The sequence below is a fragment of the Hydra vulgaris genome, chromosome 10 (assembly GCF_038396675.1).
Source record: "Hydra vulgaris chromosome 10, alternate assembly HydraT2T_AEP".
Classification (NCBI taxonomy): Eukaryota; Metazoa; Cnidaria; class Hydrozoa; order Anthoathecata; family Hydridae; genus Hydra; species Hydra vulgaris.
The window spans coordinates 18,127,906-18,187,309 of NC_088929.1; the positions used below are offsets into that span (position 1 = coordinate 18,127,906).

The 59,404-nt window shown below is 28.5% G+C and overlaps 2 protein-coding genes and 1 long non-coding RNA gene across 4 annotated transcripts in view; all 3 read left to right on the forward strand.

The window, feature by feature from the left end:
• LOC136085820 (uncharacterized) overlaps positions 1-2,550 on the forward strand; it is a 2,934-nt gene extending 384 nt beyond the window's left edge. Inside the window, exons 1-2 of the long non-coding RNA XR_010641206.1 lie at positions 1-30; positions 2,329-2,550. The exon at positions 1-30 is cut by the window's left edge and continues 384 nt beyond it. This is a non-coding gene — a long non-coding RNA (uncharacterized LOC136085820). The remainder of the gene's footprint in view (positions 31-2,328) is intronic.
• A 12,440-nt stretch (positions 2,551-14,990) lies between these two features.
• Positions 14,991-37,954, forward strand: LOC136086467 (SCO-spondin-like). Of its 2 annotated transcripts, XM_065808766.1 has the most exons (37): positions 14,991-15,506; positions 15,665-15,721; positions 18,715-18,882; positions 20,790-20,972; positions 21,113-21,712; positions 22,119-22,301; positions 22,705-22,869; positions 23,117-23,290; positions 23,410-23,595; positions 23,680-23,853; positions 24,635-24,808; positions 25,211-25,396; positions 25,483-25,656; positions 25,919-26,092; positions 26,872-27,057; positions 27,144-27,317; positions 27,532-27,705; positions 27,883-28,068; positions 28,155-28,328; positions 28,638-28,811; positions 29,513-29,698; positions 29,785-29,958; positions 30,173-30,346; positions 30,524-30,709; positions 30,796-30,969; positions 31,280-31,453; positions 33,338-33,523; positions 33,632-33,805; positions 34,136-34,309; positions 34,449-34,622; positions 35,563-35,739; positions 35,835-36,020; positions 36,161-36,331; positions 36,462-36,629; positions 36,724-36,812; positions 37,417-37,594; positions 37,750-37,954. In XM_065808766.1, exons 2-37 carry the CDS (start codon positions 15,670-15,672, stop codon positions 37,797-37,799), a joined length of 6,456 nt encoding a protein of 2,151 aa, XP_065664838.1. In that variant the 5' UTR covers positions 14,991-15,506; positions 15,665-15,669; the 3' UTR covers positions 37,800-37,954. The 2 variants fall into 2 exon arrangements, with proteins under 2 accessions (XP_065664838.1, XP_065664839.1); XM_065808767.1 differs by lacking the exons at positions 14,991-15,506; positions 15,665-15,721; positions 18,715-18,882 and adding exons at positions 19,373-19,587; positions 20,115-20,258 and having other exon boundaries at positions 20,769-20,972.
• Positions 37,955-48,910: 10,956 nt separating this feature from the next.
• Positions 48,911-49,972, forward strand: LOC136086181 (uncharacterized). Its single transcript, XM_065808461.1, has one exon. It carries the CDS (start codon positions 48,911-48,913, stop codon positions 49,970-49,972), a length of 1,062 nt encoding a protein of 353 aa, XP_065664533.1.
• Positions 49,973-59,404: the final 9,432 nt, after the last annotated feature.

Here is a 59,404-nt window from a genome sequence, read left to right on the forward strand (position 1 = left end):
CAGTGTAGTTGAGAAGAGCATGCTTTCAAAGTAAGTATAATTTTTCTATAAAATGAGCATTTTTTATACCATAATTTTATATGTGTGTGTGTATGCGTGTGATATGTGTTTGTGTGTGTATTAAATATATATATATATATATATATATATATATATATATATATATATATATATATATATATATATATATATATATATATATATATATATATATATACACAGTATTGGACAAAACATTTGCAACCAATATCCAACAATGCTAAAAAGTGTTCCTAATTTTACATGTCTTAAAAACGAAACGAACTATACTACCACAGCAAACAGTTCAGGAGTCTGGAGTCATAGCATGCCATGACATGAGCAATCAACTGACAGGTGACAGCACACAGGCAGAATTTCGTTGACAAGTGCCATTTTGCAGCGGACAAAACAAGTGGAACTTTATAGGTTTGTTTCATTTTCTTAAGTCTCGTCCGTGTCAACGTCACGGAAACTTTTTAATAATTAAAGGAAATATCCAGAAGTTTCCAGAAGCATGCAGAAGCTTCCAGAAGTTTCCAGAAGAAGCATCTGGAAGCATCCAGTAGTATCCAGAAATATCCAGAAACATTCAAAAGCATCCGGACGCATCCAGAAGCATCGAAAAGAAGCATCTAGAATCTTCCAGAACAGGTTCACACAGGTTCATTTTACTATATAAGAGACATGTAAATCGACATGTAATTCAGTCAGTATATGGAAGTCAATCAGTATTATCAAGACAGTTTATCTAAGTGAGTTTTATCAAAGTGTTTTATCAAAGAACATCAATACGAGAAGTGAAATACTACAAGTGTTTCATTACATCAATACAGTCCACACCCAACCAAGACGTTGTGTTCCACAGAGCATTATTGTATCATCACAAGGTAAATGTAACACGGTAAGCCTTAAGAAGTGTGATTATTTATTTTTATTATTTTTATGACTTCAAGTGCAAAAATGGCCCCCGACAGTCTTGGATTGGAACTAAGAAAGAAAATTATTGGGGATTACGTAAGTGGAATGTCACGAAAAAGTATTTGTAATAAATATCACGTGAAAAAAAGGACCATATCAAGACGATGTTCACAATATCGTTCTACGGGGAAGTTGGCAGCAGATAACAAAAGTGGAAGACCGCGTTCCACCACTTCTAGAGAGGATTCTATGATCGTCAGATCTGTCAAGAAGGATCCCTGGATATCATTAGTTGAGATACAAAAGCAATTAGAGCTGCCTGTATCGGACCGAATAATCAGACAATGTGCTGTTGAAGCCAGATTGTTTTCTCGATGCCCTGCAAAGAAACCGCTGATTTCACTAAAAAACCAGAAGAAAAGACTCCTGTTTGCTACATCTCATATTGACTGAAATGTGCAGAAATGGCGAACTGTCCTGTTCAGTGATGAATCGAAGTTCAACATCATTGGGATCAATGGCATTTGCCGTGCACGTCGACAGGCCGGAAAACGCCTCGATTTACGTTACTTCCATAAGACCGTGAAGCATGGTGGAGGCAATGTAATGGTCTGGGGGTGTTTTTCTGCTAACGGTCTAGGTCCAATACATCGAAACAATGGAATAATGGACCGTTTCATGTATAAAAATATCCTGAAAGATGTTATGTTACCTCATGCTGAATGGAATATGCCAATAAAATGGGTTTTCAGCAAGACAACGATCTGAAACACACTGCAAAAATAGTCAAGCAGTGGTTTCAAGACAACCACTTATCGGTGATGGATTGGCCGCCTCAATCTCCGGATCTCAACCCTATCGAGAACCTGTGGGAGATCGTCAACCGCAGAATTAATCGTTAAGGTGTTCGTAATAAGGATCAACTGTTTGAACAAATCCAAAAGGCCTGGGCAGTGATTCCACAAAATTTCATTGATCACCTGATCGAATCTACGCCTCGAAGATGCAAGGCTGTGATCGACAACAAAGAATTTGCCACAAAATATTGATCGCGAAATACAGCTTGGTCAACATTTTGTCAAGTTGCACTTGTTATGTCCAGAAGGAAATCAACTTTTTTTAATACTTTTGATTAATTTATTAATTTTCGTGTACAAATAATGAACTTTGTGATGAATAAAACTTGAAGAACTTTATCTCTAAACAGTTACATAGTTATTTCTCTAAATTGAAAAAATGCAGTACTTTATATAAAGAAACTAAATTAGCATTATTTGGTTGCACTCGTTTTGTCCGATACTGTATATAACGTCATAAAGTGTGTTATAAAGGTTCTCTTTATTCCTTTCTCCTTCATTTTTGCATACTTATCTTTACAATTTTTTTTAGGTTTAAGACTGTTTACCTCATTCCTACAGCAAAAAAGAACTTTAAAATGCTGTTGGGAATATTCTAAAGCGCGCACCTGATTCTAAAAAATGGTGACTGACGTCAAGTGTTCGAACAGTCGGTTCTTGGAAATTAACAAGTGGATGAAGAAATTAAAAAAAAAAAATTTATTTATGAAACTTAGCACAATAATATTATTAAAAAGTTTTTATTCTGTTTTTATTTTTATTAAGCAAATTTTTATTTTTTACTTATTCTCAAAAGATTCTGTGAAAGCATAAATTTTAACCTTACCTATGACTAAAGTCATGTAAAAACACGTATTTTAGACGTCGAAATGAGGACGGCTAAACTAGGTTATTTAAAAACGTCATTTAGCGTTTCCATTTAGCACTAACGTCCTAAATTCACGACTTTTAGACGTCTCAAAAACGCGTCTCTATTCTGTCCTAAAAAGACGTCCTAACTACGTCCTAAGAAGACGTCATTTGGCGTTGCCATTTAGAACCAGCTCTGAACGTCTTAATAAAGTCGCAAAGAGACGTCTTATTTACGTCATAAAAAGACGTCCTTATTAAGTCCTATAAAGACGACACCTGGCATTGCCATTTCGAACCTGTCCTAAACGTCCTAAAAAGACGTCTTTTCGACGTCATAATAGACGTCGGCGTGTCTTCTAGGAAATATACTTCTATAAAATATGATAAACTTTTAGTAATAAAACTTAAAAAAAAGCAAGCGAGTGACTAACTACTTTATTATTTATATTTTTAGCATTTATTTAGAAAACTAATAATTTAACAGTTAAAAAAAAAACCCTACTTATGATTATTGATGCTGTTAAACCTAATTCAGCATTTAATTCATTACAAAATATAGTGAGGGTACTTCTAAATATTCATTCTGATCTGGATGTTAATTTTTATAATAATAATAATGAAATATTTCAAAATGTTAACATTTTATAACCCTAAATCAACAAACATAATTCAATAAATGGATGGAAAGATTGAATATAATTTTATTTTCATTTTTACATCCTAATTTTTGAATTATTTAAACAATTTTTATGCAAGATTGAATTTAATTTTAAAATCATTAGTCTCAGCTAGCCATGGTGAGGAACTTATCGAGACAAATAAAAGTTTTAAGTTGCTAAATTATAAAGTATGACGAACTACTTAGTGGTTTTTAGAAGCACGGAATGGGTTTGTGTGTATTTATAAGTAATATTTTAGTATATAAACTTTACAAAGATTTTTACTCAAACACTAATGACTGTAAATTGCTGTGTGTGGAAATAATAAATAAAATTAAAAAAAAAATAATAATCAACATTTTATACAGGTCACCTTTAATCTCAATAATACAACTCGAAAATCATATTAAAAACTTAAAGCGTTTATTTTGCACATGATTTTAACACATGAATATGAGTCATTCAAATACAAAAAAAAAATAATTTCTTAACCACATTTATCAGAAAGGCTCAATTCCATTAATTAATAAAGCTACAAAAATAACTAGAGAAAGCGCTACAGTCAAATAGATCAAATAATCTCTAACGAGTTCACGTCATAAATAAAAATGAAAATAATTGAATGCGACATTTCTGATCGCTTTCCCGTGTTTTTTATCTCACAAAAATGTGATAACATCTATACACAAAATTTAAAATATTACACGACAAATTAATAAAAAAAAATCCATTAAAAATTTTAATACTCATTTATCAGGCTTAAACTAGCATGACCTTCTAGATCTTGTACACAGATAAAGCATACAATAAGTTTCGTAATAATATTTAACAAATTTACAATACTGCATTTGATGAGGTTACAAAATGCGCGACAAAAAAAAAAGACGTTATTAAATCCATAAATAAAGTAGGTAATAATCAAGTCGTCATAAAAAAGCAACGACTGCATAACAAATTTCTTTAAAAAAACGACTTTTAATAATGAAACTAATTATTAAAATTAATAACGTATTTTTAAATGATTAATAAAAAATCGAAGAAATATGATTATACCGAGCAAATAAAGAAAATATAAGCATGATTGGAAAACTGCTAGGAACGTTATTAAGGAAGTAATTAATACAAAACAAACAGATGGAAATAGTTTTCCAATAATTCTAAACATTAATAATAGAATTATAACAAACAAATATTAATTTCCGAAACACTTATTAAAATTTTGTAAGTGTAGGTATTACAACGCGTCAAAAATAGAAACCACTCAGCCGGCGCATAGTGAGTCAAAATCCAAAAAAAACGGCAAAAAACCCCCCATAAAAAAAGTATTGCTGGAGATTAATTAATTTAATTATAATGTTACTAAATACCACTAAAAGTCAATAATTAACTTTTTTGTGAACATTTTTCAAGATTTCACCAACTTATACGCCTTTTTCCGAGACTTATTTATTTTATTTTATTTATCGGAAAACTCGTTCAAAAAAATCTAGCTTTTGTGTCACTCTTTTAAAATTGACATGGGTAAAAACAGTTCAAAATTTAATTTGAAGTCATATGTTTAAGATGTTTGGCAACTACTAACAACATTTTTGACAATAAATTTTGTTTTTAGTTTTTCATTACTGAGATCTCAAAAATGTGTCATAAATTGATTTTTTTAAATTAGTTTAATTATGAGTTTAGTTTAAAAACTAAACGATTCCACTAGATTCCATGGTAGTTTTAATATTTTCTCATTAATAGGTATATGTGAAAGCAGAAAAAATAAAAATCATTTGCCCAAACTTGCCCCAAATAAAATAAGACCGTTCAAATACTTCGGTTTTTTTGTGTTTTTTTTTCGTTTTTAATTAAAACTTGCCGTATAAAGTAGCGAATATTAGTTCATTGCTTTTCATTCATTACACAAATTATACATTTAGTTCTTATTAGTAAAAAAACTCATGCTCATGCAGATGGTGCTAATTATCAAACCTCAAAAACCAATATATGCAACGTTTGATGGCATAGTGCATGTTTTAAAATTAAAACTTGTGTATAAAATAACTTAAAATAGTTCATTGCTTACATTCAACATGAAAAGAATACATTTAGTTCCTATAATTCAAGAGTTAGGAATTAATCATGATAACTTACTCGAGGCTCTTCTACGTGAGTTTTGTAGACTGGAGGGTCTATACTATGAAAGTATTGAAAAACCTGAAATGATAAATCTAAAGAAAACTCTAATAATATTTAAATGTAAATTCCGATCAAAGTTGCGGAAGTGTGCAAGAACCTTGTCTAGACTTTTAGAACACGAGCGAACTTGGTTGAACAAAGATATTACTGTTAACAAAAAAAATGTTGCATCAGGTTCAGGTAGAAAGTGCAAGAACTGGGAAGATTTAGGTAATAGAAGCAGAAGATCTAAAGATATTAATAAATAAATTAAATTCGACGCAGTTAAAAAAATAGTTTACAAGCTTAAATATTAAATATTATCTTGTTTAAGGTTGCCGAATTGGCTGAACATCCTGCTGAAGCATTGGCATTAGCTTCAATAAAAAAAAAGCCACTAGAGATCCTAGCAAAATCTAGTGAAAAAAAGTGATCTTGTGAAAAGTGCTACAAACTCTGAAAAAGATAAAATCAAAAAGATAAATTTTCCGATAAAAATGAAAACCAAAGATGCCTTGAGCTTAAAAATTCAGAGTGACCTTTCTGATGAACAGTATCAAATTATTAGAAGTTCATCGATAATACATAATGCAGATATTTATCCTTCACTTCATGAAATTAAGAATGAGAGACACAAATGTTATCCTGAGGGTTTAATTGTGACAGAAACATCTGCTTCAACTTCTCTACAGGGTATATTTAATCATACTCTGACAAGGATATTAACTTTTACGGAATGCCAAGACTCTATGAGAATGTTTGCTGAAATTGGGGGGAGGTTTAAAGGTCTACTTCATTTTAAAGGTGGTTTTGATGGTGCCTCCAGTCAAAAGGTCTATAAACAAGAATACATTGATACAAATATTGGTGAAGCCCAAGTTAATGAACAAAGTCTTTTCCAGACAGCAGTTGTTCCACTTAAATTAAACATCATGAACAAAAATGTATGGTTAAATAAAAAGCCCTCTAGTACACATTACTGTAGACTCCTCCATCTCCAATATCAAAAAGAAACGGAAGAATTGATAAGAAATGAATATGAACTTTTAAAAGCAGAAATAAATAGACTAGTCAAGTTTGAAGTAAAGCTAGAAGTAGAGGAAGGCAAACCGGGTACGACTATCACATTTAAGTTCAAACTAGATTTAACCATGTTTGATGGTAAAGTGGTTAATGCCCTCACTAACACTCTGTCCTCGCAATCATGTAATGTTTGCGGAGCTAAGCCCAGTGAACTTAATAACCCAGCATTGATCAGATCTAAACCAATCAATGAAAGCTTTATATTTGGGTCTTTCTACTCTGCATTGCTGGCTCAGATGTTTTGAATATATTTTACATTTAGGATATAAATTAGACATTAAAAAAAAACTTTGTACAGATATCTGAATCAGATATCTGTACAAAGTATTTTGTCTACAGATATCTGAGACATTAAAACTGCCAATTGGTTAAAAATTAGATAAGATAAATATTTATTTTGTTTTTTATATATTTTAATATTATATAATATTAAAATATTTTTCGAACCAGATTTTCTTTTTAATTAATAAATGTTTTGGTTTGAGGAATTTAATTTTTTTAAATTAAGTCAGTCATTGTGCGCGTAAAAGTCTCTAACGCGTTTACGCGTAAATAGTACGAGCCTTAGGCACAAGAAATATTTAGATTAAAAAATATGTGGTATTCTTTTATATGGTATTTTGGATCAAAGAATTCGATTTTTTTATTTAGGTTATATTTTTTTATTTTTTTTATTTTTTTATTTTTTTTTATTTTAGGTGCCCCAAGAAATCCTAACGGTCTTGTCACAGAGCACCGCGGAAATGCATTTAACCAGGAAGTTCACGCCTCCTTCCTTACCGTGACGCGAAAATATGTCCATAGCTCGTTTCGAACCTGGATCTCCTGCTTATAAAGCAAGCGTTCTAACCACTGCGCCACGGCCGCACCATATTTTACGCGCGTAAAAGACAATTACACGCGTATGCGCGCGCCTCACGCGTCATAGGTACGCGTAAAAATTATTTTTAATGAAAAATTTAAATTTTTTGACCCAAAATACGATAATATTGATGTATCACATAATTATATATGATAGTTATATAATTTTTGCTGTTTTTTCACTTTTCTGACTCACTGTGCGGCGCATCTAGTTTTAATTTCAACGATCCAGAAGTAAACTAAAAACACGATTCTTTCCCCGACAGTTTAACACGTGAAACGTGTTGATTGAGACTTTAGACGGAATGAGTTAAAAGAGGTATTAAACTTTAAAACTGTTGATTTAAATATGAATTATTTTCTTTATAACCTTAAAGTTAAAAACTTTTATGATGCAATTTTTGAAACGGGTTCAATATCTTTAATTAACAAACCTACAAGAGTAACAATAAACTCAGTAACTCTAATAGATAATATTATATCTACAGATATTTTCAACAATGATTTAAAAGTAAGTATTTTGGGAACCGATATATTAGATCATTTCCGTATATTGCTTTTTTTAGATATTAAAAACTCTGAAAAATTATAACCACACAAAAAGCAACTCAAAAACGCATTTATAATGAGGCCAATTTTAAATTATTCAAAAATCAGCTATCATTACTGTACTGTAATACCATAATGCACTGCACTGTAATACCATAATGCACTGCACTGTAATACCATAATGCACTGCACTGTAATACCATAATGCACTGCACTGTAATACCATAAATTTTAATGATAATAATATCTATAAGACTTTTTTCAAAACATTTTTACTGTGTACGATGTTAATTTCGTTAAAATTGTTGTTAAATCTATGTTAAAATCGATGTTAAAATGTTGTTAAATCGATGTAAAAACCGATTTAATGTTAATTTCCAAATCGTTGCAATACACCCTGGATTACTATAGGCTTAAAAAATCATCCAAGATCAAACAGAAACTATATATAAATTTTTTGAAAACAAAAACACCTGCGAGCGAAAAAATTTACAAGGAAAACAAAAATCTATTAAAAAAAATTCGCAAAAACTTGAAAAATATTTAAAAATGACACAAAAGCGCACATCTCAAATAATGAAAGAAATTATTGGGAACAAAAATCATTCTTGGGTTTTCTGCCACAAATGGTTTTAATCGATAACAAAAGTTTATATGAACCAAGAACTATAGCTCAAGAATTTATCAAATTTTTTATTGATATAGGTCCAGCACTGTCCAAAAAAGTCCTTTTATTTATTTTTTGAAATATTTTAAATTTGGTAGTTATTTAAAAAAAAATTGCTCAACATTTTTAGATATATTTTATTTCTTAATGAATGACCAAAGTGCATTTAAGTAAAAAAAATTGAGATTGCAAAACCTTATTGTACTGCAAATAATTTAGATTTAAAATATAATTTAATGGCTGAGAAATTCAGTGATAACTGTGAGATATTTAAAAAAAAAAAAAAAAAGGATAGCTCAACTGAACATGCATTTATCGAATTTGTACGTGAAATCTCAAAATCATTTGAAAAATCACAATATACGTTAGGACTTTTTATTGACTTTTGCTTAAAAAAAGCGTTTGATACGGTTGATCACCAAATTTTAATCTATAAACTTAAGCACTATGGAATAAAAAATAAAGTTTTAAATGGTTTGAAAGTTATTTGTCAAATTGTAAACAATTTGTTCCGAGTAATGAAGGTTATCATACCACTTGTCTTTCTATAACATATGGAGTCCCACAAGGCTCAATTTTTGGGCCACTCTTTTTCCTAAAATATATTAATGATTTAAATAAAGCTTCAAAACTTACAAGTATTATGTTTGCAGATGATACTAACTTATTACTATCTAACAGTGATATCTTTGAATTCTTTAAAACAATGAACACAGAACTTAGACATGTATCGAGTTGATTTAAGTGTAATAAGTTAACTTTAAATACTAATAAAACAAAGTGGTATTTATTCCATTCGCTTTTTGCCTCCTATTTTTATCGATCAAATTAAAATAAAAAGGGATTCCGTAAAAATTTTTTGGCGTTTATCTTGATGAACATCACTTGGATTCATCATATTGATTATATAAACACTAAAATTTCAAAAAGCGTAGGAGTTTTATCTAAAGGGGACCACAAGCACTGGAAGAATTATTGGGCACCACACCTTTGGATTGGGTGACCACACCTTTGGAATAAAATTGTTTTGCCAAATTTTGATTTTAAACTACTCATTACTTTACGCGTACTCATTACTTTACGCGTACTCATTACTTTACGCGTACTCATTACTTTACGCGTACTCATTACTTTACGCGTACTCATTACTTTACGCGTACTCATTACTTTACGCGTACTCATTACTTTACGCGTACTCATTACTTTACGCGTACTCATTACTTTACGCGTACTCATTACTTTACGCGTACTCATTACTTTACGCGTACTCATTACTTTAAAAGTAAATTAAAAATCCTATTTTTTTTCATTAGATGACGTATTCTAATATTATTAATAATATGAATTTATAACTTAGCCTTTACTTATTTACATTTAAAGAAAGTTTATTTAAAAGTAAATTAAAAGTTTATTGTTACTTATTTTGTCGATTTTTGTACTAATTACTTAACATTTTATTTTGGTACGAAAACGTTTAAATACGTATATTTGGTACGTGTACGTTTATATAAAATATCGGTGATTAGATCCGCGCGTAATCTCTCTTTTAATTATATACTATATACTTTGGAAATTTGTAGAAGATTAGTATTTTTGTTGTTACCTTTGTTAAATGCTTGTTTGAACTTATTTAAGGTTCTGACGACAAGATCCTTTAATCTTCTTTCACATACCTTGTCTTATATTTGCTATATCCTTTATCAAAAAGTTGTGAAAGCTTATTATTTTTGTTTTCGGCAATATATTACTGTAATACAACCAACGAATTTAAAAAAAAAAAAAAAAAAAATTAAAAAAAGTATTAAACAAAACGCAAATTTGAATGTTGCGTGTTTTTATCACTAGTTTCACACTCTTTTCGGAATTTTAGTATAATGCTATTATTGGTAAATAGTGCTTCGTGAGTTCCGAAATACAGATTTTTGTTTCGGAATAGATCTATTCCGAAACAAAATCCACTCTACTCCTTCGAGGGAGTAGAGTAGATTTAATCTACTCCCTCGAAGGAGTATTAATGAACGTAAAGAAATTATGTTCTTAATTCGTAGAAATTATGTTCTTAATGTTCGTAAATAAATTAAGTTCTTAATTTTTTTTTGTATTTTATATAATTTTTTTTTTTTGAATATTTATACTAATAGAGTATTAAATATTCAAATTCCATTCACGTGTTATTTTTGTTTTGTTTTACAAGGTTTTAAACATGCAACAACAACCAAGAGTAACATTTTTCTGAGTTGTGCTAGCTGGCCACGGAAGAAAACTTTGAGTCACAGCACTGGAAATTATTATTTATAGCTTTCCGGTAAACACTGATTGGCTGAAATGAAAAATAATGAAAAGAAGACGATCTGGGTTTTTTTCTGGACGATTCAATTAAATATAACGAAAAGTTAAATTTTGCTAAAAGTTAACGAAAAGTTAACTTTCGCCTAAATTTTGTAACTGTAACACTTTGTGTATAACACTTTTTGAATCTGCGCAATATTTTATAGGGTCATATTGTTATAAAGCCTTATTATAAACAAAAAATGCTGATAAAAAAAATGCTTAGCTTTCATAAAGCAAAGGTTTGGCGACCACGGACTCTTAGACTATAATATCGCTACAAAGCTGCGATACTATAGCCTAATATATTTATTATAACAAATATATTAGTATTGGATCAAGAGGCGGTTCTTGGAATAAAATGAGAAGTGGGAAAAATTCTTAAAAAGTGTTGACTGCTTTCAAAAAAAGAAGGTCCTCAAAACTAAAAATAACCCTACTAATATGTGTCAAATGCCCGACTGAACAACCATATTCCTCAAAAAATCACTATAACTTAAAAATTGCCTACTATGGGAAGTGTCACACTAACCCCCTTCCCCTCGTAGAAGCGCCCTAATTGCATCTGATATATTTGTTTTAATAAATATTATTATCTGATATATTTATTTTAATAAATCTGATATATTTATTTTAATAAATCTGATATATTTATTTTAATAAATATATATTGTTATTCGATCTAATACATTTATTACAATTAAATAAATATTTTAGATCCAAAAAATGAACTTTATAGGGTATAAAAGACAAAATGAAAGAAGAATGTAAAGTTGCTCGCGCATCTCTCACCGGGCATTTTTTAGTTTGCAAAAAAGAATTATTGGTTTCCGATATTTGCTAAACCTTATGGACCGTCATCTTAATTCAAACTGATAAGATCATAAAGTGTCATAACAAACGGCATTAAATATTCAAAGCTTTCCTTTCGTTTTTTTCAAACTGTTTTGAGTCGAAGCCGTAACTTTTGCATCATTCTAATTTATCATTCCTTTGAAAGACTTTCTATTTAATTCAAGCTATCTAAGTGTTTATAAAGATTCAGTTGCCTAAAATCCTTTATATGTGAAAAGATTTAAATTTTTAAAATAAGTTTATTAGAGCTTAAAAAATCCATTCAAAATTGCAAATAGGATTTTTCTGGAATACCCAATCATTAAAAAAAACAAAAAAAAAACTAAAATACTTCCTACGTGCATTAAAACATGGTTGATAAAAAATAAAAATAAAAATATCTGAAATTTTATTAATTACAACTTTTGATAAAATTAAATTTTTTTGTGACCTCTGAAAGTATTTCGTCTCCACTTACAAATAATATCAAAAAAGTGTTGTTTTTATTTTATCAAGCATTTTAAATTACGCTTTATTTTTCATTTGTACATTCGAGCATAAATGTTATTAAATGTTTCGACTCCGATTTATTAATAAGTAACAAAAAAATTTTTGTTTAACTAAGAGGCTGTTAAATGAGGCTGGCCAGCCCAGTTAGCCGGGCTGGCTCACTTAAGCGAGATCTCGCCATGTTTAATATGTACCTATAAAAATGACATTTTTCACGTGATAAATGGGCTAGCCCGTATAACTAAGATCTCGCCTAATTTCACTGGGATTCCATTCAGATGAGACGATTTTTTTCCATATTAACGCAAACAAGTAAGCCAGCCCTGCTCATGAATGCTGATTGGATACAAAAAATCACGCATTTCTTTTATCCAATCAAGAACATTTCCGATTGTTTTACAAACAACCAATAAAATAAGATTAAAAAGGCGTGATTCAAATTTAAATTAAATTTATAATGCAAGTAATTATTTGTTTATAATATTATTTTTTTAGCAAGCCTAGTTAACTGGGCCAGTCCGGTTTAGATACACAGCCCCGAACGCTTTGTTTCAAACAGTTGTAAAAATGTTGTACAACAAGAAATTGATTTACTTCTATTTCCTCAACAATTGTTTTAAAACAAAAATTTGTGTTGCAAAACCGACGCTGAGTTGTGCAACTTACGCTAGAAAATGTTTCCTGTTCAAAACAAAGTTGTTGAGTAACTGTTTGGCATTCCTGCAACTGTTGGAAACCAGGCTTTAGACAGAACTTTTTGCTGAATATTCTATTAAACAAATTTGTTTAACTTTTTTTTCAACAGTTTTGAAATTTAATTCCTTTTTTCTGTGTTCGCTAGAGATACATGACCATATTTTTATGATTTTGCTGATCGTCAGGGTTGTTTATACCTATAACCAGTTGATCTAGAGCAACCTTCTACCAATTCGTCGTTTGTTACAAACTATTTAATTTTGTTGAAGAAATTTCATAAAACTTGTTTAAAAGCAAGTTTAAATTTGATCAGCTTACTTGTTTTTTTTTATTTTATCTCATTTTTTTTTTCTTTAAAAAGATCAAACTTAATTAACTGATATGTGTATAATCAGTGGGCGGTCATTAGGTCTCACAATGGTGCAATTTTTTATTTGAGCATTTTTCAAATTTTAGTTGTTAAGTTTTTTATTATTTTAAATTTTTATATTACTATTTAAATTTATAAATTTTTAACATTATTCGTTTTTGAAATAAACAAGAATTGTTAAATTAAGTTGTTACTTTTTCATTTTATTCATAAATAATAAACAATTATTTAAACCTCAATTAAATAAGCATATAACAAGTTATACAGCTATTAATTCAAACATTGAAACAAATAGTTTTTTTCCTGAAACACTTCTGCTTCACTGACGGGCCAACGGACTAATTTATTATAGAATGACGGTTTAACAGCAGGAATTAGTGACCCAAACTTATTATATTATTCCCTAGTGTATGTTGGGGCTAGTTGAGCATAGGGACAAGTTGGGCAATTAAAATATCTTGAAAACTACGCATTACTTGTCAATATATCTAATGGATGAAAGTTAGGGATATAGAATGGAAACACAAAGCGCAACAAATAGATGTCGAGTAAAATATATATATATATATCTTTTTATTTTTTTTATTATTTATTTATTTTGCCGTTGATAAATATTACAAAAAAGAAATTACAATAAAAGAATATATATATATATATATATATATATATATATATATATATATATATATATATATATATATATATATATATATATATATATATATATATATAAAGACGATATGCGTATAATACAATAGAATAGAAATAGAAGACAGTGTAAACTATACATTCTCAAAACCCACAAAAATGAGGCAATTGTAACGATATCGTAACCAACTCTAGTCAATTTTTCCTTATTACAATGCCCCACAAAAAATAACTTATCAACATTAAAAGAAACTTTAATGTCTTTTTTACTGTTAAATCTATGCAAAAATCTAAGGAAGAATATAATAAATTAGTTAAACTTAAAAAAGGTGTATTTCCATATAAAATATTACCATAAAATATACAAAAGATTTAAATTAAAAATAAAATTAACAAAAAAAACTTCATAATTAATAATACTTCTTGACGTTAAAATAAATTAAAAAGATAGATACAAGAAAACAAAACAACAAAAAAAGCAAAGAATACATAAATTTTCTGTGTATTGCTTGAATAATAGAAAAGATACCATTTATATAATCAAATTTTTAGTTTAAAATAATACTTAGAATGGAGTTACGTCATTATTATTTAGTTAAAATCAATCCCTGCAGTACGGTGGCAGTTCACGCATGCTCATATAAGTATTTTAGCCTTAAAAAGTAACATTTAGAACGTAGCTGCTGTTTTACTTAGAAAATAGACTCAATAAATTTTTATTTTTTTTAAATCAGGTCAAAACACAAAAGAGTATACACAAACCAGCCATATGGTTTTAAAATAACTACCGAATCTTAGAACCGATTGGCCTGTATATCCTGAAAAACAATAACTTTATAAAAATGTGTTGAAAAATACAGTTTTTAAGAAGCTAGTTGGTTCCATATTATTTATTTATATTATATTTATTTACTACATATTATATTTATATTATATTTATTTACTACATATAGTATTCATATTACAACTGTTTTTTTTAAGTTACGTAAAAAATTTTTTCAAAAAGAACAGAGCACAAAACCAAAACTGGTTTCTTCTAAACTGCTCAACCATCAACATTACTAATTTTGATTATCACTTTTATTGCTAAACAGTTGAGATCCGCTTTAATTGGTTTTTATTAACTACTGGTTTGATCAACCAAGTAGTAAATACAAAGAAAAAAAAGTTTGCACTTTTGATTTGAACGAAAGTAGAATTATGAGTCATTAATTACATTCAGATATAATTGATGAAACTGTTTTTGTATCTTTACAAATATTACAGTTTTACAAATATTAAGAAATAATTCTCTACTATAAAGAAGATTAAAATTTAAAAATTCCTTGCCTTAAATATCAACCAATAGGATTGCGTCGGTGAATCATTTATAAGCCAGTTTGTTGCATCTTTCATCAATTGCTTGTTGGTTGCTGACCAAGACGAGCAAATCTAAGATTATTTTTTAAAAAGTTGCCGTTGATGAAAAGTAGTATAAAGTTTTAATAGGAAAGGTAAAATAAATCTACTTATATTTTTATTTATAAAGTTAAGTTTTTACATGTAATCAAGATAAATTATTATATAAATTATAATATTATATATAAATTATTGTATAAAAAGATAAACTTTTACATGTAATGTTAAATAACCAAATATATTTTTAAAACAGGAAAAATGAAGTACTTGATTGACTTCTACTTTATTTTCTTATTTGCATCTTCAATAGGTAAACTTTTCATTTTCTAGTAATTAATATAACACAATGCACTGTTCATCCTACAAAAAAAAAGTGAACACATTTTTTTATTTACTAATTTTACATTTTTATTCTTTATTTTTGTTATACTGTTTTGTATCCGTCTTTTGTATCGATAGAAGATACTGGTTAAGTTAGTTCTCTTCACTTATTTAAAACAAAAAAAAAAAAGACAATTCAACTCACGCTTTCTAAGTACACGCTTTCTAAGTAAAGATTAACAAGTAGCATTCTAGACTCTGACTGGTTACTCTTATTTAAGTAAGAGTCTCCGCAAACAGACAAAAAGCTGTCTTTAACATGACTATCTTTACAGTTTTAACTCTATTTCTTGATATTTAAAACAAGGAATTTTTCAAACTTTAACCTCCGTGATAGTAGAGAATTATTTTTTAATATTTGTGAAAATCAATGCTAGAAACAAAAACAGTTTTATCTATTAAATTAAAATGCAATGAATGACTAATAATTTAAACAAGGCATCTTAAACACTTTCTTGTATTTAAGACGTTTGATTTTCAAGGCGTACCCTAGTACCCAAGTAAAAATACCCTAGTACCCAAGTAAAAATTACTTAGAACACTTGTGTAACACATGTAGCAGTAAACCAGTCAAACCCAATGTTTAAAATAAGCGCAGTCTCAAGGCTGTGAGACCTGCGCTTTTTAAAAACCTTGACTAGAATCAATGTTTAAAAAACCTTGCAAAAAGCGTACGCCTAACCGCTTTGAGGCGGCGCTTTTGTAAATGTTGGTCAAACCAAAAAAAGTTGGCTTGACCAAGGAGATTCTAAAGCAATTTAAGTCATTTTAAAGTTAATGTAATTCCTCCTTTGGGATCGTCATAAATTACGCAATGCAAAATAAATTTTTAAGCTCTTTTACGCGGCAATTTTCATTAAACTTAATGGGTACTTTGATTTTTTATTTAAATTAGACTCTGAACAACCCATGAAAGCATTTAAAAGCGTTTTAGTGAATATAAACAAATGCAACTACTATTTCAAAATTAACAGAGGAATTTTTTTATAAATTGTTTAAATATTTATTATTAGCGAATCTTAAACAATATTAGCGAACTCCTTAAACAATAATCAATGAATATATAGACCTGAATATCTAAAGAAAATGCTCTAGTTTAAACTTAAAATTTAAATTACAACTAAAATTTAAATTTTTAAATCGTTTTTAGTAAAAACGATATAACTTTTCCACCTTTTTAAAATATTGTTTTTTCTTGTAACTGGTGTAATCTTTTCAACTATGCAATCTAATTTTTATTGTTGTCAATTTTCATTTATTTACATTTTTTATATTTAGAGTTTAAACTCAATTAAAAAATATCTTTTTAAAAAATAAAATATTTTTTTAATGATATTGCTATTAAACATACAATTAATGTGTAAATGTCAAGAGGAGTTTATGGAGATGTTTAATTTAAAAAAAAATTGTTTTATTCAATTCTTAATCAACATAAAACTATAATCATCATGTATAATAAATTAGGATTGAGGACAATTGCAGGCGCCACTGCAGTCCCCCCCCCCCCCTTTTTTTTTTATATTTTATTGATGATTATAATAAAGAATTTTATGCTGATTAAGAATCGTATAAAAATATAGGTCTAAAAATCAACAGAATGTGCTATAATTCGCTGTTAAAGTTTAAAAAATTACACTAAAAAACGCTAATATTCGCCATTTTTTTCATACTCGGTTATAATTAAAATCCTTTTCATAAATGTGACGCATCTGACCAAAACCAGTCGGATGTCGTGTTATGTTATATTGAGAAAACCATCAAAACATCTCAAAAATTCAATTTTTATCATTATTTTTTTTTTTTTTTGCATAATTATGTAAACAATTATGTTTATATAATACATAATTATGATAAAAAAATAAATAATGATAAAAATTGAATTTTTGAGATGTTTTGATGGTTTTCTCAATATAACATAACGCGACATCCGGCTGGTTTTGGTCAGATGCGTCACAAATAAATTTAAGAAAGCCTGGTTTCTATCAACAAGTTACACCAAAACTGTTAAAAAACGCTGAGCGCATCATTTTCTGATTTATATCTCGCCTTAACCCTAACCCTGTCCCAAATCATGTACGTTTAATCGCGCCGATCCCTATTTGTCAGTCGATGACATACATCGACTGACAAATAACTACATGCACATAACAAGTAGTTGTGGCAATCCTTATTTGTCAGTCGATGTATGTACATTCAATTGCGTCAATCCCTATTTTTCAGTCGATGCTATGTTTTTATATGATTCTTAATCAGCATAAAATTCTTTATCATAATCAGCAATAAAAAAAAAAATTTATAAAAAAAAAAAAAAAAAAAAAAACCGACCTGTTGTTTGATAATTAAATTGGTGATTGGCAAAAATTTCCTAAAAACCCCTAAATAAAAAAGTTATAAATTTGTATATAACAAAAACACTTTATAACAAAGTAATTGTTTCGCACTAGTTTGTAGATGTTTTCAAATTAATTTTAACAAGTCCTGTCATTTGTGTATTAGTAACACTTGTATATTAAACATTTTGGACAAGTGAGGCGCGTTATCTGTGGTAAAAGGACTTAACTAATAGATGGTAATAAGGATAGAAGAATAGAAAGAAACCTCTAAAATGAGTAGAAAAACAAGCCCATGATATTAAGCCCCTTAATTTTTTTTGATAATGGTAAATAAGATTACATTCCAAGGTTTATAAGCTTGTCCTATTAACCTTGAGTTCTTCTTAGCGATAGTATCAACATAAAGATTCTCGGTATTGATAAGGAAAAGACAAGTCAATCCAGGAAGAGCATCTCTTAAAAAACCGCTTCAAATCCAACTAAATGGTACGTGTGGTATAAATATGGACAAAATACCACACTTGTGAAAAAAATTAAAAAAAAAAAATGTCTTAATTTATTTTAGTTAATGCTGTACTATTTCTTTTAGTTAACGCTCAAATACTGACTCAATGGACACCATTCAGTGACTGCCCAGTTACATGCAATTTCAATAATCCCGTTCGCACACGCACACGAACTTGTACACCTGCAAGTTTATGTCAAGGACAAAGTCTAGTTGATACTACTCCCTGTAACACACAATATCCATGTCCAGGTAAGATTACTAACACACACACATACACAAAGATATATATATATATATATATTTTTTTTTTATTTCTATTTTTATTTTTTCACATGTTTAAATTTATTATTTTATAAAAATATATTTTTTATATTTATTTTTGTTATTTTGATTGATTTATTATATATTATACTTCTTTTTTTTTATTATCTACTTACAAAAACGATTAATTACAGTAATATAACCATCTTTAAACCTTGCCATAACCCTAACCCTAAGCCTAACCTTGATGCTGACCCTAACCAAACCCTCAGTCAAGGTAGCAGCACTCTGTTCCGAGTCAGGCTATTAGATAGTCGATGTATGAGCTTTTTACTCTCAATAAAAGTTGTTTATGGAGACATTTTTTTTTACAAAAAAGACAATAATTACGGGGGAAAAAAATTAGTGGGTACACAAAAATGTCCCCGATAATGCTAATGTTCCCGTAAGTATTTGTTTTTTTGTAAAATCTGTCCCCGTAAATAATACTATAGATCAGGGCTGGCCAGACTTTTTAGGATATGGGCAAAAAAAAGTTAAAAAACAGTTTTGCTGGCAAAAAATATTTTTTTCTATGAAAATATAGGTGACTAATAACTATTATAATCATTTGTATCAAAGCAACATAATTATTAAGAGTGGTGAACTTGATCGTCTGAAACTAGTTTTTTGATGTCTGAAATGATTTTTGAGGTAGATAAAAGTCATATATATGTATATATATTTTTGGTCCCGGGTAGAAAGGGCATAAGTCAATTTGACCAACTTTTTGAGACAGCAGTATCAATGTTTGAAAACTCCTACGTGTAAGTTCATTATATCCTAACATATTTAAGGTATTTTTATATTGTATATATTACATTCCTAATAAATGTAACCATTAAAATTCTTGATGCTATGAATATTTAGAAATACTATGAATATGAAAAAAATTGACTTTACCCTTTCTCTCCGGGACCAAAGATATATATATATATATGTATATATATATATATATATATATATATATATATATATATATATATATATATATATATATATATATATATATATACACATATATATACACACACACATATATATATATATATATATATATATATATATATATATATATATATATATATATATATATATATATATATATATATAATTGACTTGCTATTTATCAAAAAGTAGTTACAATTTATTTACAATGTGATTGTATAGATGACATTTAGATTTTGAAGCTTCACAACTTTTAATCTAAGCTGGCTCAAGGCCCCCTTTGGGCCCTCAGCCAGCTTAGAGCGGCCCTGTATGAAACTATTTATAAAGATAAAACTTTAAGAGAGTAAACAAAAAACTAGGTAATAGTTGTAGTAGTACATATTATTGTTATTAAATGAACAATCAAAAATTAAAGGATAAAAAGTTAAAACGAAGGAAAAGATTATTTAAAGATTTTTCCTCCATTAAATCAACTTTTTAAGTCGATTAGTAGGATATCGATTAAATTGACTATTCGATTTTAAAAAGTCTACTAATTTTGATTTTCGACTAGTCAACTTTTAGTTGATTTAGTCGAAGTGAATAACAACACTAAAAAATATTGAAATAAAACCTCTATATAAATGACCTGTATAATACGGGTCATATTAAATCCATTATTCTACATATTCTTAAGTCTATTTTCACATGTTTTAAAAACTTTTCATAATGGTTGTAATTAATCAACACATTTCAAGCGGGTATTCTAAATATAATTTAGACAGTACTAATATCTGAATTGCTTACAAATAATGGTTTACGCAACGGCTACTGAAGCATTTCAATTTTTTTAAAGTTAATTGTATAAATTTTATATAAAAGTTTTTAAAATCTGTAAACTAAAGGTTTGAAAACTTAAATTTTAGATTATAGACTTGGTGATTGGGGTTCTTGGAGTGCTTGTTCAGAATCATGTAAAGTAACTCAAAATTATCCAACTCGTGTTCGAACTCGTTCTTATTGTCTCAGTAATTCAACATCTTCATATCAGTGTACTCCTGATTATATGATTAGCTATGAAGCTTGTAACATAGCACCATGTTCAATAGGTATTGGTGAATTAATTTGATTAAAGAATTAAATTATTTTTACTTTATTTTTTATTTATTTATACTTACTAATTTTTTTTATTTATTTAATCACAACTTTCAAAGAATGAATAGTTTAATTCAGTTATCTATTTTTTTAGTAAAGTCTTGCAGCAATATAAACTTTACTTTTGTCTTTGCGTTGGATACATCGTCCAGTGTTGATGCTCAGGAATGGCAAGATGAAAAAAATTTGGTTTTAGCTTTTGTTAATAGCTCAGCATTTGGAGTGAATCCAAATGTTGATGTAGCTGTGGTAAACTATGGTAGTACTGCTAAAGTAGAAGCTGATTGTGGTACATTTAAAAGCTACTCAACTTTTGAAACTTTCATGAACAATTTGAAAATGTTAGGTGGTGGAACTGCTATACACAGAGGGCTTGAAACTGCAGAAGCTGTATTTGAAAGATGTCAAAAACTCAATATGAATCCTGTTATAATTCTCCTTACTGATGGTTATGAAAACATAGATCTTAATATTGACAGCAACATAGCTATTGAAAATCGTATTAAAAGCAATAAACTTTTAGTTGCGGGTGCCGTACATGAATATGTTAAGTCTGAAATAGATAGAATAACAAGTTATATTGTTGATGGACAGAATGTATCTTATAGTTACTTTGCTTCAAACTTTACAGCTCTTTTAAACACCCTTGGTAGCACACTGTATTCTAATGTTGTTACACGGAGCCAATGTGAAAGTAATGTTTATTTTATATTTTAAAGTAATGTTTTCGCATATTAAAAAGCATGTTTGAATACAAATTTAAATTTTTTTGCAATTTTAAACTAAGAGCATTTTTAAGTTGAAGTTTTGAATTAATTAGACTAATTAAACTTTGTAAAGGCAACTTACATAGTAAAAGAAAAATTTCTATATAAAGTTTCCAATTTGAGTCATTTTAAATTTAAGCTTAGTTAAATTGCAATTTAAAACCATCTAGTTTAAAATTTAATCCAAGTTGAAATTAACATATCACAAATGAAATAGTTTTTAAAATTTAGTTAAAAGTGTATTTTTATATTTAAGTGAATCTATAACTATAAAGATTTAATTTCAAAAATAACTTGTGTAAAGTTTTCTTTATAACATTATTTTGCATTTAGCTCAAGGACAATGGACAACTTGGTCTGCTTGGAGTAGTTGTTCTCAACTTTGTGGATTTACTGGTACTATACAGCGTTCTCGTTCTTGTAGAAATCCAACTACAAATAAATTTCAAGAAGACTGTGAAGTAGTTAATAATATAGCTAACCTTGACTTTATGACCTGTTTTCAACCATGTACTGGTAAGCTTTAAGTTTTTAACTATTTTGTGTTGTTTTACTTTTCTTTTATTACTTAATATTTTTTAAATGGTGACAACTTATAATCATTTTAATTTTTTTTTACAATATTAAAACTAAAGATATACTAATAATGACTACCAAAAAAATAAATGATAAACATTACTACAATGTAATGTTTGTGTTTAAGGAGAGTTAATGTTAAAATTGAAAAAAGCAAAATTGCTTACTCTGAGTTGTTTATATTTAATATTGTTTTACTTCTTAATAATTTATAAAAATTTTGTTTTAAAATTTTATTAAATTATTAGGAAGTAAGTATGAAAATTTTTACTTACTGTTGTTAACAGTAAATATAAAGTTTTAACTATAATAAAACAAAAACATTCTTATTCTATTTTATTAGCCTCATTTTCTGAATGGAGTTCTTGGGGTGCGTGCTCAGCCATCTGCCGACTAGATAGTGGTCCTCCAACTACCACTCGGTTTAGAACATGTTCTTCTGGACTTGGATCTTGTATTGGATCTTTAACAGAGACTCAAGAATGCAACACAAATACTCCTTGTCAAGGTAAATTATATATATATATATATATATATATATATATATATATATATATATATATATATATATATATATATATATATATATATATATATATATCATTATCCTAATCTGCAAAACAGGTTAACATCAGGAAGGCCATCCAGTTGTTAAAAATGCTAATCATAATTTTAAATTTATTTTAGTGTAAATTAAGTTATATTTACTTTTTATGTTTTTATGACATAAATTTGTTATTTTTGTTTTACTTAAGGCACAATATCTTCATGGGGATCATGGGGACTATGTTCAGCATCCTGTCAGCTAACATTAGAGTTACCAACTCAACAACGATCTCGTGTTTGTGTTGGAGCAACTCTTGGAGGAAATTGTGGTGGACAATCTACTGTAGAGTCACAAAGTTGCAGTGTTGGAATTTATTGCCCTGGTATTTTTTGTTATAAATCTAGTTGATTCCCACTTAATTCCCAGTTCTCTTAAAGCTTTCAGTTTTTCAGAGCTAATTTTATTGTATTTTTATTTGTATATTACAATGTTTTCAAATAGGAACTATATCAGATTGGAGTTCATGGGGTGCATGCTCTGATGTTTGTAATAATCTTGTTACACCACCTTCTCAAACTAGAAGTCGATTATGTATTGGATTTTCAACATGGGATCCTAACTATACGGGTTGTCCTGGTATTTCAAAAACTGAGCAGCAACCTTGTAATACTAATATTGGTTGTTCAGGTATTAGTCATTTGAAAAATTAAGATGATTTTTGTAATTTATTTGAATCCTTTACTGAAATAATTTTGTTTTGTAATTAAAAAGGTACATATGGTGCTTGGAGTGCATGGAGTAGTTGCTCAGAAAGCTGTCAGTCTGATATTAGTGCATCTCCATTTCAAACTCGAAATAGACAGTGTTTAGGAGCTACTATAGGAGGTGGTTGTTCTGGACCAAGTTCTCAAACTCAAAACTGCAATGAACAAGTGTCTTGTCCTGGTAACTTTTTTTTGTACTAAGAAAAGAATTTTCTTTAATAATTAACTTCTCGAATTTTATTAAATAGTTCTTAAACTATAACATATAATATTGGAGCTTCTTGTTTAGGTACCACTTTCCTTTTTTCTAATGCTTTTAACTTGTCGTCTCTGTTTGTTTGTTTGTGTGTTTGTCTGTGGGCATCAAATCTTGCAATCAATTTTTGAGATAATAGATTTTCTTTAAATTTTGCATCCATACTCTTGCTTGATGACAATACAATATTCAATAATTAGTTTTGTAATAAGTCAATTACTTTAGTTAATTTTAATTAGGTTTATTTTTTATATGAAAAAAATAATTTTATAAATAAGCTTTCCTTTTTTATTCAACAATTGTTTTTTTTTTTTGCTAATTTAATCACTGTATGTAATTAGAAAAAATACGAATTACAAACACTTTTTTTGACACATTTTTTTGTATTTCCTTATTTTTGCAAAACAATAATTATAACTATAGATATAAAAATAAAGCAATAATTATAACAATAAATTTCAATTGTATAGCGTTAACTTGTTTTATTTATTAAAAAAAGAATGGATTTTCCCTTTATTAAATGTTTACTTTAATTTAATAAATGTTCATCTTATAAAAAAAAAGTTAATTATAATTATACTTAAAAAATAAAAGGTTAAATTAGTAGTGCCATAGAACTTAACTTTAAATTTAAACAAATATGTTTAAAGCTGGCCCCCTACCATGAACCCATCAATTAATTATTATATTTTGTGTTTATTTTAAGGTATCTTAAGTGCATGGGGAGCATGGGGAGCATGTACAGCAAGTTGTCAATTAAGTTTCACTTCACCTACTCAAACAAGAAATCGTCAATGTGATCGTGCTACTTTTAATGGCAATTGTAATGGAGCTATGTTAACTGATACTCAAAACTGCAATGAGCAAGTTTATTGTCCAGGTTTGTCTTCTTAAAAATTCAAACAGCTAGATATACTGTCATAAGTTCAAGTTTAACCAAAAATTTGTTAAGTATAGGGCCGTTCATAAATTTCATCAAACAACTTTTAAATGTTTTAAACTTCCCCCTTCCCCACCGCCTCATTTTCCTGTGCCATAGCATCGTAACTCTTTACTAAGAAGTTCTGTATAAGTTGTCCCTTAACTCTTCACCCTCCCATAAACCTAACTAACTCTTAAACTAACCCTTAAAACTAACCTTTACCCCTCCCTTAAAGCGTGACAATTTATGGAGGACTTCATATCAGATAAGTAGAAGTAATAAAATTGCGTTTTGATTAGTTTTGCATGTTTTGTGAGTTTGTATTAAATAGCCTAATTTATTAAAAATGTTATTATCTAGGAACAATATTGGATTGGAGTGCATGGAGTGGATGCTCTGCATCTTGTAACAATCTTGTTAATATACCTTCTCAAACTAGAACTCGGTCATGTGTTGGGTTTTCTACTTGGGATCCTACCTATACAGGTTGTCCTGGTATCACTAGAAGTGAACAAGTTCCTTGTAATGCCAATGTTGGTTGTCCTGGTAAAAAAGATTCATAAAATTTTTTTTCTTAATTAATTACTTTATTGTAATCTTTTTAAACTGAAATTTTAAAAAATACATAACAGGTATTTATAACGCCTGGAGTGCATGGAGTACTTGTTCAGAATCTTGCCAATCTAATACAAATTCAGCACCTTTTCAAACGCAGACTAGACAATGTATAGGTGCAACACTAGGAGCTGGTTGTGCTGGGCCTAGTTCTCAAACTCAAAACTGCAATGTAGGAGTGTCTTGTCCAGGTAGCAATTAGTTTTTGTTTTGAATATTTTATCAACTGTATATTAACGGTTATATAATGTATAATTTTAAGTTAGATTTTTGTCAGAAAAAAGTTAATAGCATCATTTTTTTTTTGTGTTTTTTAAGAACAGTCAAAATGTAAAGTTTCCTCTTTTAATGATAATAACATCTAGACTTTCTACAAATTTTTTTGTTTAAATATTTTTAACTTTGTCAGCAGAGTAGTACTTAATTTTTTTTAATTATATGTTTATGTTTCAGGTATATTAGGTGCTTGGGCAGCATGGGGAGCCTGCTCAGCCTCTTGTCAACTTGACTTTATTGTTCCTCAACAAACCAGTACCCGCACTTGCTCTGGTGGTTCTTTAGGTGGTAATTGTAATGGAGCAGTCTTATCTCAAACTAGAAACTGTAATGCAGAAGTTTTATGTCCAGGTATTTTTATTAAAAATTTTCTATTCTTTTTTTCTATTATTTTTATTAAAAAAGTCTTGTTTTAATTTAAAAATTAGTCTCTATCAATGAAACACAGTTTAATAAAAAAAGTTTTTTTTATTGAATTTCTACTTATTAATATATATATATATATATATATATATATATATATATATATATATATATATATATATATATATATATATATATATATATATATATATATATATATATGTATATATATATATATATATATATATATATATATATATACATACATACATACATACATACATACATATATTTATATATATATATATATATATTATATATATATACATATATTTATATATATATTATATATATATATATATATATATATATTTAATTGTATATGCTCTAAAGTATGTATATATATATATATATATTTATATATATATATATAAATATATATATATAAATATATATATTTATAAATATATATATACACATATAAATATGATTATATACATATTGTAAATATTTGTATATAATATATATTGTATGCAATAATAAAAGAGTTTAAAATGGTAATGGAAAATTATGTTAAATAAAAGTTATTTAATAATAAGTTTCTTCATATGTGGTTGAAACACCTGAATAAGTATGATAAAATCTAATGTTCAATTTATTTTTTTATTTTTACCCATAATTTTTGATTAAATCTTTATATAATAATATAATAAGTAAATTTGTATACAATTTTTAACTGTAATTTTTTCACAAAATATGCAATATAGGAGTATTAACTGATTGGGCTGAATGGGGCGTATGTTCTGCCTCATGTAATACTCAAGTCAATGGACCATATCAAACTAGAAGTCGATCTTGTGTTGGTGCTTCTACATGGAATCCAAATTATGTGGGTTGTGGTGGTGCTAGTTTGAATGTTCAACAATTATGTAATCAAAATGTTCCATGTCCAGGTGATATTTATTTCTTTATATTAAGCTCCTTAATGGTTTTTGCTGTAATAACAAAAAATGTTACTTATAATGTTTTTTAACAAAAGGTGTTTATGGTGCATGGGCAGCATGGGGATCCTGCTCAGAATCATGTCAATCTAATGTTAATATAGCTCCATTTCAAACTCAGACTAGGCCATGTCTTGGTGCTACATTAAATGGTGGATGTCCTGGAGCAAGTTCTCAAACTCAAAGCTGTAATGTTGGAGTTTCTTGTCCGGGTAACTTTTTTTTTTTTAATACAATAAAAGAAATTTCTGTTTTAATAAACTTTTGAAATTTTATTAAATAATTTATAAAACAAATAATAAAATGGAAAATGTATAGTTACTGTAGAACTTTTACTTTAAACAATTTTGGTGTTGATTTGGCCCCTCTACCTTGAAGCTATCAATTAATTTTATATTTTGTATTGTAAATTTCTATATTTTAAAGGAATTTTAAGTGCATGGGGAGCATGGGGAGCATGTACGGCAAGTTGTCAATTAAGTTTCACTTCACCTACTCAAACAAGAAATCGTCAATGTAATGGTGCTACTTTTAATGGCAATTGTAATGGAGCTATGTTAACTGATACTCAAAACTGCAATGAGCAAGTTTATTGTCCAGGTTTGTCTTCTTGAAAAAATTTGTTCTTGCAAACAGCTGTGATATATTTTCATAATTTTACCAAAAACTCTGTTAAGTAAATCAGATATGGAGAAGTACTAAAGCTGATTTTTGACTTGTTATGCATGTTTTGTATGTTTGTATTGAATAGCTTAATTAAAAATATCATTCTTCTAGGAACAATATCAGATTGGAGTGCATGGGGTGGATGCTCTGCATCTTGTAACAATCTTGTTAATGTACCTTCTCAAACTAGAACTCGATCATGTGTTGGGTTTTCTACTTGGGATCCTACCTATACAGGTTGTCCTGGTATCACTAGAAGTGAACAAGTTTCTTGTAATGCGAATGTTGGTTGTCCTGGTAAAAAAGATTCATAAAATTTTTTTTCTTATCTAATTACTTTATTGTAATCTTTTTAAACTGAAATTTTAAAAAATACATAACAGGTATTTATAACGCCTGGAGTGCATGGAGTACTTGTTCAGAATCTTGCCAATCTAATACAAATTTAGCACCTTTTCAAACTCAAACTAGGCAATGTATAGGTGCAACACTAGGAGCTGGTTGTGCTGGGCCTAGTTCTCAAACTCAAAACTGCAATGTAGGAGTGTCTTGTCCAGGTAGCGATTAGTTTTTGTTATAAAACTTTTTTTGTTTTAGTTAATTTATGCCACTTAAATCTTGCTTTAAATATTTTATCAACTGTATATTAACGGTTTTATAATGTATACTTTTAAGTTAGATTTTTGTCAGAAGTAAGTTAATAGCATCATTTGTTTGTGTGTTTTTTAAGAACAGTCAAAATATAAAGTTTCCTCTTTTGATGATAATAACGTCTAGACTTCCTACAAATTTTTTTGTTTAGATGTTTTTAACTTTGTCAGGAAAGTAGTACTTTATTTTTTTTTAATTATATGTTTATGTTTCAGGTATATTAGGTGCATGGGCAGCATGGGGAGCCTGCTCAGCCTCTTGTCAACTTGACTTTATTGTTCCTCAACAAACCAGTACCCGCACTTGCTCTGGTGGTTCTTTAGGTGGTAATTGTAATGGAGCAGTCTTATCTCAAACTAGAAACTGTAATGCAGAAGTTTTATGTCCAGGTATTTTTATTAAAAATTTTCTATTCTTTTTTTCTATTATTTTTATTAAAAAAGTCTTGTTTTAATTTAAAAATTAGTCTCTATCAATGAAACACAGTTTAATAAAAAAAGTTTTTTTTATTGAGTTTCTACTTATTAATATATATATATATATATATATATATATATATATATATATATATATATATATATATATATATATATATATATATATACATACATACATACATACATACATACATACATATATTTATATATATATAAATTATATATATATACATATATTTATATATATATTATATATATATATATATATATTTAATTATATATGCTCTAAAGTATGTATATATATATATATATATATATTTATATATATATATAAATATATATATTTATAAATATATATATACACATATAAATATGATTATATACATATTGTAAATATTTGTATATAATATATATTGTATGCAATAATAAAAGAGTTTAAAATGGTAATGGAAAATTATGTTAAATAAAAGTTATTTAATAATAAGTTTCTTCATATGTGGTTGAAACACCTGAATAAGTATGATAAAATCTAATGTTCAATTTATTTTTTTATTTTTACCCATAATTTTTGATTAAATCTTTATATATTAATATAATAAGTAAATTTGTATACAATTTTTAACTGTAATTTTTTCACAAAATATGCAATATAGGAGTATTAACTGATTGGGCTGAATGGGGCGTATGTTCTGCCTCATGTAATACTCAAGTCAATGGACCATATCAAACTAGAAGTCGATCTTGTGTTGGTGCTTCTACATGGAATCCAAATTATGTGGGTTGTGGTGGTGCTAGTTTGAATGTTCAACAATTATGTAATCAAAATGTTCCATGTCCAGGTGATATTTATTTCTTTATATTAAGCTCCTTAATGGTTTTTGCTGTAATAACAAAAAATGTTACTTATAATGTTTTTTAACAAAAGGTGTTTATGGTGCATGGGCAGCATGGGGATCCTGCTCAGAATCATGTCAATCTAATGTTAATATAGCTCCATTTCAAACTCAGACTAGGCCATGTCTTGGTGCTACATTAAATGGTGGATGTCCTGGAGCAAGTTCTCAAACTCAAAGCTGTAATGTTGGAGTTTCTTGTCCGGGTAACTTTTTTTTTTTTAATACAATAAAAGAAATTTCTGTTTTAATAAACTTTTGAAATTTTATTAAATAATTTATAAAACAAATAATAAAATGGAAAATGTATAGTTACTGTAGAACTTTTACTTTAAACAATTTTGGTGTTGATTTGGCCCCTCTACCTTGAAGCTATCAATTAATTTTATATTTTGTATTGTAAATTTCTATATTTTAAAGGAATTTTAAGTGCATGGGGAGCATGGGGAGCATGTACGGCAAGTTGTCAATTAAGTTTCACTTCACCTACTCAAACAAGAAATCGTCAATGTAATGGTGCTACTTTTAATGGCAATTGTAATGGAGCTATGTTAACTGATACTCAAAACTGCAATGAGCAAGTTTATTGTCCAGGTTTGTCTTCTTGAAAAAATTTGTTCTTGCAAACAGCTGTGATATATTTTCATAATTTTACCAAAAACTCTGTTAAGTAAATCAGATATGGAGAAGTACTAAAGCTGATTTTTGACTTGTTATGCATGTTTTGTATGTTTGTATTGAATAGCTTAATTAAAAATATCATTCTTCTAGGAACAATATCAGATTGGAGTGCATGGGGTGGATGCTCTGCATCTTGTAACAATCTTGTTAATGTACCTTCTCAAACTAGAACTCGATCATGTGTTGGGTTTTCTACTTGGGATCCTACCTATACAGGTTGTCCTGGTATCACTAGAAGTGAACAAGTTTCTTGTAATGCGAATGTTGGTTGTCCTGGTAAAAAAGATTCATAAAATTTTTTTTCTTATCTAATTACTTTATTGTAATCTTTTTAAACTGAAATTTAAAAAAATACATAACAGGTATTTATAACGCCTGGAGTGCATGGAGTACTTGTTCAGAATCTTGCCAATCTAATACAAATTTAGCACCTTTTCAAACTCAGACTAGGCAATGTATAGGTGCAACACTAGGAGCTGGTTGTGCTGGGCCTAGTTCTCAAACTCAAAACTGCAATGTAGGAGTGTCTTGTCCAGGTAGCGATTAGTTTTTGTTATAAAACTTTTTTTGTTTTAGTTAATTTATGCCACTTAAATCTTGCTTTAAATATTTTATCAACTGTATATTAACGGTTTTATAATGTATAGTTTTAAGTTAGATTTTTATCAGAAGTAAGTTAATAGCATCATTTTTTTTTTTGTGTTTTTTAAGAACAGTCAAAATGTAAAGTTTCCTCTTCTGATGATAATAACGTCTAGACTTCCTACAAATTTTTTTGTTTAAATATTTTTAACTTAGTCAGGAAAGTAGTACTTAATTTTTTTTAATTATATGTTTATGTTTCAGGTATATTAAGTGCTTGGGCAGCATGGGGAGCCTGCTCAGCCTCTTGTCAACTTGACTTTATTGTTCCTCAACAAACCAGTACCCGCACTTGCTCTGGTGGTTCTTTCGGTGGTAATTGTAATGGAGCAGTCTTATCTCAAACTAGAAACTGTAATGCAGAAGTTTTATGTCCAGGTATTTTTATTAAGATATTTTTTATGTAAAGCCTAATAATTTTGTTTTAGTTGTAATGCACTTTCATTGTTTTTTTTTGCAGTAGATTTTGTTATTCAATATAAAAAACCTGAGACATGAAACAATAAGAAATTGTTTTTATGTTATACATATAAATATATATATATATATATAAATATATATATATATATATATATATATATATATATATATATATATATATATATATATATATATATATATATATATACGCAGTACCATCTTCTTCGAATCTCCTTAATTCAAAAACCTCCATATTTCGAATAAATGCAAAGTCACCGTGAAATGGGCTTAAGAAACTCTTAAGTTTAACTTTCCATCATTCGAATCTCTATAAAACAAAAACCTCCACAATTTGAATAGATTTTTCAGACCCATTAGTAAATTCTCTATGTAAATAGAACTTTTTTTTTTCTTAAATGAAAAAAATGAATAAAAATGATTTCATCAAAGACTGCATAAAGAAAACAACTTAAATCAACAAGACGAAGCTCTATTGGAATTGGAAAAACAGAAAAACAAACAAAAAGGTTTCAAAATTTTTTGATCTTCCACCAAATACTCCTTTCTGTGACTTAGATGTAAAGGAGGCTGTAATGGAAATTTGGTGTTTCTGGCGATGCTACAAAATCAAGTTTGAATGAAGCATTGTATGCTATCACTGTACTTGAAAATTACAGTCTTTATTCTAACTTTGGACATAATTTGATAAAGGCTTTTACCATAAATTTTGTCATTTACATGGATTTACAAGCTCATAAAAGACTATCTATTATTACAGACTTTTTTTTTGAAAATGTTAAAGTTTAAAACACATAATTTATATTGCATTTAGGCTTAAGAATTGCTATTTGTTTGTTTGATTGATTTCTATTCATTACTTTGACAAGAATATTTGTTAAAAAGTCGCTTTTCTATAATTCAAAAATCACTTTAATTCAAACTTTTATTTTTCCCCATAAAGTTCGATTTAGAGAGATTGTACTGTATATATAACAAAATGTTGTTATGTTTTAACTAACTGTTGTTTTGTTTTAATAAACTGTTGTTAGCTTTTAAGAAACTGTTATTTAGTTTTAAGAAACTTTATTGAAACAAATGTTAGATGTTATTTTTTTTGAATCAGTTATAATAATATATTTTTACAATTAAATATATATATTTTTTTAACCTTTAGTTGTTAACAAGGTTTTGTGTGCATTCCTTTATTCTTTCCATGTGTGCATTTTCTTTTATACTGATGTATAAAAATTTAATTTGTTTGAATCAAATCTTCTGTTGTCTCCTCACATTCTGTAAATGAATTTTAAAACAAATACCCTAGTTTTTGTCACTCCACTAGAATATATTCTACTATAGCAGGGCCTCGCTAGATGTTTACTTCATAGAAGTTAACTACTTCTATTGTAGAATATTTATAATAACGAAAAATAAATTTGATTCAAATAAATTTGTGTTTTTATAATTCCTAAAGCGTTATAAAAACATTCATAATAAACAAATATATAAATGTTTAACTTTGTGATATGACTATAGTTTTAGTGTTTATAAACTATATAACATTAAATAATTATATATTATTTATATGGCTTCATTGTTCGGCTTAATAATCTAAAATTAACTGTAAAAAAATGATTTTTTTTTTATTTTAGCTTTTTTTTTAATCATTTTTTAAATTTAATTTAATAATACTTAATCCTATTTTTATTATTGTTTTTTTCTTGTATTTTATTTTATTTTTGTATTAACTGGTAAAGTTGAAGTTGTTAGAAGTAGTGATTTAATTACATATAGCGATTGCATAATACTTGCTCAACTATTTTTGAAATTTTTTTGTCAAAATAGGAGCATTAACTGATTGGGCTGCATGGAGCGCATGTTCTGCATCGTGTAATACTCTAGTCAATGGACCATATCAGTATAGAAGTCGATCTTGTGTTGGTGCTTCTACATGGAATCCAAATTATGTGGGTTGTGCTGGTGCTAGTTTGAATGATCAACAATTATGTAATCAACTTGTTCCATGTCCAGGTGGGATTTTTTTTTTGTTTGTTTAATTTTAATTTGACCTATTTTATATTTTTGTAATTTTTATGGACTTTTCAAGCGATTATTTAAAAATATTCTCGCTCAATTTAGGTTTTTATACTGCTTGGTCAGCATGGAGTACTTGTTCTGAATCATGTCAATCTAATGTTAATAGTTCTCCCACTCAGTTTCACACAAGAAATTGTGTTAACTTTACATTGAATGGTGGTTGTGTTGGCCTAAGTTCTGAAACTCAAAATTGCAATTTCCAAGTATCATGTCCAGGTATTATTTAACTGTTTTTTTGATGATGGTGATCATGATCATAATAATGAATTTATTTTGGAGAAACAAGTTTGCTTTATTGAAAATCATGATCACTACATATTTGCTACACTATTATACTATTTCAAAACAAAGTTGTCCAAAAACAAATTTAAAATTAGTTCTTTGGTAAATTATCATATTTTCAGGCTCATTCATTGTCATAGTCATCAATGAACTATGAAGAAGTCAGGTATCATCATCTCACACATCATCATAGTCATCACAATAATGATGTTGATAATTCATTGTTATTTTATTAATACTTTATTGTTTTTAAAATATTCCCAGGGGATCTTACACAGTGGTCAACATGGTCTTCATGCAGCCAGTCTTGCCAGATTAGCTCAGTAGTACCAACAATGACCAGAAATCGAAATTGTTTAAATCCTACTTTTGGTGGTAACTGTCAAGGACAATCACTTGCAGATGTTATGTCATGTAATGCAGGCGTAGTATGTCCAGGTAGAATTTTAAAATTTACTGCTGATAATTTATGAAATAAAAATTATTAAATATTGCATTATAAAATTATTAGGATAATCTTATTGAATTACTATTATAATTCAATATACATTATTATAATTTTCACAAATTTTACCAGGTCAATTGACTGATTGGACATCATGGAGTCAATGTCCAGCTACATGTCAACAAGCAGTTGGTCAATTTAATATGCAGTACAGATCAAGACAATGTCTTAATACAACTACTGGAAATTGTGGTGGAGCTTCATTAAATGATCAAGTTGTTTGTGTTAGAGATGTTCCTTGTCCTGGTAAGATACAAAAATATAACTTTACGTAAAATAATTTTAAAAGGTTTTATTTTTATGCATTAAAATAGTAATAAAAAAATATACGATAAAATATATGAATAAGTAACAATAATATATTAGAAGACAATAGTAATAAAATGAAATATAAATTTTTAAATAAAATAGATATAATATACAAGATTTAATAATAATTTGTTATAAATGCAAAAAATGATGATCAAAATAAGAGTGAATATAGAAAAATGTGGAAAATATTAAAAATAACAACATTAATTTTTTCATTACTATTAATAATATATTTTTATAATACAACAGTAAAACAACATATAAATGGACTATAAGATATGATAGTAATTATATAATATTAATTGTAATTATAATAATAATAATATTTTCTCTCCACAACGAAAGAAGCAATTTATGCAATAAAATTTTTAATAGTGCCATTATTTAGACTTTTAATTTTGATTTTTTTTTTTTTTTTTTTTTTTGTACTGAACAATTTGTACATATAATTTGTACTAAAGCATATTTTTTAAAAACATTCAAAAGTATAAGTTAAAGTGTAAGATCTGTTTTAAAAAAATAATAAGAAATAAATTTAAGAAAACATTAACAAAGAAATAATTAAAAGAAAATATTTGCAAAAGAATAAGTACAAGAAAATATTAGGAGTGAAAAGCTACTTAAATATTTTTCTCAAACAAAAACTTTTTTGTTTTTAGTTGTGGAGTATTAAGTTGTACCATAATTTCACTCCTTCAAATTAGTTTCTGAAATATATATGGAATTTAACTACTTCATTTTTTTTTAGTCTTTAGCTTTATTATTTTTTTAAATTATTATTTATAGTATAAACGTTTTTATTTTGTTTAAAATATAAATGTTACATATAAAAAATTCAAGTTATTTTTGATTGAAAATATAATTATACCTAAAGGAATACTTAGCCAATGGAGTACTTGGAGTACGTGTTCAGAGTCTTGTAGAAGCAACTTGTTGATAGCCCCATCTCAAACTAGAACAAGAACATGCACAACAGCTACACTTGGTGCCAATTGTGATGGTGCTTTGCTTGTTGAATCCCTCAGTTGTAATGCTAATGTAGGATGTCCTGGTAACAAATGAAACTGTTTAAATTAAAATATTATTGTTCATTTGTCTTATTCATATTCGTTTGAACAAGTTTTTTATTTTATTTCATTCTACCAGGTATGTGGACCAGTTGGGGACCATTTACTGATTGCTCTGCATCTTGCCAGTCTACGGGTAATATTGTTCCAACTCAATCACGTCAAAGGTTCTGTGTTAATAATACTCTTGATGGACCTTGTCCTTCTGATAATAATGGTGATAAAATCCAAACTGTTCAATGCAATGTCGGAGTTATTTGTCCAGGTACGGAAGTTTACTTTATATATTACTGGTATATTTGTAGAGATAATGAAATATGTTTTTGAACTATAAATTTCACTCTTATTTAAGTAATCATTCTTAATTAAATTTTATTAAGATCTTCATTACTTTTTTTGATTTAGTAAGAGGAACTTGGGGTGCTTGGGGTGATTGGTCTTCATGCAGCGCAAGTTGTGATGCTGGTGTTATTCTAAGATCACGAGCATGCTCAGTTCCTTACCCAATAGGAGCTGGAGATGATTGTATTGGCAACACTACTCAAACTCTTCCTTGTAAACTGTTTGATTGTCCAAGTAAAAATTTACTATTCACTTTTTTCAATTGTGATAAATAAAGGCAACTTATTTATTTAAATTTTTGTAGTTTTAAAAACTTTTTTTCAATTTTTGCTCTCAATTTAAATTGTTTCAATTTTTTAAAAAGAATCATGTGCTATTGAAAAACGCTGCAATTGTTCTCAAGTTAAACAATGGTCTTCTGTTCCTACGTTTGACCAATTCCAATCAAGAGGCTTAACTCTTGGAGCAATAGAAACAGTACTTGGATATTTAAGTTCATATGGAGATGATACTGTTGATAAAGCATGTCAAGGTATTTTTTTGTGTATATTATAGATAAGGTTTGTCCTTCTTAGTGTTAACAATGTTTTATTTATTTGGTATTGACAATTCATTGTTGAATATAGCTTGTAACACTATGATGTTAACCACATTGAGATCGAATGTTGCTGATCAGTTAACTCAAGCTAAGGCTGCAAAAGCAAAACTTGAATTAGTAAGTCATTTTTGTTTTTATTTTAAAGTACATTAATATTTTGTTTTTTTAAAGCAATCTTTTTTTTTGTTTATTTGTATATATTTTATATATATATATGCATATATATGTCTATATATATATATATATGTCTATATATATATATATATGTCTATATATATATATGTCTATATATATATATGTCTATATATATATATGTCTATATATATATATATATCTATATATATATATATATATATATATATATATATATATATATATATATATATATATATATATATATATATATATATATATATATAAGTATTTATAAATTAGAAATTAAAAAAGTAAAATTAAGATAAGTGTTTTTACTAATTTATTATTGCTCTGTTCCTTAAGAACACTGAGCACCCTAGTTGTAGAATACACTGACATAATATATATATATATATATATATATATATATATATATATATATATATATATATATATATATATATATATATATATATATATATATATATATATATATATATATATATATATATATATATATATATATATATATATATATATATATATAAACATGAGTTATAAAATATCATTTTTCGTTTCAATTTAGATTAAAAATGATTTACGTGACGTCATCTACTGTAATGGAGTAATTTTGAACAATGCTGGCTTATGGAACCTCTACGATTTATTATTTGAGCGAGCAACCATGTTAGACGGGGTTATTATAGAGTTAAACGCTATTTACTTACGTTTTGATGCTGCGTTGACTTCTTGTCAATCATACGGTAAGAAGTTTTTTTTTTTTATAAGCAAAATAATGCTATTGCTATGTGTACATTTTACACTTCTCAAATTACCGAATAAAGTTAAAATATATAAATAATTATAAAATTTATTTTCATTTTTGAGTTGTTTTATAAAAAGCCTTTTTTATTTTTAGGTTGGATACATCAAACCTTCAAAACAATTTTACGCAAATGCACCTTTTAAAATGATTTTTTAAAATGCATATAAATACGTTTTTTTATTTTTTTTTACTGAATGCCTTATCAAATATTGTAAACTAAGCACATTTATTTAATCTTGTATTTTTATGTATGCACTTATTTAGCTTTTAATTTTTTTATAAGTTCCAATATAGTAAACGTGTTGTTTTTTTTACTGTTTTTATTATGCCCTTTTTGCCTTGTAAATTTGGTCATTACAAAAAATAGTTAAAATAGAATTAAATATTATGCTACCAAAAAGTAATTAAGTTAACTTGACATTAAGTTAACCTGACATTAAGTTAACTAAAAAATATAAAAAAATAAAACAAATTAGATACTGACCATTACATTAAAATGAAAGATAAAAGGGATGGTCAGTATCTAACTAGTAGAAATTAAAGACGTCTTATGAACGATTAAAGACATTCTGAACATTTTTCGAACGTTCGAAAGTTTTTTGAACGTTCGAAAGACGTCTTTTTAGGACCAAATGCCGGCTGGGTTTTTTATATCTTTATATATGCCGTACAACGACTTCTTAGTATCTCACATTAAAAAATAAATCCAACAATTAAAAGTTGAAATACCTCCGTATAACTATTTGAAATAATTTTTAACAGAATAAGTTGATACGTACTTCGCCATCCTGATATTCATATTTAATACTAGAAAATTTATGGGCGCACGTTTTTAACAACCTTTTACACTTGTAAATGATAATTATTTTGAGAAGTGAAGTGAAGCCGGTGAAGGCAAATAAATCTTATATATATTAACCCTACCTAATGAGTGTTTATAAGGGAAAAAGAGTTAAAATTAAAAATTCAAATGACTTAAAACGAATGTTATAAATAAAAAATTCTAAGTTTAAAATTTAATTAAAGAATTTCCTAATGAACTATATTACTCCCTAATAAAAGGGGGAGGACGTTTATTAGTTTTTGGAAAGTTTTCCCACCCACCTTAAGCTTATTAGACCCCCTCCCTTCCTCCCGTTTAAATATTTATTAATAATTATTGTCAGCAAAAACTTTATACCTCAAAACTAAATAAAAAAATCAGTGAAAATCGGCTTTAAAATAAAAAATTATTCTTTCAGTAATCAATAAAAACAAAAACTTTCAGTGTAAACAGGTTTCAAAATCGCCGACCTGGTAAATCTCGACTCAGCATATTAAATCCAATTGAAATTAACAAAAACAGCTGTTCAAAAATGCGCATTTGACCGCAAGCCACACTAGAATTTATACTTTCCGTAAAAATTCAGGGAAATTAAGTAGGAATTATGGCTATTTTCCGTAAAAATGACGTATTTCGGAGTGAATTAATCAATATAAAGAATATAGGGTGACAGGTATTGCAGTTAATGAATATTTATAATTTACTGACAATCAATTTATGTAGGATTAATTTTAATATCAGTTGACATATGTTGTCAATCAAAAATAAAATCAATTGAGATATATTGTTTTTGATAGTTTCTTTGATGTTAAAACAAAAAAAGTGCAAATATTTGCTTTGTTTTCAAAAGCTGTAAGTAATTTTCGCTTAAGCAAAACTTCGTTGGCTTAAAGATTAGGCAAATGAAGTTATATTAAAAGTTCTTTGTGTTTAATAGATAGCATAAAAATTTTATCCTAAATATAAAATACCCCCTGCCTTAGGGCTCTTGGTTGAGGAAAAGTTAGAGATGGTATCTCAATAAAAATACTCACATCAAATATGTTTTAATTTCATCTGGATACTTTCTTGTAGAAGTACTTTTTTTGCAAAAACTCAAAAACAGTCAAATAAACAAAAACCCTTTTTTATTTATTTGGCTACCATAGATGTGTTACACTGTTTCTTGTTTATGATGATGAACACTGAATAAATATTAACACTTCCATGTTCACCATAATGATGTATTTGCTAGTGTTTTTTTGTGTGCAGTTTGGTAAAAGATTACATTCAAGATCAAGCAGGCCTTAAATGTGACCTCTCTTCTGTGACAGCTTTTGGCTCAATATGGCTGGTGATTTTTAATCCTAGCGAAAGTCAGTTATTTACTGCTAATAACTATCATAATAAGGTAGATATCCTTTTGTTGATGAATGGAAACACTTTTATTGAGTCCTCCAGTTTTCATCTTCCTGAGTTAATGATTCCTAAATCTTATTTACAATTCATTGCAAAGTTAGTATCTGCTATGGTTGATTTAGTTGTATTTAATAGATCGGACAAATTTTTTATGCTATCTATTAAACACAAGGAACCTTTAATATTGCTTCGTTTGCTTAATCTTTAAGAAAAAAAAGTTTTTATTCAGTGAAAGTTTCAACTCCTCATGGTAAAATTTTATTAGGCGAAAATTAAAACTCTTAGATGTGCTCACCATTTTCTTACACCTTATTCCATTCTCTACCTTTATAAATCTCTTATTCATCCCTCTATGGAAGACAATTGACACATTTGGACTGGTTCTTCTAATGATTCTCTTTCTCTTCTAGACAAGGTTTAAAAATGTTTGTAAATACAGTTGGATCTTCTCCAGCTTCCTAGGTTGAGCTCCTGTCCCATCATCATACGATGGCGCCTATTTTTTTATTTTATAAATACTAACATGGTTTCAGCTTCAGCAAGCTATCTTCTTTTATTCCACCAACTGTAACTCAATCTAACATTAGCTGTCATTCAGCAAATTTGCATACATCTACTGTATCTGTATCTTCATGCTCTAAAATTCTTTATTCATCCATTTTTATTTCTTGTACAAGCTTGGAATTCTCGCTGTTCTCATGATATCCTAAATTATATAGTTTGCAATTTTTTAAATCTGAAAAATTCTTGCTCTTTTACTTTATCATTTCTAGTCTAAAATTTTTTACTTTGTTTTTGTCACTACCAACAAGGCTGCAAGCAACACTACTTAATTTAGAAATTTTTGACAATAACCATTGCCTGTTTCTTCGTTTAAAAAATGAAACCAATGCCTTTGACACTATTTAATTCCTAAAATAAAAAGTGTCAAAGTATTTTATTTTATACACTATTTAATTTAGGAAGTAAATAGTGTTGCGTGCAGCCTTGTTGGTAGTGAATTTGTTTAAAAAAAGTTTAAAAAATTTTTTTTCTCTAGATTGTTCTTGTTAAAAAAAATTGAAAGAAGCAATTACAAATAAAATCGCAATTCAAGGGGAAGGTGAAAACCATGAAATAGATTGAGACACAATTAAAAACTTCTACAAAACAGTTGCTTGATGCAGTTAATGCCTGCCCAAGATGATTACTTTTTAAGATTCACCATTTCTAGCTTTTACTCAGCAAGAGTCCCAAGACAGGGGTGTTTTAAATCTAAGTAACATTTTCTATTTTTTCTCTATGAAAGCAAATTGTACAAGCTTGATATGGACAAGATCTTGCCTTTCTCAGTCCTTTATCTTCGAAACATGAACTTTGATGTTTGCGGTGGAGAGATGAGTTGAGCTCTGTACCACCAGGAGTCTCTGTATCACCAGGAGTCTTTGTACCACTAGGAGTCTCTGTACCACCATGAGTCTCTGTACCACTAGGAGCTCTGTAACACTGTGAGTCATTCAGTAATCACTTGAAAAACAAATAAACTACAGCAATATAATTATTGTGTATATTTTTTGTGTTTAAATGTATTCTTATCCACTTTTTTTTTCTAATTGTTGGTGTTTGCAAAAATTTGGAAGAAGTTTGGGTGTTTTGAATAAAACGGACCACACCATTTTGTAATGAGGTCAGTTTTGTTGCAATAATTATTTAAAATAAATAAAGTTCGTGACAAGTGATGCTAGCCATTATTTATCACGCTCTACGAAACAACATCTGTGAATATAGTCCTGGTGATTGAAATACAATGCAATACAAGTTAAGTTAACATTAATCCTAAACTAGGAAGTTAATCACAACAAGAAATATTATTACAGTTTAAAAACAAATTTAAATCATATCTCACTGATGATGTTTTTCAACCAAACATATATATAAAAATTTTATATCTATAAAAAAGTATATTGTTTGTATGAAGTTAGTTGTTTATATTTCAAAACTAGACACTTAAATGTAAAGTTTAAGTTGTGTAATTAATTTTTTTTTTTTAATTTCAATAAGCTTTGCATGATACCAGAGATTGCTAGTGGAGTACTTAGTGTCGATGTTGGACATAATGAAGATGATGACTCGCGCTTACTAGGAATTCCTCGTTCATGATCAATAATTGCAATGATCAGCTACAATTGAACACAATTAATGATTTCGTTGTGTGTTTATCAAACTTTTTTCAAATATTTTTTGAGATTTTCCTTTTAGATTTTTGAAGACTAAATAATTTTCAACAATGCAAAATATTCTAAATGAAAAATTTTGTGATTTCAATGCTGTAGAAAAGGCTGTGATCCATTACTGCAATACCCATTTTCACCCAATTAGAGTTGATTACAAGGAAAAATTTGAAAGTTACCATAAGAAAATTAAGCAAGAATCACAAATCAAACTTTTAAAAATCAACTTTTAGATTCAATGTATGCATGTAGGTGTAAACATTAACGTGTATGTTTTTTAGTATTTTTATTTATCAAACTTTGTGGTGTACTTATATCTATTTTTCTATAAATGATTTCCTTTTAAAAAAATGCTTAAAAAATAATCATAAAAGATTGTTTTTATTTATAATTACAATTATTACCTTTTAAAAAATAGGTTGTTCATGTATTTTTTATGTTTACAGATGGAAGTTTATTCAACAGAGTAACTCTGTTTTGAGTTCCTTTTTAGTTTCAGAAAACAATTTAAAAAATGATTGTGGAAAACAATTTGATTATTCTTTGAGTTAGTGAATAATTTCATGTAAAGTTGACGAGTAACGTATTGTTGTTACAATTATATATATAATATGTAACCTTTTACTTGCGTTATTTTTATTGTTTTATAAAAAAAATAAAGCATGGGCATCTCTGATTTTGAAATAATAAATAATGTACCATATCAAACCCTATTTTATTTTTTATTGTGTTTGTATTTTATTATATTTTATTATTTTGTATTTAATATAAATATTTGTGTACTTTTGCAGATATGGGAAAAAGTGAAGCTCGATGTCTATGAAAGAGAGTGAAAGTGGAAGCATTATTAAAATTGGCGACACTGACACAGATGGAAATCAGTGAATAATTAGGGTTGATTTAAAAGGCACTCTAAACGATAAAACAAAGGCTAGAATTAAGAAGCTCTTCTAACTTCAAAACTTTCCACATCAGAGAGAAAATTATACCACATGCCAAAAGAACAATATTCAAAAAAGATTCTGTGAGCTGTTTTGTTGTCACCTCATCCTAAATATAATTTTTGCTTATTCTTACTTATCATAATTCTTGCTTATAGAGTTTAAGTTATTAAATTTAAAATGAATAAATGTAAAGAATAACCAAATTAGTTATGTTGGCTCAAAAGAGCTATTATTATACTAGTCTATAACAAAGTAACAAAATACATAAATTATATATAGTATAATACAAAACGTATATGTATACATAAATATATTGATAATAATATATATGTATATGTATATCACATTAACAAAACATTTACCCTCCTCTTAAAAGTGTTCAGGTGTATATATAAGTTAAGTTTTTTTCATGCTTTAGAAATTTGTGAAGATCTACGAGGAAGAATGTTAACTTGCTCTATAGGATTCATTTTGTTTTCTATTTCCTTTTTGAAGATTAAAGGAGTTTCATTGCTACCATTAGGGGTTGGAGGATAGTTATAAATGACTGTTACTTCTAAATTGTTGTTTGATGTTTGTATTATAGGACTAGTTCCAACGAAAACCAGCTGTTTAGTAGACACTGTAGTCTTATGACCTCACATAAGCATAATAAGGATTTGCTTCAATGAGCTGAACCTCATTTACTGAATCTTTATATTTACTTTGCATCACATTTCTTTTTAGAATTACAGGTCCTATGTTGACAAGCCAAGAAGGAATTTCAAGATTTAGACTACCAAATAACTCCATTGTATCTTTCACAATGGAATTATTCGGAAGTCGAAAAAAATAAATAGCCCATTTCCGGTCGGGTTGTAAGAAGCCGTTTTGATAAGAACCAATGCTTTAATTCAGAAGATAATAATAAGGATTCGCAATCAGAATGAACATAGCTAGGCACATCAAATATGGAAAAAAGATCAGCTAAACAGTTTATTATTGTCTGAGTTGTGATATCTTTTACAGGATAAGCAAAGGGACAGCGTGAGTATTCGTCTACAACTGTTAGCATATATTGTTCTGGGGTTGAAGAAGTTAATGGAACTTTGAAAGCAATAGATACGCCTTCGAATGGCTGAGTTGCTTTAATTATGTGGACATCATTTGGGAGAAATCATATAAAATATAAACTTATTGCTGCACATCTATTTTCCAACGCATTATTTAATCATTCTTTATTTTTCTGCTTGATTTATAACCGTACATAAACGCCACAGATCGTTGGCCAATGATGAAAACGAAGTGTCGACTCAAAAGAAAACGGTGCCAATGATTAATGGCTTTTACTATCGCTTGAGCTTCTTTCTCCACTGATGAATAGTATTGTTCACTCCCTTGTAGGGTTCGTGAATGGAAGGCAACTGGCCTTCCATCTTGGTTAAGTGTGACTGATATGGCAAAGTCAGAAGCATCAGTCTCTACAGTAAAATTTATATTCTCATCATTGGTTTGCATGAAAGCATGTTCATGCAAATGAGCTTGTTCATTTGCATGAACAAGCTCATTTTTTAATGTTTCAAAATCTGATATTTGTGTGGGAATTGGGTAACAGAATTTAAAGGTCTAGTTTTATCTGAAAACTTTCTTATCCATTTTGCATAGTATAAGAACATTCCAATAATACGCTGTAAAGACTTTGCATTATCAGGTGGGGGTAATTTAATGAGAGGAGCAAGTCTCTGAGGATCTGGTTTTAAGGATCCATAAAATATACGGTAACCTAAAAAATAAAAGTTCTCAGTTGAAAATACACACTTCTCTTCATTAAATGTAATTCCAGCATCAATGGCAGCTAATCTGAACTTAAGTAGATTTTCATCTTGTTCTTTCTGACTACTACCACATATCGTCAAGGTTAATTAATTGGCTCTATTATTCCTGATTAGACCAGGCGGTGAATTTCAGATTTAATAAATTCTCTATCTCTTTGAGAGTAATTTCTAGATCTAGTGGCAGTCAGTCGACAATCTTTCGTGAGATTGCAAACAATTCAGGAGATTCAGTTTTCATTGTTGTTAAAGCTGCAAACGTTAGAAACATTAGATGATCTGCAAATTTTTTCAAAATTACCAAATTTTTTACATTTGTGACAGATAGCTTCAAGAGCAGGTCATTTACATTTACATTACATAGACAATCAGTACGTTGTTGTATTATCCTTGGGTAATTGATTATGATGCAAATGACATTCTAGTAGCGGTCTTCCTTTTCCCTTTTGGGCTAAATTGATGACTTTTGTCTTCTTCTTTATTTTTGTTTCTGTTTTAGATTGTCTTTAGTGAGGAGTCAACATTTCAAGTTCTTGATAATTAGTGCCAGTTCGTTCAACGTTGCTCTGATTAGAAATACTTTTCCAACTGCCTGGGGAAAACTGAGAAGCATCCAACATCAAAAATGGTGGTGTCTTTAATCTCAGTCCATGATGTTGAAAGGCTGTATATAGTGAAGGTTGCAATAAGACAGCAACAGCGTATTATGGTGTTGCATCTGGAATAAGAAAGTGTCGAGCACGATAAAGAGATGAAACTTTAGCAGATGCTAATTTTGCAATGGATATAATATATGGTTTCCAAGAAAGATTAAAAGTAAGAGTTAATCCTAGAAGATGAAAGGTAGATGACTCATTGAGTACATTACCGTTCATAAATATAGGTTGATATAAATTATTGCGATAAAGATTGGCTGAAAAAAATTGGGTTTTATCTGAGATAAAGTTCACCAGCCACTGTGAGCCCCCATTATGTAGCAGAAGTGAGATCCTTTTCAAGCTCAAATGTCAAAAATCAGCTGTAAAACGAGAAGATCGAAATCCATATTGATAATTTGAAAGTAAGTTATTAGATTCAATATGAGATAACAAGTGTCTGTTATTTAAAAAAATTCAAAAACCTTGCTTATGATAAGAAGAAGACTATTAGAACGGTAGTTAGACGATCCGATTGCTCTCCAGAATTTTCGAAAATAGGGATACTGCTTTCCAGCATGCCAGAAAACAAGACTCCAATAAGCATTTGTTAAATAGTTTAGAAAGTGTTGACGACAACTCCAGATAATACTTTGCAAGACTATAACAGGTATGTTGTCCAGACCACAAGCTGTAGTAGAGTTTAAACAGGAAATCACTTTAAATACAGAAGCTGGAGTAATACGAATGTCAAGTAATGGATCAACCTGTTTGTCTGAAAAGTTTTGACGAAATAATATTGATGAAAAGTTTTTACGAAATTCGGCTTTGTGTTTAGGTGATGTAACAAAGTCTGAATCATGCAAGATAGGGGGAATAATGGACTTGCCCTTGTTATTGATACTGTTAAAGATTGTCAAGAAGTCACGCGAGCCTAATTTTTGTGATGAAATACGAGACATGACCTAAGAATAGCGGGCTTTGGCGTTTGGAAAAACCTTTTTACAATTTTTTCTAGCAAAAGTAAATAGTAATAATAACAATAATAAATAATAGCTGGAGCAACTGTTTTTAAAACTGTTGTGGAGTGCAATAACAGTAGAATTTGCACTTATCAACTTTTGTATCAACTTTTGACTAAATAGGTGTTTACTGTTATTATTTTTAATTTTTGTTTTAATAAAAAGTTTTTGCAAATCTCTGAATTGTCTAATTTATTTTTGAATAGATTTATTGACTCAGTTTCTGTTATATCTTTCGGCAGATTATTCCACGTGTGGACTAAACGATTTGCAAAAAAATTATATCTATGAGCGTTTTTGCAGAATAGCTTTTTCAATTTAAATTTGTTTTGTCTCAGACGAGGGCTCTCTTGTGACTCGGTGTAATTGTACTGGAAAACCAAATTGGTTTTACCGTAGCCATATTGAATTTTATATTGCAGCATTAAATCACCACGTGTTCAACGCTCAAGTGTTGTTAGTTGTATGACCTCTAATCTTCTTTCATACGGTAGTCTCTTCAACGCCGGTGCTATCTTTGTGGCTTTTCCTTGGAATTTTTCAATTTTGTTGATGTCTTGTCTTAAGTAAGGCCACCAAACTTGAATAGCAAATTCAAGATGTGGGCAAACGAAAGTTGTACATAACTTTTTTACCGTATTGTTATCTAAATATTTAAATGTCCGTTTTATAATACCTAGCATCATATTTGCTTTACCAACAGCTAAGTTAACTTGAGTTTGCCATTTTAGATCTGATTGTATGACTATGTCTAGATCTCTTGTCAATATCAAGCATTATATACACTCTATTTGGATTATTTTTGTCCAAATGTATAATCTTACATTTTTCGTAATTCAATTTTGTTAACCTGGTGGAGAAACATGCCACAATTTTGTCTATATCTAATTGTAATTTCTCATTGTCACTTGCATTCTTTATGATATTTATGATTTTACTATCGTCGGCATATAGTTTTATCTCGTTATTGACCTGATCCGGTAGATCGTCAATTAATATTAAGAACAGTTTCGGTCCTGAAACTGACCCCTGTGGCACGTCACTGACAACTGGTAACCATTTTTGTACAATCTCCGAGAACAACATTCTGTTTTTTATTGCTTAAAAACTCTTCAATCCAATTCAGAACATTGGCAACGATGTCATATGATTTCAATATGTTGATCAAAACGGCTTTGGAAAATTCCATTTACAGCATATCGATTGAATAACCAGCTTCTAAAGCATTTGTCATGATATCTAAAGTTTCTAATAAGTTGGTTACACAGCTTTTATTTTTTACGAATCCGTGCTGATTTTTATTTAATAAACCATTTGTTATTAGATAACAAAGGGTGATAAAACTAATGCATCAAATTATAACTTAATGCATTAGTTTTATCACCCTTTTTAAATAATGGTGAGATATTTGCTGATTTCCATAAATCGTGGGTAGCTTTTGTTCCATCAATAATTTTTTGTATAGTAGTGAGGCATTTATTCAAGACGTGTGGAATAACTCTTTCTACACCAACCGATTATTGATATCTAATTGTTTTAATTTTTTCTCAATTGAATCACGCGTGATTACATTATCTATTTCTAATTGTAAAGTTTTATCAGTTGTTGATATAACAACTGGTGTCACCTTTATCTTCATGAACAAAACTGAGTTGAAACTATTATCAAATACGTCAGCTATTGCTTCACTATTTGTATGTAGATTGCCTTGTTCACCAAAAATTAATGTTATACCAGATTTAATTTTTTTGTTTGTATTGACATATCCATAAAAGATTTTTGGATCTTCTTTTGATTTTTCGACAGCCATTTTTTCGTATTCAATACTTTTACGTTTAACAGTATTTTTAATTAGTTTGCAACGTTGTTTATATTGTTGCAATAGGGATGATGATTTGAAATTATTGGATTTTAATTTTTTCCACAAATTTGCTTTTTTTCTTATATAAATAGACGTCTGTTTTCTGAAGAAATGTTTTGCTGATAGTTAAATGGAATTTAAGTAAAGAAAGAACTCTTCCTGGAAGTTATAAAAAGTCTTGTGATACAGTAATTTGCATTTGGATGCAATCTAGGATACCAAACAGCGGGTCGACTCATGTCAGAAAACTGTCCAACCGGCAACAAAACTATCTAGCTTTAAAGGTACACAGAACACGGCAACGCAAAAGCAGCAGGATGAAAGGAGACATGTTTAAAGGTGATCTTGAAGAATTGTTTGATATTGCGACATAGGACGTGATGACAGAAATACAGAACAAAGAAGATCGGTAACTCCTTTGCATGCAAAGAGAAGACGTTTTTTTCTTGCATCATGAGTGAAGTTAAAGAAAAAGTTTTTGAGTTTGGATGTTACTAACACTAGTTTACTTTGTTTAAGTTAGTTTTTATTTTAAAATATTGGATGATTAATGGTCGTAGTTGTTGAAGCGTTATTACAGCATTTGAAAACAAAAGCTCTTATTATTGTTGAGGTTCGTCATTTTTTGCCGAAGACTTACAGAAGGTATGTAGATGACAGTCATGCAAGATTCAACTCAATACAAAATCATGATAAGTTTCTGGAGCTATTAAATAAACAAGATCCAGCAATAAAATATACTTCAGAAAAAGAATACAATAAAAAGGAATTAAACTTCTTGGATATAACTGTAACCAACACTAATAACTCATACTATAACTTCAAAATCCATAAAATGTCGGCTATCACTAATATACAAATAAAACCTACATCAAACGTTAATCCAAATAAAGTTATGGGTGTTTTTAAAGGTTTTGTATCTCGTGTCATTAAAATTTGTTCCAAAAAGTATTTTAATGATAATATACAGTTTTTAGTAAGCATGTTTGCAGAAAATGGACACGATAGATTAAACCTGATAACAACTGCTAAGAACTATATTCAAAAAAGAAACAACCTTTCTAAAATAAGTTATAGTAAAGCAGAAACATGTAAATATACAGTTAAACTTCCATGGCTCCCAAAAATAGGTCAAAAACTTAGAAAAGAACTTAAACCTTACAGAGTCAGAATAATTTTTACTACACCACCTACGTTGAAAAACATCTTATACAACAAGTCAAAACTGATTCCCAATAGCAATACCGGTGTCTGTAAACTCACTTGCTCTTGTGGCAGTATATACATCGGTGAAACAAAAAAGAACATTTTAACGAGATGCATTGAACATCAAAAAAAGTTTTTAAAAGGTAAATGGGATGCATCTGGTGCAACCAAACATGGTAGAGAATGTAATGGTCTGTTTGATTGGTCAAATCCGAAAACTCTAGCAATAAAATCAGAGTACGATGAACGTTATATTAGAGAATCACTTGAAATTGACTACGCCTCAACATACCAAGAAATAAAACACGCTTCAATACTTCTCAACTGTGACCATGGCATTAAAATTTCTACAAACAGTTGGAAACTTCTGTTTAAAAAAATTATCCAAAAAAACGAAAATAAATAATATTTGCAAATTTTATATTTAAGTTGTTATGTAATCATTTATGGCTTCTTTTTAATGTCTTCTTTGACAAATGGAGGCTACATTTCCAAAAAACAAAAGGAGGCTATATTTTCAAATACTGAAATCATTCTAAGGATTTTTAAATATTTCATGATATCCAACTGTTCTCGAGAAAAGTTATTTTCAAAATTAAAATTAACAAAAAATGATTTGCGATCAACTATGTCACAAAAAACGTTAAACAATTTTTCATTATCAAACAAAGCAGACAAGATGAAGTCAGTTAATATAGATTCATTGAATAACGATTTTGTTAATGAAAAATACAGAAAAAAAGATTTTGTAGATTTTAAACAATATTTTTAAAAAATGAAATGAAACCTTTAATTACATTAAACTAAGATTATATTTTTTAAACTAATATATTATTTCTAAAAATGGGGCCGCAGGTTTTTTTCGTCTTAGGACCCCTAAAACTGTAAATCCGGCTCTCTATATATAACACGGACACACAAAATGTCATTACTATTTTATAAAATACAAAGTGAAACATCTTCTTGCAATTATGATATCTTTCGTTAAAATTCCCTCACTATTCTGGCTACTTATTTACACTTAATAACTAAATTCAATTTTCTTTTATTTAAAAATTGTATATATTATAGATTATAGATCATAAAGTATAGAATATAGAAAGTTGGAAAATATCTTTAAACAATAAATAACCAACCAAAATTAATAATATCAAAATAATCAACCAAAACAAGCAAAAAAAAATTTAAAACCGAATTGGCGCATAATATTTTATGCGCTAATTCGGTTTATATATAACTTAATCTATTTATAATTTAAAGACGTCCTTTAAACGTCTTTGAGACGACTTGTTTCTAAGGTAATTAGGACGTCTAAAATTGGTCGTAGGGACGTCAATAGGACGTCTAAATATCGAAGTCTTTATAACGTCTTACTGCAGACGTCCCTAGGGCGTCCTAACAAAGACGTCTTTAGCGGAAGTTTTTAGGGCGTCCTATTTTGGTCTAAGACTTCACGACTTAGTTAAGACGTCCGTAAGACGTCTGATTGACGTCTGTGCCCGCTAGGTGAAACGTAAATTTTTTAGAAACTATTAAAAGAGTTAATGATAAGTATTTACATTATAATCCTGACTGATGTTATAATCTGGATGAGAATGGATTTTTTAACAGGGAAGGAAACAAAAAATGCTTTTTTATACGCGGCGTAGACGTCAGTCCCAACTTAAATGCTTCTTGTAGCAAAATTATGTTCTCGGTATTAATATATGGAAACGCAAATGATTTTCTTATGTCACATTTTATAACTTATAAAGGAAAAAGTCTTCACAAAACTTAGTGTATAGGAGGTTCTAATGAATCTCAATATGCTGTATCTGAGTCAGGTTGAATGGAAGCATATATCTTTGAAATTTGGTTTATTAAGGTAATTCTGCTAGTAAAATTTTAAGAAACTTCATACTTTTTATAGTTTATACTTTTACCATTTTTATTGTGTAGATAGTTAAAAAAAAATTTTTCTCTTTAGAAAGTTAGTCAACATGGAAAAGATGTGTATATAGCACTATTTATGTATAGTCATGGCAGCCATCTTATATATATTCTTTTATCAGTTGAAAAATCCAAAAATTTAAGCGGTTTTATCTTAAAACTAACAACAATTTCCTGATTTAGTTTTATTTAAGCTTATTGATAATTTTCTGCAATTTAGATTGCACTCATTTGCCTTCCCACAAATAGCAGTCATGCTTTACAGCCTTTAGACGTCGGTTTCTTTGAATTAGTAAAGCAAATTCAGAGGGACATTTTGCGCAAATTTTTCCGAGAATCTTGCTATACGTTGGTAACAAGGTTATTTTTCCATGTTTACTGAGACTTACTTGATTGAAAGCACACAGAAAAAATTTAGAACCTAGTTATAGAGTCTCAGACTTATATTCGTTAGGTCCACCAAAAGCTGGCAAAAAAAGTGCTGGTGAAGGCGGAACATACAAAAGATAATGACTCTCCATATCGTGAACTTCGAGCTGCTATATTAAAAGTGTTGTCTTCAACTTCTTCTGAAGACACTCTAACAGCTATAAGCGACTAAAAAAAAGGAAGAAAACAAGTGCAAGCAGAATGTGGCAAGCGATGAATGAATGTGATGATGAATGAAAATGATAAATAAAAAACTTGCTTAAAAAAAAGGCAAATTTAAAGTATATTTACGAAAAAGAAAATATGAGCATTTTATGTAAAATTTTTTCCTTGCATATTTCTTTTCATCCATAAAAAATGCTTGTTAGTATCATTTTTTTATTAAAAAAAAATTACAAACAAGCATTTTTTACGCACGTTGAATTTCTATAAAAAGTCTATTAATTTCTATAGAAATTGCATTGAAACCTTTTTTCTATAGAAAAAAATGTAGAAAAATAAGTTCTATAGAAATTTCTATAGATTTTCAACAGAGATTCTATACAAATTATATAGTCTATATGTTTCAAAAGTTTATAGAAATTTAATAGAACTTTTTTTTCTACTTTTTTTCTTCTACTATATATATATATATATAAATATATATATATATGTATATATATATATATATATATATATATATATATATATATATATATATATATATATATATATATATATATATATATATTATTGTAGTTATCTTACATTATTATCATTAGCTATCCTACCTTATAGTAGTTATCTTTACAACTTAAATAATAAATTTCAGTTGTTTGTAAGTTGTTTTTTTCAACTGTGCAGTTATATAATTACAAAATTAATATTGGAGTTATTTTAGGATTAAAGATTGGTAAATCTAGTGATGTTTCCCTAGTAAATATGCAAAAGTAGCTGTTCTTCTGCAAGAAACAAGTTACATCCAAAGAAATATTGCCAAAACTGTCAAAATTTTCAAGGCTACAGTCAGAAGAACAAATTATAAACTTAAAATGGGGGTCAAACTAGAAGCGCAAAAAATAGGTTCCTGTGACATAAAAATTTTTACAATTGCTAGAGATAACAGAGAAATAAAAAACGTTATTGAACAAAATCGTAAGATACCAGCAAAAAAACTGAAAATTTTTTTAAAAGACTAAAGAACAAAAATTTCACTTGGATCTTTAAGAAGGAGAGTTATGACTTTAGCTTCAAGTGTATAAAGCCACTGAAGCCGAAACTTACGCCTGCGCTGATTAAAAAATGTCTTGCGTGAGATAAGAAGTACTCTTCTTTTTCTCAAGATGACTGAAATAAGGTAAATTTTTCCATTTATTTTCTGCTGAAACATAAGCAATTATATAATTATATAAGCAATATTTTAGTATTACAAGTTTTTAAAATATGTTTTTGCATTAATATTTAATCCTAATTCATTTTATTAATATTTGAAATATTATAAAACATTAATATTTGTCGGATAGACTAGCTTAATTCCACAGGTATAAGAGTGGTTTCCTAATGGTGAAAAAATAGTTTTTATGCAAGATAGTGCTCCTTGCCATACTGCAAAATCCAAAAAGACCTTTTTTGCTAATGAGAGTATTGAGCTACTTGATTGGCCTGGCAATTCTCCAGATATGAACCCTATTGTAAATCTGTGGGTGCTTGTTACATGCAAAGTGCTTACTTTGCACTTAACAAGTAAACAGAAACTCACAGAACGACTGATTGAAGTATGGCATTGAGATCCAGATGTTAAAGCATTAACTCAAAGTGCGTAAATTGTATGTCGAGGCGTATCAAAGCTCTTTAAGAGTCGAAGTATTAAGTTTCATAATATGCTTTTTTTATATCAATATATAGATTATATATATATATAAAAAAAGTTTTAATTGGTTGTAGTGAGTTTTGGATACACCAAAAAGATGAAAAGTTAAAAATTGAGTTTGAGTCTAATAATATGAGTAGGTACTGTAGATATATTGATAGATATATATAACATGTAAAACTTGTCTGTATTGATGACTAAATAATATCAATTTACAAAAAATTTTTCGAATATTTATACCTGCTACTTTCTCAGTAGCTTGTTTTCCAAGATCATATGTTGATTAATTTGAATACATGATTTTCATTAATCCCAAACATGTGTTCAAACATGTGTTCGTCCAAGTCTCTAAATATATATGAACCTAAGCATTATATGTATATACACACATAAATATATATATATATATATATATATATATATATATATATATATATATATATATATATATATATATATATATATATATATATATATATATATATATATATATATTATTTAAACTCAATATAAATATTATTTATCTAGCAGAATATATGAGGCGCCTTGCAGGGTTGGTAATTCTCAACAAAAAAAAAATATTTAGTTATTACCAGATCTGAATAGGAAAAAAAAAATCTATAAAATAAAAATTAAAATCACATTAATATCTTCGTAATGGCGGATTTACAAAGTTTTTAGCTAACTTTTGGTTAAAACATTTTTAAACACGTTTCTGAGAAAAACGCTTAAAAAAGTTCAAGTTAACCATTTGAACACAGAGACCACGATCGTGGCTTGGAAAGTGTTCACTAGAGTTATGACTTTTTTTACAAAAATACCGCCGCACAGTGGAAAATAGTACTACAAAATCGCACCATAAATGTTTTTTGTTCAAATTTCAATTTCACTACTAAAGTTTTTTTTTATTTTTTTTTAATAGTTTAATAGTCTATCTTTACTATAATGTAGGAATTTTACCTAGTTTTATGTAAAAAGATCATTTTTGAAGCCCTACCGTTTCATATTTTTGATAATAAAATCTTAAATTTTTAATTTAAACTTATTTGCTTCATAACTTTAAAAGTTGTTTTCTATAAAACTTTCTATGAATAAAGTATAAAGTATTATATATTTTTGAAAGCATCATGTTATGGAAATTTTAGAACAAATTCATTTTTTTAATTATATGGTTTTGTTTACAAATATTTAATTGAACTATGAAGTAAGAAAGAAAAAAAAATTCTTAAAGTTCACCGATAATTTTGGCTGTCACCACGCTTCCCGGCGCTTAATTTTTATAATTAGTAGCTTAGGTGTCTATAAAAATGATTTATTAAAAATCAGGTGCGGATACGTGCGGTACGGATACGTGCGGTTTATAAAGTTATAGATAAAAAAGTAATAAAAGTGAGAAAACAGAAAACCACTTTTTATCGTGGTTTCAGACTATCTGTTTAAAAGAAAAGCTTTTTTTGTCCAATTTTTATTGAGAATTAATTTTGATGGACATACATTCAATTATTTTTGCATTTTGTGGTGAAAATTTTATCAGCAATTTGTGAACACTGCGTCATTTAAAAAATATTGTATAAAGAGTTGAAATATTTATATAACTGCAACAAATTCCCAGTGAAAATTAAATACTCTCTAAAATGCCAGCTTTTAAGTGTTCGAAACGTCAACTGTTACTTTCCTATATTGATGGAGGAAGAACAACTGAGACACTATTTATTTATTTCATTGATGGACAACTGAGACACTATAAATAATTTTAAAAGAAAATTATCAAGTTTCTCAGCTTGTGTTTTATTGTTAGTGATATTCCAAGGAACATTATTCCGTCGTTTAATAAACAATGGACCAAGGCGTCACGGAAAGTGGATGCTTTTTTTATCTTATAACAGTAATTGGTTAGGTTCGAAATATAGTGTATTTTTACCAAAATCGAAAAACGCAATAACAGACCCCACGCCATCTACATCATTTGAAAAACGTAGAAGACCGTGCATGTCTTATGACAGAAAAAATAAAAAATTCCACATTAGTTAAGGAAATTTGATTCGAGCATATCTTTAATGCATATCTTCAGGCATTACACTCAATAGGAGAAGAAACAGAAGCAAAGATTGTGGAAGCATTAAGGATTGCCGAAAAAAAAAAAAGGTCTCTGTCTCGAGTTTTATGGAAAACACAAACGTTTTATTGACAAATGAAGAAGCACTAAGCGTGTTTGTTGATTTAGATTTAACTAAAGCACAATATTTATACTTGAGGAAGTTGACAGACGAAAAAAACTGTTCCTTATCCCACCGTATTATAAGTTGCAAGAAAATAAACAAACTTGCTATCCACCATCTTCTGCAATAGAAATTACGAACACTTGTGCAAAATTTATGGAATTGCAAGATTTATTGGATCACAATGTAGATAGAATTTTGACTATAGATTCCGTGTACAATAATAAATTTAAACAATTTATTTTGTATAGTAAATAGGGTTGTGATGGCTCCTCTGGCCAAAGCGAGTACAAGCAGAAACTTCCGGTGGAATCTGAACTTATTTCTGATGCGAATTTTTTTATTAGTTCTTTGGTACCAATCAAATTAGTTGATGAGGTAACTGACGCAGAAGAAGAAAGTTGTACAAGCAAAGAGTTTTTAAGTAGCAGCTATGATAGCTTATTTGATAAAGGAACGATATTTTTTATTGAAAAATTCTATGCAACATTTAGTTCAAATGGTTGACAGGAGTAGCGTCAAAAAACTAACTTTTTTTTTCAGTAAAAGCCGTAGGCTATAAAGATGAGCAAAACAAGCAAGCAATTGCTTAAACTAACTACTTGCGACACTTTTTTTTGTTTTCGACACTATTCATTAAATTCATTTGCGACACTATTCCTTTTTTTGTTTTCGACACTATTCATTAAATTCATTTGCGACACTACTCCTTTTTTTTTTGTTTTTGACACTATTATTAAATTCATTTGCAACATTATTCCTTATTCTGTTATTCGACAATCAACAATGCGACAATTTGTGATAGTATTCCTTTTTTACATTTTTGACAATCAAATTTGCGACAATCAAAATTTGCGACAATCAAAATTTTGCGACACTATTCCGCCACATAATTCAAATATGTCACCAAATCTAAACATTTGAAATTTTTATTTTTATATAGACTCCGGTTCTAATGGTGATGCTGGTGTTGATGACGATTTGTGGCTCCTGATGTTTAGCAATAGTCCTGATGTTTTTTCTTTTACTCGTGTACTAGGACCCAAACATACTACTTAACCAGAGTCAAAGCCCATTGGCTATGTTGACTTATTTTTTAAAACAGAATTTTGTAATTTAGTAATTATACCAACCAGTATGCTGATGCATGGATACAAAGTAATTAACAACGTTTGAGGTCCTATCCATTATCAATTGGTCATGTATGGGTAAAACATAGAAAAATAAATCTTTTAGAAATAATGGCATTCCTTGGCGTTGTTATCAATATGGGTCTCATCAAGAAAGCGAATATTAAACTGTAATACTAGTCTAACTTAGTCATCCTTGTGCTTTCAATACCCGCACAGTGGTTAGAAATGCTTGAAAATGCAAAGTAATTCAAAAATACTAACTTTTAAAAGCAAACTCACTTTTTAAGACTCAATAATTTTCAAACCTTCAAGAAAGTATACTTGGAATAATTTCTTTCTAGTGCACTGAATTATTACATTTCGTCCCATTGAAGGAGCCAGGGTAGATATTTCTAATTCTGTAAAAATTTCAAAGTATTGATTAAAAATTACTTAACCATTTATTCTTAAAAGCATACTTCCCTACGTCCCCTTTTCAAAACAATTTGTTGGCGATCCTGAATTGCGCGCACAATTTACCTATGTATACCCATATATATACCCATACATAAGCACCGTACATATACCCATGGGCATATAGCAATAACCACTGTGAGGGTATTCAGAGCAGCCATGGCGCAGTGGTTAGAGTTCTGGCTCAGAACCCAGAGATCCAGGGTTGGACGCCGGCTCCAGCCTAATAAGCAACATTGGTAAGGAAGGAGGCGTGAACTTCTAGTTAAATGCTCTCCCGCGGTGCTCCGTGATAAGACCGTTAGGACTTCTGGGAGCACCTAAATAACTTAATCAATTTAAAGCACAAGGATGACTAAGTTAGACTAGTATTACAGTTTAATATTCGCTTTCTTGATGAGACCCATATTGATAACAACGCCAAGGAATGCCATTATTTCTAAAAGATTTATTTTTCTATGTTTTACCCATACATGACCAATTGATAATGGATAGGACCTCAAACGTTGTTAATTACTTTGTATCCATGCATCAGCATACTGGTTGGTATAATTACTAAATTACAAAATTCTGTTTTAAAAAATAAGTCAACATAGCCAATGGGCTTTGACTCTGGTTAAGTAGTATGTTTGGGTCCTAGTACACGAGTAAAAGAAAAAACATCAGGACTATTGCTAAACATCAGGAGCCACAAATCGTCATCAACACCAGCATCACCATTAGAACCGGAGTCTATATAAAAATAAAAATTTCAAATGTTTAGATTTGGTGACATATTTGAATTATGTGGCGGAATAGTGTCGCAAAATTTTGATTGTCGCAAATTTTGATTGTCGCAAATTTGATTGTCAAAAATGTAAAAAAGGAATACTATCACAAATTGTCGCATTGTTGATTGTCGAATAACAGAATAAGGAATAATGTTGCAAATGAATTTAATAATAGTGTCAAAAACAAAAAAAAAGGAGTAGTGTCGCAAATGAATTTAATGAATAGTGTCGAAAACAAAAAAAGGAATAGTGTCGCAAATGAATTTAATGAATAGTGTCGAAAACAAAAAAAAGGAGTAATGTCGCAAAGGAGTTTAATGAATAGTGTCGAAAACAAAAAAAAGGAGTAGTGTCGCAAATGAATATAATGAATAGTGTCAAAAACAAAAAAAAGGAAAAGTTGGAAAAAGACCAGAAATTCAAGTTTTCAAAGTTTTTTTTTTAAATTTGGTCAATTTTGAAAACGATCTGGCATTCTTTACTCCTGTGACTTTCAAACTATTCCCTTTACACTGAGCTTCTTTTAAGAATAATCTTGCCGCAAATTATCTCCAAATTTGTAAAACTGGAATCAACATATTAAAAAATTTAGCCTTAAACAGTAAAAATATTTTGATATTTTTCAGTTTTTATAAATTAATTTCTACCCGGGCCCTTTACTGGGACGAAATGTAATAATTCAGAGCACTAAAAAGAAATTATTCCAAGTATACTTCCATGAAGGTTTAAAAATTATTGCGTCATAAAAATTGAGTTTGCTTTTAAAAAATAGGATTTTTGAATTAATTCGCATTTTCAACCATATCTAACCACTTTGCCCTGGTTTGTTACCCACTTTAATCGTAACCGTTTTCAATTTTTGCATAAGTTTATTTACTTTAATGATATCTCTCTCCCTAATCGACAACAGCTAAATAAGGTTTATAAAGTTAAATGTTAAGTTGAGCATTTTAATTAGAAATTTCTGTATTTTTATATTCTCCGAAAAGATATTTCTATATATGAGAGCATGATTGGTTACAAGAGAAAGACTTTTTGTCCTTTACAATTGAACCA

What these genes read in the sequence shown, in the direction of transcription:
- LOC136086181 (XM_065808461.1), top strand. Translation starts at nt 48,911, where the DNA reads ATGGTCGTAGTTGTTGAAGCGTTATTACAGCATTTGAAAACAAAAGCT.
- LOC136086467 (XM_065808766.1), top strand. Translation starts at nt 15,670, where the DNA reads ATGAAGTACTTGATTGACTTCTACTTTATTTTCTTATTTGCATCTTCA. An exon ending in CACACAATATCCATGTCCAG is followed by an intron (nt 18,883 to 20,789) that starts GTAAGATTACTA and finishes CTTAAATTTTAG; the next exon opens with ATTATAGACTTGGTGATTGG. An exon ending in TGTTGGAATTTATTGCCCTG is followed by an intron (nt 23,291 to 23,409) that starts GTATTTTTTGTT and finishes GTTTTCAAATAG; the next exon opens with GAACTATATCAGATTGGAGT.